Genomic DNA, 72,089 nt, shown 5'->3' with positions numbered 1-72,089 from the left:
GTTGAATTTTGTCCTTTGGTTAGCTGTAAGGGGGTAATATAGAAAAAGGGGTGTGGCCAAACATACCCCAAAGCCTATAAAACCTAAACGAAAACTCAAAACTTTATGAAACTTGGTGAAAACATGTAACAGGTGACTCTTAACAAGCATGCAAATTTTCATGGAGATCGGACCACAGGTGGCGCTATGACAGTAGAAAAGGTCTCAAAACATAAGATTGATATGGTAAATGGCCTCAAATTGTCTGAAAATGCTCATATATTCACATAAACACTAGATCTTCATATCATATGATAGATCTCCTCATTCTGAACAACTTTTGGGACCAATGTTGTCAATAAAGCTGTTAATTAAATATTGAAGATTATTTAAAAAAGTTACTTTGGCAAAGTAGTCCAAGGCTTTAAGCTGAAAATCAATAAAACCACTGAAGTACAATTCTCTAGACTCTGAAGGTCAATAATAATGAAAAACATGTTGAAAAATTGCATTTGGACAACTATAAACCAGTGATTGTATAATGTGTTCTTTTAACAGTGTACACAAAGGTCTATTTATACAAACAGAAAGCCCACAAACTATCAAAACTGTGTAAAATAAAGCCTAATTTCATTCTAAACAAGCATGCAAAATTTAAGAGAGATTGGGCAAAAAACATTACACTATAACAGTTATGTTTAAAAACAGTGTTGTTTGAGTAAATGCAACCACTAGATGGCAGCGGAAGACCACTAATGGGCTCATTCAGCAAATTGAAACAGTACTTTTGAGAAGATTTATGAATTCATGCCTAAACAATAAAAAAAACACTGTTACAACATTTTAAATCTCACTGAATTAAAGTTTTCCATTTTGTTCATACAGACTTACCAGTTTTAAAAAATTTGCCACATTATGATTACAGTGAAACCTGAAAATGACATCCAAACTCTTAAAACTAGTTTAATCATTTAATTTCAGTGCGTGTGTCTGTCTGTCAGCCTATTCTCCGTTTTGGATGTGTTTAACTGTCATCCGTACATCCAGGTTGGCTCAGACCACCTCAGAGGCCTTAATGTGCTTGAACCCCGGTAAATGCTGCTTGCAGCTTTAATTATTAGGGGTTCAAGCACGCAGTGCTGAAACCCTATTGTAATTGTTAGGATTTTTAGGGGCCAAGCACCGAAGGTGCGAGGCACCTATTGTTTTTGTTGGCGTTCTTATTATTAGGGGCCAAGCACCGAAGGTGCGTAGGACCCTCTTGTTTTTGTTGGCGTTCTTATTAGGGGCCAAGCACCGAAGGTGCGTAGGCACCTATTGTTTTCGTTGGCGTTATTATTATTATTCTTCTTCTTCTTCCGCCGCAAGTCTATGGCAGCCCATAGAACCGATTGCGGGAAAGTTGTATAATTTGGCACACTGATAGAGGACAGTCCCAACATTAACTATAGCAAATTTGAAGCCTCTAACTCCTACTCTCTAGCGCCACCACTTGTCCAAACTTTCAATGTTTGTATGCTAATAACTTTTGAACCGTAAGCCAGAAAATGGAAATTCTTTTTTCCTCTGAATCCTTGGCTCAGGCCAAGTCGAATGAACCCTAAAATTCAAAAATCGCAAGGTTTAGTTTTTTCGCTATTTTCAATTATTCGAAAAACCTACTTTTTCGAACTCGTCCTAGACGGTTAGTCCGATTGCCACGAAAATTGGCTCAGATCATCTTCAGACCATGCTGGCAAAAAGTTATGGAATTCAAGTTGATTCGTCCAACCGTTGTCGAATGACACGTAAACTAATTTGACGAAATGCACGGAAAAATGCACGTGAGGCTATATCTCGGCAACAGTTTGTCATATTGAGACCAAACTTGGTGTGTGTTTTAACAAGCATGAACTGAGACTACCTGCAGTGTTTCGACACAGCGCCACCTAGTGGTCAGGAGATATGAAAAATGCATATTTTGGCTTATAACTTCTGAATGGTTTGGCCAAAAATCACACAACTGGTCTCTTTAGATTCAGTGAGTCATCTCGAGTCGAATGATATCCAATTTTCCTGTGTCGGCCATTTTAGGCGTCGGCCATTTTGAATTATGTTTCAAAATGCTGTATTTTTTGAACGCAGCATCGTATCGTTTCGCAAATAATTACAAAAATATTCGGCTCCATGCCCTGAAGGTACTCAAAAAGTTTGGTGGCAGCGCCACCTTGTGGCCAATAGTTATAATGAAATATCACATAAACGCTAATAACTTTTGAATAAATTAGTCTATTAAAATTAAAATGGTCTCGCTATATTCTGTGGGTCATGCCGAGAGTATTGATACCAATAATGTGAAAATTGGCCTTACTTCCTGTCCGCCATTTTGCTTAATGTTGAAAACCTACTTTTTCGAACTCCTCCTAGACCGTTAGCCCAATTTTCACCAAATTTGACGTGAATCATCTTCAGACCATGCTGGCAAAAAGTTATGGATTTTGTGTCGATATACGTAACGGTTCTCATTTAGCGCATCAACGAATTTGCTGGAAGGGTGCCAAAATGCATTTGAGGCTGTATCTCTGCAACACTTTGACATATTTGCACCAAACTTTGTATGTGTCATCGCCACCTCACACTGACCATGCCACATAAATTTGGTAACAGCGCCACCTATTGGTCAAGAGTAATAAACCATTCATTAACCATGAGTAATTACACGTTTTAAAATGCTAATAACTTTTTAGTCCATTAGCCTATTGCAACGAAACTGGGCTCAAAATATTCCCTGGCTTATGCCGATAACATAGATACCAAATATGCCAGTGTTTACTGAAGTTCCGGTCCACCATTTTGATTTATGTGGAAAACCTACTTTTTCGAACTCCTCATGAACCGTATGTCCAATTTTCACCAAATTCGAATCAGATGATCTTCAGACTATGTTGACACAAAGTTATGGATTTTGTGTCGATAGACAAAACCGTTTTCGCATACCAAAGCGACGAAGTTGAAACACAATGACAAAATGACACTTGAGGCTGCATCTCTGGAATGCTGTGGCATATTAACACCAAACTTTGTGTGTGTCATTGAAAAGTCAAACAGAGTACACCAAATTGATTTCATAACAGGGCCACCTATTGGTCAAACTTTATAAGCCAAATAATCATGCTACTAGAGGTGGTATTATGATTTTTTTTTTTGCCATTTCAATTACAATAATTCCAAAATTACTGTTATTGCTCATTAATGTATTTGGTGTGATGCTTCATGCCATGCTTAGCTCCTACATTTGCCGTTGGAGTGCTTGGCCCCGTAATTGCTGCTTGCAGCTATATTTATTATTATTATTATTCTTCCGACTGGGCGTCTATGGCAGCCCATAGAACCGAATGCGGGAAAGTTGTAATGGTTTGACATTCTGATAGAGGACAGTGCCAACATTAAGTACACCAATTTTGGTGTGTCTAAGTCAATCCCTCTAGCGCCACCAACTGTCCAAAATTTCACTTTAATTTTGTTAATAACTTTTTAACCCTAAGGCCAATCAACGAAATTCTTTTTTCTTCTGATTTCTGAGCTCATGCCGATTCGATTGCACCCTACGAAGTCATTTCCGTCATAGAAATATGACCGCCATTTTGAATTTCTTTAAAAACCTACTTTTTCGAACTCGTCCTAGACGGTTTGTCCGATTCACACGAAAATTAAACCATATCATCCTCAGGCAGTGCTGACCAAAAGTTATGCAAATCAAATTGATTCGTCAAACCGTTTTCGATAAACGCTCTAACAAATTTTATGTAGTGCTTACAAAAACAGTCGTAAGGCTGTATCTCGGCAACGACTTATCCTATTCAGACCAAACTTGGTACATGTCATAACAAGCATGACCTGAGGCAACATGCTGTGATTGGGCGCAGCGCCACCTACTGATCCGGAGATATGAAAAACTGCTATTTTTGCTTATAACTTCTGAACAGTTTGTCCAAAAATCATAACATTGGTCTTCTTAGATTCAGGGCAACATGCCGAGTCGACTGATATCCAATTTGACCATTTCGGCCATTTTGACTGTCGGCCATTTTGAATTTTGTGCTAAAATGCTGTATTTTCTGAACACATCAACGGATTGTTACAAAACATGGTATGGGTCATCAGCACAATGTCCTGAAGGAGTATGAGAAGTTTCGAAACAGCGCCACCTAGTGGTGATCTTCTTTTTTTAAATGCTTATAACTTTGGGTGTGGTTGACTTATTTTCACGAGACTCATCAAATTGGACTCCTGAAACCTTACCGAGTCCTATGATACCAAACATGCTAGGTTTTGCCTTTCAGTTTGTGTAGCGTTGTGATTTAGCGCTTAAAAAACATTTGGCTATATCTTCGAAACCGCTTGTCTGATCGAGACGAAACCACCGTCAGAAGTTCGGAAACATAGGTCGATAGCTATACGCCAATGCCCAAATGCCAAAATATTGATAGTAAGGGGTAGTAATATTCAATCAAAGTCAAGAGTCAGTCATTTTTTACGTGCTTTTTCATATAAATGTCTATAACTCTGAAGTGAATTGAGATATTTTCACCAAAATTGACACACATATGTATGGGCTCACTCTGAGCACACATAAAAAAAATGGTGGGACTGAGCCTCTTGGTGGCGCTAAAATAGAACAAAACATGAAATTCTCATTGACTTCAATACAGTTTTGTGAAATAAAATGCTATACTAAACAAATGCATTGGTGTAATATTACGAAACTCAGAATGTGCCAACAACACCATCCCCTGAAGGTATTCAAAATATTTTGCGCCAGCGAAAATAACAGCGCCACCTAGTGGTCAAAAGTTATAACTCAATTTACGTAAAGGCTAATAACTTTTGAATAAATCTGGCTATTGACATGACGCTGGTCTTTGTAGATTCCTTGGGTCAAGTCGAGAATATAGATACAAAGTTTTCCTTATTTGGCTGAACTTCCTGTCCGCCATTTTGATTAATGTTGAAAACCTACTTTTTCGAACTCCTCCTAGACCGTTTGTCAGATTTTCACCAAATTTGACGTGGCTCATCTTCAGAACATGCTGGCAAAAAGTTATGGATTTCGTGTCGACATACGAAACGGTTCTCATTTAGCGCATCAACAAATCTGCTTGAAGGGTGCCAAAATGCATTTGAGGCTGTATCTCTGCAAAGCTTTGACATATTTGCACCAAACTTTGTATGTGTCATCGACACCTCACACTGACCGTTCCAAACTAATTTGGTAACAGCACCACCTATTGGTTACACGTGACAAGCCAATAAATCCTATTACTAGTTGTTGTGTTGATTGTTTTCAAGCCATTTTGCCTAAAATAATCTTAAAACTGTCTTAATTACTCATTCCTGCCGTTCGTCTGAAGCTTGCTTCTGTAGTGCTTGGCCCCGTTATTGCTGCTTGCAGCTATATTTATTATTATTATTCTTCCGACTGGGGGTCTATGGCAGCCCATAGAACCGAATGCGGGAAAGTTGTAATGGTTTGACATTCTTATAGAGGACAGTGCCAACATTAAGTACACCAATTTTGGTGTGTCTAAGACATTCCCTCTAGCGCCACCAACTGTCCAAAATTTCACTTTAATTTTGTTAATAACTTTTTGACCGTAAGGCCAATCATCAAAATTCTTTTTTCATCTGATTTCTGAGCTCATGCCGATTCGATTGCACCATAGCAAATCATTTTCCGTCATAGAAATGTGGCCGCCATTTTGAATTTTTTTAAAAACCTACTTTTTCGAACTCGTCCTAGACGGTTTGTCCGATTCACACGAAAATTGAACCAGATCATCTTCAGTCAGTGCTGACCAAAAGTTATGCAAATCAAATTGATTCGTCAAACCGTTTTCGATAAACGCTCAAACAAATTTTACGTAACGCTTGCAAAAACAGTCGTAAGGCTGTATCTATGCAACGATTTATTCTATTCTGACCAAACTTGGTACATGTCATAACAAGCATGACCTGAGGCTACATGCTGTGTTTCAGCGCAGCGCCACCTACTGGTCCAGAGATATGAAAAATTGCTATTTTTGCTTATAACTTTTGAACAGTTTGTCCAAAAATCATAACATTTGTCTTGTTAGATTCAGGGCTACATGCCAAGTCGACTGATATCCAATTTTACCATTTTGGCCATTTTGACTGTCGGCCATTTTGAATTTTGTGCTAAAATGCTGTATTTTAAGAACACATCAACGGATTGTTACGAAACTTGGTATGGGTCATCAGCACAATGTCCTGAAGGAGCGTGAGAAGTTTCGAAACAGCGCCACCTAGTGGTGATCTTCTTTTTTCAAATGCTTATAACTTTGGGTGTGGTCGACTTATTTTCACCAGACTCATTAAATTGGACTCCTGAAACCTTACCGAGTCCTACGATACCAAACATGCTAGGTTTCGCCTTACGGTTTGTGTAGCGTTGTGATTTAGCGCTTAAAAAACATTTGGCTATATCTTCGAAACCGCTTGTCTGATCGAGACGAAACCACCATCAGAAGTTCGGAAACATAGGTCGATAGCTATACGCCAATGCCCAAATGCCAAAATATTGATAGTAAGGGGTAGTAATATTCAATCAAAGTCAAGAGTCAGTCATTTTTTACATGCTTTTTCATGAAAATGTCTATAACTCTGAAGTGAATTGAGATATTTTCACCAAAATTGACACACATATGTATGGGCTCACTCTGAGGACACATAAAACAAATGGTTGGACTGAGCCTCTTGGTGGCGCTATAATAGAACAAAACATGAAATTCCCATTGACTTCAATACAGTTTTGTGAAATAAAATGCTATACTAAACAAATGCATTTGTGTAATATTACGAAACTCAGAATGTGCCAACAACAACATCCCCTGAAGGTACTCAAAATATTTTGAAACACCTAGTGGTCAAGTTATAACTCAATTTACATAAAGGCTAATAACTTTTGAAAAGATCTGGCTATTGACATGACGCTGATCTTAATAGATTCCTTGGGTCAGGCCGAGAACATAGATACCAAGTTTTCCTTATTTGGCTGAACTTCCTGTCCGCCATTTTGATTAATGTTGAAAACCTACTTTTTCGAACTCCTCCTAGACCGTTAGTCCGATTTTCACCAAATTTGACATGGATCATCTTCAGACCATTCTGGCAAAATGTTATGGATTTCGTGTCAATATACGAAACGGTTCTCATTTAGCGCATCAACGAATCAGCTGGAAGGGTTCCAAAATGCATTTGAGGCTGTATCTCTGCAAAGCTTTGACATATTTGCAAAAAACTTTGTATGTGTCATCGTCACCTCACACTGACCATTTCAAACTAATTTGGTAACAGCGCCACCTATTGGTTACACGTGATAAGCCAATAAATCCTATTACTAGTTGTTGTGTTTATTGTTTTCAAGCCATTTTGCCTAAAATAATCTTAAAACTGTCTTAATTACTCATTCCTGCCGTTCGTCTGAAGCTTGCTTCTGTAGTGCTTGGCCCCGTTATTGCTGCTTGCAGCTATATTTATTATTATTATTCTTCCGACTGGGAGTCTATGGCAGCCCATAGAACCGAATGCGGGAAAGTTGTTTTGGTTTGACATTCTGATAGAGGACAGTGCCAACATTAAGTACACCAATTTTGGTGTGTCTAAGACATTCCCTCTAGCGCCACCAACTGTCCAAAGTTTCACTTTTATTTTGTTAATAACTTTTTGACCGTAAGGCCAATCAACAAAAATCTTTTTTCCTCTGATTTCTGAGCTCATGCCAATTTGAATGCATCCTATCGAGTCATTTTCCGTCATAGAAATATGGCCGCCATTTTGAATTTTTAAAAAAACCTACTTTTTCGAACTCGTCCTAGACGGTTTGTCCGATTCACACGAAAATTGAACCAGATCATCTTCAGGCAGTGCTGACCAAAAGTTATGCAAATCAAATTGATTCGTGAAACTGTTTTCGATAAACGCTCAAACAAATTTTACGTAAAGCTTACAAAAACAGTCGTAAGGCTGTATCTCTGCAACGATTTATCGTATTCAGACCAAACCTGGTCCATATCATGAAAAGCATAACCTGAGGCTACTTGCTGCGTTTCGGTGCAGCGCCACCTACTGGTCCAGAGATATGAAAAATTGCTATTTTTGCTTATAACTTCTAAACAGTTTGTCCAAAAATCATAAATTTGGTCTTGTTAGATTCAGGGCAACATGCCGAGTCAACTGATATCCAATTTTACCATTTCGGCCATTTTGACTGTCGGCCATTTTGAATTTTGTGCTAAAATGCTGTATTTTCAGAACGCATCAACGGATTGTTACGAAACATGGTATGGGTCATCAGCACAATGTCCTGAAGGAGCATGAGAAGTTTCGAAACAGTGCCACCTAGTGGTGATCTTCTTTTTTTAAATGCTTATAACTTTGGGTGTGGTCGACTTATTTTCACGAGACTCATCAAATTGGACTCCTGAAACCTTACCGAGTCCTACGATACCAAACATGCTAGGTTTTGCCTTACGGTTTGTGTAGCGTTGTGATTTAGCGCTTAAAAAACATTTGGCTATATCTTCGAAACCGCTTGTCTGATCGAGACGAAACCACCGTCAGAAGTTCGGAAACATAGGTCGATAGCTATACGCCAATGCCCAAATGCAAAAATATTGATAGTAAGGGGTAGTAATATTCAATCAAAGTCAAGAGTCAGTCGTTTTTTACGTGTTTTTTCACGTAAATGTCTATAACTCTGAAGTGAATTGAGATATTTTCACCAAAATTGACACGCATATGTATGGGCTCACTCTGATGACGCATTAAAAAAAATGGTGGGACTGAGCCTCTTGGTGGCGCTATAATACAACAAAACATGGAATTCCCATTGACTTCAATACACTTATGTGAAATAAAAGACTATACTAAACAAATGCATTGGTGTTATATTCCGAAACTCAGAATGTGCCAACAACACCATCCCCTGAAGGTACTCAAAATATTTCGAAACAGCGCCACCTAGTGGTCAAAAGTTATAACTGAATTTACATAAAGGCTAATAACTTTTGAAAAGATCTGGCTATTGACATGTCACTGATCTTAATAGATTCCTTGGGTCAAGCCGAGAACATATATACCAAGTTTTCCTTATTTGGCTGAACTTCCTGTCCGCCATTTTGATTAATGTTGAAAACCTACTTTTTCGAACTCCTCCTAGACCGTTTGTCCGATTTTAACCAAATTTGACATGGACATTCTTCAGACCATGCTGGCAAAATGTTATGGATTTCATGTCGATATACGAAACGGTTCTCATTTAGCACATCAATGAAGCTGCTAGAAGGGTGCCAAAATACATTTGAGGCTGTATCTCTGCAAAGCTTTGACATATTTGCACCAAACTTTGTATGTGTCATCATCACCTCACACTGACCATTCCAAAATAATTTGGCAACAGCCCCACCTTTTGTTTACACGTGATAAGCCAATATATCCTATTACTAGTTGTTGTGTTTATTGTTTTCAAGCCATTTTGCCTAAAATCATCTTAAAACTGTCTTAATTGCTCATTCCTGCCGTTCGTCTGAAGCTTTCTTCTGTAGTGCTTGGCCCCGTTATTGCTGCTTGCAGCTATATTTAGGGGTTCAAGCACGCAGTGCTGAAACCCTATTGTATTTGTTAGGATTTTTATTATTATTATTATTATTATTATTATTATTCTTCCGCCTTAAAACTGAACGTGCAGCCCAAACCGTAAGGCCTAGAGAGCTGAAACTTGGTCAGATGGTAGTAGTCTTGCTCGCTACTCAGATACAAAGAACCGGCCCAATCGGCCTAACGGGGGCGCTACAGCGCAAAAAACAAAAATTTTGGACAATTTTGGCCGTAAAGTGTAAACCGTTAGCCATAGACTCAAAAACATGGCATTGTTGCAATCCTTGGGTTAGCCCGAACAAAAGTGCACGGCGCCTTTTTGGGGTCTACGACGCACCGTTTTCTCGCAAAATCGAGCTAAATCCGAAACCTACTTTTGCGAACTAGTCCTAGGATTTTCAACCAATCAGAACCAAACCACTTCATAAATATTCCCTGGACACTCAATATCAATAATTATCAAAAAAAAGTTGAAATTTCAATTCTTACGCGAAACAGTACACCAAAAAGCGTCTATGCTAACGTAAGCCAAATGCTATTTTAACTATAACTCTTGAATGGAATGAGATATCTTCACCAAACTCGGTATACATATGTATAAGCTCAATCTTTGGTCAAATCAAAAATATTGCGCATCTCTGCCACTTGGGGGCGCTATAAGATAGAAAAAACACATAAATGGCTATAACTAGGCAACTGTTGCCTCGATCGACTTGAAAATTGGTATGCAATGTCTCGGTCTGAAGGGGCACAAGTACATATGAGGACATTTGCATATCTAAAAAAACATGGCCGCCATTGGCCAAACAATTTTAAGCACCTATTTGAAAGGGTTAACGGATGTTGATCGGAACGAAACTCGCTGGGTACGTTCGACTCATGAACCTTAAGGTCTGTAAGAATTTTAAAAGAAACCGGCCACTAGTTGGCGCTAACGAGTTTTATGGCTCTGTAATCACGTGGTGTTTCACATATCAACACAGTATGCATATCATTTGATAGATCTCCTCATAATGCACAACTTTGCCTCAAGAACCATTGCTGTCAATCAAATCATTCAATTGTTATTCACAAATATGTTAAAAACCTACTTTTGCGAACTAGTCCTAGGTTTTTTGTCCGATCGGAACCAAACCACTGCAGTAATATTCTGTGGACTCTCTAGATCAATAATTATTAAAAAAATGTTGAATTTTGTCCTTTGGTCAGCTGTAAAGGGGTAATTTAGAAAAAGGGGTGTGGCCAAACATACCCCAAAGCCTATAAAACCTAAAGGAAAACTCAAAACTGTATGAAACTCAGTGAAATCATGTATCAGGTGACTCTTAACAAGCATGCAAAGTTTCATGGAGATCAGACCATAGGTGGCGCTATAACAGTAGAAAAGGTCTCAAAACACAAGATTTATATGGTAAATGGCCCCAAATTGTTTGAAAATGCTCATATATTCACTCAAAAACACTAAATCTTCATATCATATGATAGATCTCCTCATTCTGAACAACTTTGCCTCTGGGACCAATGTTGTCAATAAAGCTGTTAATTAAATATTCAAGATTATTTTAAAAAGTTACTTTGGCATACTTGTGATACGGTTTAAGATGAAAATCAATAAAACCACTGAAGTACAATTCTGTAGACTCTGAAGGTCAATAATTATCAAAAACATGTTGAACAATTGCATTTGGACAACTATAAACCAGTAATTTTATAATATGTTCTTTTCATAGTGTACACAAAGGCCTATTAATACAAACAGAAAGCCCACACATTATCAAAACTGTGTAAAACAATGCATAATTTCATTCTAAACAAGCATGCAAAATTTAAGAGAGATTGGGCAAAAAAAAATTACAACACTATAACAGTTATGTTTTAAAACACAGTGTTGTTTGAGTAAATGCAATTTATAACCACTAGATGGCAGCGGAAGACCACTAATGGGCTCATTCAGCTAGTTAAACAGTACTGTTTTCATGAATTCATGCCAAAACATTAATAAATTAACTGTTATAACATTTTAAATCTCATTGAATTGATGTTTTCCATTTTGTTTATACAGATGTATCAGTTTTTACAATTTTGCCACATTATGATTACAGTTTAACCTGAAAATGACATCTAAACTCTGAAAAAGAGAAGACTTGCAATAATTTTATGTCACCTATCACTTATTTCAAATACCTATATCTGCAACAAAATGTTTGTGCATGTATATGTGTGTCTTTGTGTGTGTGTGTGTGCATATGCTTATAGAGTATACATATATTAGTCTAATCATTTACTTTCAGTGTGTGTGTCTGTCTGTTAACCTGTTCTCCATTTTGGATGTGTTTTAATGTCATCCAAACATCCAGGTTGGCTCTGACCACCTCAGATGCCTTAAATGCTTGAACCCCGGTAAAATGCTGCTTGCAGCTTTAATTATTATTATTATTATTATTATTATTATTCTTCTGCCCTAGAACTGAACGTGCAGCCCAAACCGTAAGGCCTAGAGAGCTGAAATTTGGACAGATCGTAGAGCTCAATTTGGGGAGAACTTATCAAAGTCTCAGCCCAATCGGCCTAACGGGGGCGCTACAGCGCAAAAAACAAAAATTTTGGACATTTTTGGCCGTAAATCGTATACCGTTAGCCGTAGACTCAAAAACATGGCATTGTTGCAATCCTTGGGTTAGCCCGAACAAAAGTGCACGGCGCCTTTTTGGGGTCTACGACGCACCGTTTTCTCGCAAAATCAAGCTATATCCGAAACCTACATTTGCGAACTAGTCCTAGGATTTTCAACCAATCAGAACCAAACCACTTCAGAAATATTCCCTGGACACTCAATATCAATAATTATCAAAAAAAAGTTGAAATTTCAATTCATACGCGAAAAGGTACACCAAAAAGCGTCTATGCTAACGTTAGCCAAATGCTATTTTAACTATAACTCTTGAACGGAATGAGATATCTTCACCAAACTCGGTACACATATGTATGAGCTCAATCTTTGGTCAAATCAAAAAAATTGCGCATCTCTGCCACTTGGGGGCGCTATAAGATAGAAAAAACACATAAATGGCTATAACTAGGCAACCGTTGGCTCGATCGACTTGAAAATTGGTATGCAATGTCTTGGTCTGAAGGGGCACAAGTACCTATGAGGACATTTGCATATCTCAAAAAAACATGGCCGCCATTGGCCAAACAATTTTAAGCACCTATTTGAAAGGGTTAACGGATGTTGATCGGAACGAAACTCGCTGGGTACGTTCGACTCATGAACCTTAAGGTCTGTAAGAATTTTGAAAGAAATCGGCCACCAGTTGGCGCTAACGAGTTTTATGGCTCTGTAATCACGTGGTGTTTCACATATCAACACAATATACATATCATTTGATAGATCTCCTCATAATGCACAACTTTGCCTCAAGAACCATTGCTGTCAATCAAATCGTTCAATTGTTATTCACAAATATGTTAAAAACCTACTTTTGCGAACTAGTCCTAGGTTTTTTGTCCGATCGGAACCAAACCACTGCAGTAATATTCTGTGGACTCTCTAGATCAATAATTATTAAAAAAATGTTGAATTTTGTCCTTTGGTTAGCTGTAAAGGGGTAATTTAGAAAAAGGGGTGTGGCCAAACATACCCCAAAGGCTATAAAACCTAAACGAAAACTCAAAACTTTATGAGCCTTCGTGAAATCATGTAACAGATGACTCTTAACAAGCATGCAAAGTTTCATGGAGATCAGACTATAGGTGGCGCTATAACAGTAGAAAAGGTCTCAAAACACAAGATTTATATGGTAAATGGCCTCAAATTTTTTGAAAATGCTCATATATTCACTCAAAAACACTAAATCTTCATATCATATGATAGATCTCCTCATTCTGAACAACTTTGCCTCTGGGACCAATGTTGTCAATAAAGCTGTTAATAAAATATTCAAGATTATTTAAAAAAGTTACTTTGGCATACTTGTGATACGGTTTAAGATGAAAATCAATAAAACCACTGAAGTACAATTCTCTAGACTCTGAAGGTCAATAATTATCAAAAACATGTTGAACAATTGCATTTGGGCAACTATAAACCAGTCATTTTATGATATGTTCTTTTCATAGTGCACACAAAGGCCTATTAATACAAACAGAAAGCCCACAAATTATCAAAACTGTGTAAAATAATGCATAATTTCATTCTAAACAAGCATGCAAAATTTAGGAGAGATTGGGCAAAAAAAATAACACTATAACAGTTATGTTTAAAAACACAGTGTTGTTTGAGTAAATGCAATTTATAACCACTAGATGGCAGCGGACGACCACTAATGGGCTCATTCAGTAAAGTTGAACAGTACTGTTGAAAGGTTTCATGAATTCATGCCAGAACATTAAAAAATGAACTGTTATAACATTTTAAATCTCATTGAGTCAATGTTTTCCATTTTGTTCATACAGATAAATCAGTTTTTAAAATTTTGCCACATTATGATTACAGTTTAACCTAAGAAATGACATCTAAACTCTTAAAAAGAGAAGACTTACAATAAGTTTATTGTCAGCCATCACTTATTTCAAATACCTATATCTGCAACAAAATGTGTGTGCATGTAAATGTGTGTCTTTGTCTGTGTGTGTGTGTGTGTGTGTGTGTGTGTGCACATGCTTATAGAGAATTAATATATTAGTCTAATCATTTAATTTCAGTGTTTGTGTCTGTCTGCCAGCCTGTTCTCCATTTTGGATGTGTTTAACTGTCATCCGTACATCCAGGTTGGCTGAGACCACCTCAGAGGCCTTAATGTGCTTGAACCCCGGTAAAATGCTGCTTGCAGCTTTAATTATTATTATTATTATTATTATTCTCCACTCAAACTGTTCGTGCAGCCCAAACCGTAAGGCCTAGAAAGCTGAAATTTGGTCAGAATGTAGTAGTCCGGCCTTCTTGTCAGATACCGAGTCTCGACCCAATCGGCCTAACGGGGGCGCTACAGCGCAAAAAACTAAAATTTTGGACATTTTTGGCCGTAAATCGTAAACCGTTAGCCATAGACTCAAAAACATGGCATTGTTGCAATCCTTGGGTTAGCCCGAACAAAAGTGCACGGCGCCTTTTTGGGGTCTACGACGCACCGTTTTCTCGCAAAATCGAGCTATATCCGAAACCTACTTTTGCGAACTAGTCCTAGGATTTTCAACCAATCAGAACCAAACCACTTCATAAATATTCCCTGGACACTCAATATCAATAATTATTAAAAAAAAGTTGAAATTTCAATTCTTACGCGAAACAGTACGCCAAAAAGCGTCTATGCTAACGTTAGCCAAATACTATTTTGACTATAACTCTTGAACGGAATGAGATATCTTCACCAAACTCGGTACACATATGTATGAGCTCAATCTTTGGTCAAATCAAAAACATTGCGCATCTCTGCCACTTGGAGGCCCTATAAGATAGAAAAAACATATAAATTGCTATAACTAGGCAACCGTTGGCTCGATCAACTTGAAAATCGGTATGCAGTGTCTTGGTCTGAAGGGGCACAAGTACTTATGAGGACATTTGCATATCTCAAAAAACATGGCCGTCATTGGCCAAACAAATTTAAGCACCTATTTGAAAGGGTTAACGGATGTTGATCGGAACGAAACTCGCTGGGTACGTTCGACTCATGAACCTTAAGGTCTGCAAGAATTTTGAAAGAAATCGGCCACTAGTTGGCGCTAACGAGTTTTATGGCTCTGTAATCACGTGGTGTTTCACATATCAACACAATATGCATATCATTAGATAGATCTCCTCGTAATGCACAACTTTGCCTCAAGAACCATTGCTGTCAATCAAATCGTTCAATTGTTATTCACAAATATGTTAAAAACCTACTTTTGCAAACTAGTCCTAGGTTTTTTGCCCGATCGGAACCAAACCACTGCAGTAATATTCTGTGGACTCTCTAGATCAATAATTATTAAAAATATGTTGAATTTTGTCCTTTGGTTAGCTGTAACGGGGTAATTTAGAAAAAGGGGTGTGGCCAAACATACCCCAAAGCCTATAAAACCTAAAGGAAAACTCAAAACTTTATGAAACTCAGTGAAATCATGTAAAAGGTGACTCTTAACAAGCATGCAAAGTTTCATGGAGATCAGACTATAGGTGGCGCTATAACAGTAGAAAAGGTCTCAAAACACAAGATTTATATGGTAAATGGCCTCAAATTGTTTGAAAATGTTCATATATTCACTCAAAAACACTAAATCTTCATATCATATGATAAATCTCCTCATTCTGAACAACTTTGCCTCTGGGACCAATGTTGTCAATAAAGCTGTTAATTAAATATTCAAGATTATTTAAAAAAGTTACTTTGGTAAAGTAGTCCAAGGCTTTAAGCTGAAAATCAATAAAACCACTGAAGTACAATTCTATAGACTCTGAAGGTCAATAATTACAATTGCATTTGGACAACTATAAACCAGTGATTGTATAATATGTTCTTTTCACAGTGTACACAAATTGTATTAATACAAACAGAAAGCCCACAAATTATCAAAACTGTGTAAAATAATGCCTAATTTCATTCTAAACAAGCATGCAAAATTTAAGAGAGATTGGGCAAAAAACATAACACTATAACAGTTATGTTTAAAAACAGTGTTGTTTGAGTAAAAGCAATTCATAACCACTAGATGGCAGCGGAAGACCACTAATGGGCTGATTCAGCAAATTGAAATCGTACTTTTGAAAAGATTTATGAATTCATGCCTAAACAATAAAAAACACTGTTACAACATTTTAAATCTCACTGAGTTAAAGTTTTCCATTTTGTTCATACAGACTTATCAGTTTTTAAAATTTGGCCACATTGTGATTACAGTGAAACCTGAAAATGACATCCAAACTCTTACAAACTAGTTTAATCATTTAAATTCAGTGCGTGTGTCAGTCTGTCAGCCTATTCTCCATTTTGGATGTGTTTAACTGTCATCCATACATCCAGGTTGGCTCAGACCACCTCAGAGGCCTTAATGTGCTTGAACCCCGTAAATGCTGCTTGCAGCTTTAATTATTATTATTATTATTATTCTTCCGCCGTAAAACTGAACGTGCAGCCCAAACCGTAAGGCCTAGAGAGCTGAAATTTGGACAGATCGTAGAGCTCAATTTGGGGAGAACTTATCAAAGTCTCAGCCCAATCGGCCTAACGGGGGCGCTACAGCGCAAAAAACAAAAATTTTGGACATTTTTGGCCGTAAATCGTATACCGTTAGCCATAAACTCAAAAACATGGCATTGTTGCAATCCTTGGGTTAGCCCGAACAAAAGTGCACGGCGCCTTTTTGGGGTCTACGACGCACCGTTTTCTCGCAAAATCGAACTATATCCGAAACCTACTTTTGCGAACTAGTCCTAGGATTTTCAACCAATCAGAACCAAACCACTTCAGAAATATTCCCTGGACACTCAATATCAATAATTATTAAAAAAAAGTTGAAATTTCAATTCTTACGCGAAACAGTACACCAAAAAGCGTCTATGCTAACGTTAGCCAAATGCTATTTTAACTATAACTCTTGAACGAAATGAGATATCTTCACCAAAATTGGTACACATATGTACGAGCTCAATCTTTGGTCAAATCAAAAATATTGCGCATCTCTGCCACTTGGGGCGCTATAAGATAGAAAAAACACATAAATGGCTATAACTAGGCAACTGTTGCCTCGATCGACTTGAAAATTGGTATGCAATGTCTCGGTCTGAAGGGGCACAAGTACATATGAGGACATTTGCATATCTAAAAAAAACATGGCCGCCATTGGCCAAACAATTTTAAGCACCTATTTGAAAGGGTTAACGGATGTTGATCGGAACGAAACTCGCTGGGTACGTTCGACTCATGAACCTTAAGGTCTGTAAGAATTTTGAAAAAAATCGGCCACTAGTTGGCGCTAACGAGTTTTATGGCTCTGTAATCACGTGGTGTTTCACATATCAACACAGTATGCATATCATTTGATAGATCTCCTCATAATGCACAACTTTGCCTCAAGAACCATTGCTGTCAATCAAATCATTCAATTGTTATTCACAAATATGTTAAAAACCTACTTTTGCGAACTAGTCCTAGGTTTTTTGTCCGATCGGAACCAAACCACTGCAGTAATATTCTGTGGACTCTCTAGATCAATAATTATTAAAAAAATGTTGAATTTTGTCCTTTGGTCAGCTGTAAAGGGGTAATTTAGAAAAAGGGGTGTGGCCAAACATACCCCAAAGCCTATAAAACCTTAACGAAAACTCAAAACTTTATGAAACTCGGTGAAATCATCTAACTTGTGACTCTTAACAAGCATGCAAAGTTTCATGGAGATCAGACCATAGGTGGCGCTATAACAGTAGAAAAGGTCTCAAAACACAAGATTTATGGTAAATGGCCTCAAATTGTTTGTAAATGCTCATATATTCACTCAAAAACACTAAATCTTTATATCATTTGATAAATATCCTCATTCTGAACAACTTTGCCTCTGGGACCAACGTTGTCAATAAAGCTGTTAATTAAACATTCAAGATTATTTTAAAAAGGTACTTTGGCAAACTAGTGATCGGGTATAAGATGAAAATCAATAAAACCACTGAAGTACAATTCTCTAGACTCTGAAGGTCAATAATTATCAAAAACATGTTGAACAATTGCATTTAGACAACTATAAACCAGTAATTTTATATTATGTTATTTGCATAGTGTACACAAAGGCCTATTAATACAAACAGAAATCCCACAAATGATCAAAACTGTGCAAAATAATGCATGATTTCATTCTAAACAAGCATGCAAAATTTAAGAGAGATTGGGCAAAAATAAAAAAAATAACAACACTATAACATTTATGTTTAGAAACACAGTGTTGTTTCAGTAAATGCAATTTATAACCACTAGATGGCAGCGGAAGACCACTAATGGGCTCATTCAGTTAAAATGAACAGTACTGTAGAAAGGATTCATGAATTCATGCCAAAACATTAATAAATTAACTGTTATAACATGTTACATCTTATTGAATCAATGTTTTCCATTTTGTTCATACAGACACATCATTTTTTACAATTTTGCCACATTGTGATTACAGTGAAACCTGAATGACATCTAAACTCTTAAAAACTAGTTTAATCATTTAATTTCAGTGTGTGTGTGTCTGTCTTTTGGATGTATTTAAATGTCATCCATACATCCTGGTTGGCCGAGACCACCCCAGAAGCACAAAGACCTATTAATACAAACAGAAATCCCACAAATTATCAAAACTGTGTAAAGTAATGCATAATTTCATTCTAAACAAGCATGCAACATTTAAGAGAGATAGGGCAAAAAAACCCAACAACAACACTTTAACAGTTATGTTTAAAAACACAGTGTTGTTTGAGTAAATGCAATTTATAACCACTAGATGGCAGCGGAAGACCACTAATGGGCTCTTTCAGCTAGTACTGTTTTTATGAATTCATGCCAAAACATTAATAAATTAACTGTTATAACATTTTAAATCGCATTGAATTGATGTTTTCCTTTTTTGTTTATACAGATGTATCAGTTTTTACAATTTTGCCACATTATGATTACAGTTTAACCTGAAAATGACATCTAAACTCTGAAAAAGAGAAGACTTGCAATAATTTTATGTCACCTATCACTTATTTCAAATACCTATATCTGCAACAAAATGTTTGTGCATGTATATGTGTGTCTTTGTGTGTGTGTGTGCATATGCTTATAGAGTATACATATATTAGTCTAATCATTTACTTTCAGTGTGTGTGTCTGTCTGTTAACCTGTTCTCCATTTTGGATGTGTTTAACTGTCATCCAAACATCCAGGTTGGCTCTGACCACCTCAGATGCCTTAAATGCTTGAACCCCGGTAAAATGCTGCTTGCAGCTTTAATTATTATTAACTCTGTTATTATTCTTGATTTTTTCAAACTACTAACACTTTGCATTTTTGAATTATGCCTTATGTGTGACCAAAATTTGAGTATTTTCTGTTTCAGCTGTTTGATCTCGCTGGTGTCTCGTGCACATATTCACTGGAAACAGCAGTCGTTCACCAGACATTCAGCGTTAGCAGCGGTCAACTCACTCCACATATTGTTAATTGTGTGAAATACAAAGCCTATTTTACTTCATGAATAATAGTTAAGCTTCAAATGGGCAACATCACGAATATGGAAACGGATTTCTCCCGAGTGAGAGAATGAGCAAGCCCAACCTTACCTTATTCTTAGCTTTAAATTATTATTATTTTTTGTTTGTTTATAGCTAAGCCAATATTATTATATACTGCAATTATATTTATCCATTAGAATTATATATTTTTAATTCTTGTTTTGTTCTGATATATTTGTTAAATTTAAAGGATTTGTTGTGTTGTAAAGTGAAGGGAACTAAATATATCCTGTTTGTACATGATAACATTATTAGGCCAGCCGTTATTATTTCTAAATGTAATAAAATGCAACTTATACATGAATTATATAATATCAAAAATAACAAATAAAAACGCAGCAAATGAAAATAGGTGATTAATCCATTAAAATGCAACCTATACACGACTCATATATTTTTTTCTCTCACAAACTTAATTTATTTTTTAGCGTGTTTAAGAAAATAAATAAAGAAAACATGCAGCAAATGAAAATAGGCGATTAATCCATTAAAATTTGTTACTCTGGGTTAATAGTAACTACAATTATTATATATTTCAGAGCAGAGCCTGCATGGGCCTGATCTAGGCTATCCAGGGTTTTTTTTCATTGCATCTGAAAATGAATTTGTGCAGCATATTCACTTCACGCGATCTGGCGCAAATCCGCGATGCTCAGATTTAAAATGATTTAACCCTCTGATGGTCTTCGTTTCATGTTTACACTCGTGTTTTGTGGGGTCTCCAGAGACCCCAGACAATAACATTTAATTTTGTAACAAGACAATAGTTTTTTTTTTTTACAAATGTAATTTTACTCTGTTTGTTAATGTTTTTACTCAACATTTGTGCAGTTTTTGGAGGATTTATGATATCTTTAAAATTTCTATAAATAAATAAATAAATATTTATTTAAATAGGCTTTTTACAAAAAAATAGCATTTGATGTAAAATTCACTTTATAAAAGACCCAGATTTCTAACTTTCATTCATGGGGATAACATGGATAATTTAAAATGATTTAATGTAACATTTATACCCATTTTTTGGAAAATGCAGTTTTAAAATAAAAAAAAAATCACTTTAACCACTAGATGGCTATAGAGCTCCAATATATGTTATTTGCTATTTGACTACCTGAAAGATATCTTTTCACAAGTTGGATTCAGTTGGATTCATATCTAAATATTATAAAATCACAATTATAACAAAAATAAAATATTTTTTGTCAAAGTTTAGCATTTTTTTCCCCTGTTTTTCAATAATGTTACATTACAATGCATTGCAGGCAGTAAGCATGGTAAACCGAATGACTTCTGTAGAAGGGGTTGGAGCAGGTTTGTGTGTGTGTGTGTGCGTGCTAAATTGTTTTGTCTCATCCTGTCATCTCTCTCTCACTCACTCTCTCTCCCTCTTTGGTGGTTCTGCATTTTACATGATTTTTTTTAAATAATTATAAGAGTGCAGTTGTTTTATAACCTCACAAGTGTGTGTGTGTGTGTGAGTGGGTGTGCGTGTGTGTGTGTGTACACATTGTTGGTGTCAGTGTCACCACTTTATATGTGTTGGTTCTGCATTTTGGATGATTTTATTTGACAAATGATAAGAGAACAGTTTCTATAGTCTCAAAAATGTATGTGTGTGTGTGTGTGTACTTGTGTTGTGAGCAATATAATTTAGCATTGTGGATGTTTTTTGCATTGGTGGAAGTGTGCCACTTTATTTGTGCCATTTCTGAAGATTTGTTCTGCGTTGTTTCTGATTTTGATGATATTTTGATTGCGGGGTCTCTAACCCCAAGTGTCACAAATTTTGTCACGCTAACATAAAAACAGATATCATTCCAATTTAAAAAAAAATTTGTAGATCTAGAAAGTGTTGAGAGCCATAGAAGGTTTCATACCATTTGGACAATTGGGAAAAAATTTTTTAATTTGAGCAAAAGTCATTTGGGGTCAAAAAGACCCCAAAGACCATCTGAGGGTTAAAAATGTTTGATATAAAGGTTGCTGTCCCATTTTATACAGGAATTGTTCATTTAAAAAAATCTAATAATATTGTTAGTTCTAATTATATTATTAACACAAGTTCATTTAGGCTATTTAACATGCACTTTGACATATTATTCTTTTAAATAACTTATTGAGATTTTAAAGTTACTTTAATAGTATTAAAATTCAAGTTTAAAAATAGGTTTTAACTGCTTAAATTATTTCTATATGAATTTGTAAAATGTTATCATGTTTATTCTTGTAGAAAATAAGTGTTTATTGTTTAAGAAAATAAGGGGGGAAATAAGGGACGATCCAAATATTTGTTTTGCTTCACCTATTTATGTAGGCTACAATTATTCAAAAATAAATAAATAAATAATAATAAAATGTCATTAAAAATACCATCGGCCTGGGTAAATTTGACCATTATAGAATTATGACTTTAAAGGTTAGTGATTTAGGAGATGAAAATACTGTAAAATTACAAATGGCATGGATTTTAGAGCATAACAACTGAAGGTTTATGAAAAGTTAGCCAATAAAGCATTTTTTTTTTTTGTACTAATTGAACTAAAAGTTGTGAACTAAAATATTATTTCAACCATACAGCATGTGAATAAATAAAATGCATACTTCTCATAACATTTCATTATTTATAAAATGCATAATGTTTCTGGTGTTTGGATTTGTACTTCAATATAATTAGCTCCAAGTTTAAGAATAGTCCTAGACTAGTTTCTCTCTCTCTCTCTCTATCTCTCTATTTAACTCTCTATTTAACAGCATTAGCTCAATGAAATACGCAGAGGTGGGTAGAGTACCCAAAAACTTTACTCAAGTAAAAGTAAAAGTAATTCTAGAAATATTTACTCAAGTAAAAGTAAAAGTACTAGTCTTGAATAGTTACTTGAGTAAGAGTAAAAGAGTATCGGATAAAACATCTACTCAAGTAGTTAGTTACTAGTTACTTTGGGTCATTTATACGGAGCCTATTTTTATTTAGATATATAGATAAAATGTATGTAATGTATGTGTGTGTGTATAAATGTATATATTTCATCAGCCTTTACTCCAATTTATGTAATTTATTATAAAACCCTGTCTGTTTACTTAAGTAACAGATATAGGTGTCATGCCATAACATATTTTTAATACGACTGACTTTATATTAAATGTGAATTTAACATTGTAATATAAATATTGCTACTAATCTTTCACTGTTCAGAAAGAGAGCAAATAACATTTACATTATTAAAGATCATTTTCACTGACAGTCTAGATTTCAATCACTCTCAGAAACTCCCATTAAAATCACTCAAACTGTTAACACTGTGAAATCAATATCTTAATTATAGATTCGTACACACATCTGCACTTTGTTGTTTCTGATGAGAGAATTCTCCAGAAAGAGGTATTCAGTAAGTGAGCGAGTGAAGGAAGCACCGGCATTTCAGCGATGACTCATCTGAACGCCTCTGATTGGCCATTGCATTCATAAGCTCAACAGAACCGTGTGTGATTGGTTATAATGCAAAGCGCTGTAAAAACGCGTCTGTCTCTGGCTCAGCGCCAGCAAGCGATCACATATCTGATTTTAGCAGCTGATTATATGACTTGCTGAACTTACTCGCACCGGTGTGATTGTATTAAAATTTATAAAATCTTAATCGGCTATTTTTTTTCTTTTGGAAGCTGCATTCAACTTGACTCTCCTCTGTTATAAGCCACACACGTACAACAAACTAATGTCACAGTGGTATCGTGTACTGTAATCGAATGTAGCTCAAGTTATTACCTGTTAAACAGTAGACAGCACACGCGTTCATCTAATAAGGATCTCCATCGCAAGCAAATAAAAGCATTTGCAGATTTGCTTTCAGTGCAGTTCCATAGCCCCGTTTTCAACGCTGCTGATATTCTTAAACGTTACAACTCTGAGTGAACCGCTTCAGACGCTCAGCGCGTTCGGCAGGGAACTGAACGACTCCTTCAAACTGATTCATGAACCAATTCACTCGTTTGCCAATTGGTTTGATCAAGCCTTTGAACAGAGTTGACTCAAAAGAATGAATCATTCGCGAATGGGCATCGCTCATTGCCCAGAAAAAAGTAGATGGCGCGTTTGGAATAAACTGAAGCATTTATAACATTTATTGCATTAAGATAAAGTAATGAGAGGAGCGTCGCCCACAGTAACGAAGTAAAAGCACAGATTTTCCCCAAAAATTTTACTCAAGTAAGAGTATAAAGTACCCATCTTTAAATATACTCCGAAAAGTATTAGTTACCCCGAAAAATTACTCAAGTAAATGTAACAAAGTAAATGTAACTCGTTACTACCCACCTCTGGAAATACGTCTTCCTTCAGTTAGAATTTATGTTTTCCTGCCTTGCTAAATGTTGGTTTCATGATCAATAAGGTGTATTCTCCTCAATCTGATTCAGTAAAATCAAACCGCAAACGGTGAAGCTGTGTCAGTTAGTGGAGTCCCGCGTGCTGTGAGGGGGGAGCAGCTGACACAGGATTCCGCTTGGTCTTAAAGCCTTCCACAAACACCCATGACCACATATAACAATGATTTTCGTAAAATAATGATTAATTATTAATTGATCATTTGTTATTATCATTATGGTCTTGTGAAAATAATAATATGGGCTGTGAGAAAATAATGAATACAAAGAGTAGTGCTGCTGAGTACAGGCATGTTTCAGCCCAATAACACACCATTCCTCAGAGCCAAAAAACAGACTGTTCAGCTGGAGGGGGTTGAGTTTTTTGGGGGGTAGTTATGTATGGCTTGTGGGGGTCGAGATAAAGGTGTGAATTGCTCTTTCACATGAACATTGTTTTATGAAGCTTTCAAACTTGCTGAACCGGTTTATATAGGACTGTTGTTTTGGTTATAGACTAAAAAAATGGTCTGCCCCCACGCAAGATTTTACTAGTTCTAGTCGTTCATTTGTTATATTAAACTAATCAAAGGGTTAATATTACATTTACATAATCAAGTCTTAATATATTCCGCGCTCAAGCACATGCATTAAGTTTGCCACAAAGCACATGCAGAAGTAGCCTAATAATTGTGAAAAATGAGACATTTTAATTATTTATTAATAAACAAATGTTTTCTTGTTTGCTGCAAGATGAAATTCACAGTGCTGGCTCTCTCTGATGAGAGAAATGCAACATTCACAGATTGTTCAATGTTGAATATTAATGCGCCCTGTCATTAATGCAAATTAATATTTTTTGCACAAACACTTGAATATGAATATTAATTCACATTTTGCCTATGCATCAGAGAGCTACACAGGTCCGATTTTGTAAATCCGCCCCCGCCCGTACCCGCAGTGCTTAAAACCGCATCCGACCCGTTTTCCGAAAGCAGCACTAATTAAAATCCACACCGACCCGTCCCGCTTAAAATAGAACAGTCACCCGACCCGCACCCGAAATCAAATCAGTTAAGCCAATCACATTAGACACACTGCTTTCTAATTTTATTGCCAGGTCATACAGAAGTTATTTATGGAAAATTCGTTTTTTATACATTTTATCTTAATTTTGATCAATGTTTTATCAATCAATTGCCCGTATTTAATAAATCAGAAGCAAATATATAGCAGACAATGTAATAACCTTAGTGTAATTGACAGAATTACTAAAAAATATTTTGCTACCTAAAAGTTAAATATTTTTTGTGTCACGCATGCATGCATTTCCCTCATATTAAATATAAAACGCATGTGGACTGATATTTTTCCAATGTCTGGACTCCTTTATTAATGGAGTATGTAAACAGACGTTTCAATATATTGGTATTAAATGCATTTTCTGAGAATTTATATTTCACGTTTTTACTGCAAATTTCGAAATACGTGCTCTTTGGTCCATCAGTCACTGATCACATTAGAATAAAATATCTCATAATAAAATACAAAATTGACTGATTTATGAATGTATATGCATAGTTTTCATCAGTCGGAAATACAGATAAACGCTTTCATTTGTTGTATTTTTGATCCTGAAAGAAAACAGAACAACAAAAGAGCGAATCATATAACGATTCTGTATAAAAATATAAATATATATATTAGTGGTGGGCCGTTAACGGCGTTAACGTGCTGCGTTAAGGTGAGACTCTTATCGGGCGATAAAAAAAATATCGCCGTTAATCTATTCTCAAAGTTGGGTTGGGAGCTGGGTCTATACTAAGCAAGCTATGACTGAACCGAGCTCTCTTCTGCGAAGTTCTCCTCGAAGTCCCTTCTGCACCTGAACGAACAAATACAAATCGCACAAACAAAAAGATGTGAAAGAGCCCAATTCAGAGAGCCCAATACTCGCGGAGTTCTGGTGTTCAGGGCTCACCCCGAGAAAGGCGTGTCAAAACACTTGAACATCGAATTTGCTTATTTTTGCTCTTGTGCCGACAAATACATACAACATATGTAAAAATATCCACCTTGGAAATTATGCTTGAAAAAAACTGTCAGTTATTTCTTAAGTGAAAGTAAACAGTTGAGGGGAAAAATGGGATGTGTTCATCGTCTCTTAAAGTGACCATGCCTAATTTAGCTACTGGCTGAATTTCATGTTAATCCAAGAAAATGAAAATCACTCACTGCTCTTGACTGAATTACTTTGTAGTTTTAACAATCAAACCAAAAATTATTCAGACACCAGATATCATTTTTGATATATATAGCAAAACTGCTATATATATGCCTCTTTTCTAATGCACCACCTTGATAAACCCCAAAGTTTGTCAATTTTATTTGGGGAACACACATATTCTGAATGCCTTCGGCAGAATTCGAATGAGCCATTTTAATCTAGATTAATTTCAAGATCACAGTGAGATTAATCTAGATTAAAAAAAATTAATCTATGCCCACCACTAATATATATATATATATATATATATATATATATATATGTATATAAAAACGGAAAACAAAAACAACAACAAAAAATCAGCTGGCTGATCTTTTACGACTGTTAGCTAATGACTCATGCAGCTGTTCGCGCAGTTGTGATTATTTTTTAAAGTGGAACATAGTCCTATTTTTACGTTTGCACGTAACTGTTTTGAACCCGTGTTTAGACCCGTGTTTCCCCTATGTCCGACCCGACCCGCACCCGTAACCCACACAGTTGGATATTTTTCACCTGTTTCAGCCAAATTTACCCGCGGGTACCCGAACCTGGTGCAGGACTCTGCTATGCATTACAGCATAATTTTTTTTTTTACATGCAATTATCCAAAATAAAACCAAACAAGATTTGTAATGAAGATAAAACAAATAAGAATAAATGCTGCACATCCACCATCAGTGCAGTGCAAATCTTGCACATATTTTACACTCCTGCATTTAAATGCAGCTGCTTTTTTTAAATTAAATTATATGAAAGCAAGTAGGGCTGGGTGATAAATCGATTTTATCGATTAACTCGAATTTGTAATTTACATCGGTTTGTTTAAATGAAAATCTTTTTTTTTTTTTTACATCCACGGATGCACCACTCAGGCTCCCGTAGTTCAGAGTGGTTCAACCCTCCGCGCGTTTGACAGAGACACGCCGCCGAGCAAAGGATGAGCGGAGCGGTGTGATTCTGACTGGAGCCTCCATCACGAGTACAATTCATGAAAACAGACCGAAATATAACTGCATATTCAGCAAGAATTCATGTTTAACATATTTAGCTATGGCTTGATCAGGTTATAATGACTGCACTAGTCGAGCGGGATGTTAAAGGCTATATGAGTTTGTCTGTTTCTTTTACTGATTATTTTCGGGTTCAAGCATGATTCAAAAAGATAAAGCACAATCACACGCAATCGCTTTAGCAATAATGCATTCAAACAAATGTGATCTTACAGTGCTACTACATTATCAGTAGGCTATTTGATTTTGAAGTCTTGAAGAAATTCATCGATCTGTTTAGATAAAATAACTGACACAAATGTACTGTTATTTTCCTCACAAATAAAATTTGCACAGCAGAAAGCAGCAATTAAAGATTGAATGCTTACAATGTTGTTAGTCTGGCATGTGATAGGGAAAAAACTTTACCCACAATAGCCTAAGCCACTTTAAAACTCTCCTGTTATTTTTTTATTTTTATTTATTTTATTATTATAATTTTTTATAGGCTACGTTATAAACATAAAATTTCAAACATACTAAAGTACTTTATCCACGGAGTGAAGGTGGAGCTGTGTTTCTGGTATCAGTGAGCGCGGATCAAATGCTCTGAGCACGGAGGAGAAGTTGTTGCTGCTCACAGACTCTGCTGCCGAGTGAGAGATGTTTCACCCGATGAAATGAAGACGACCGCGGCAGCACAAGCACAGCATATCCACCAAAAAACAACCTGCAGCAATGCTCGTTGCTCGGCTCGCCAAGCTTTACTTTTGTAGGTTGCATGGCAGTAAATAATACGATGATATGACCATGTAGTCAATACAGATATTTAATAAAAACATTAAAACAAGCAGGGCTGTAAAATGAAACAATAAAAAACGCATGCCAGGTCTACACCGGTCTGGAGTGGAACGATCGAACAAGACAGCAGAACCCAGTGATGGATACACTGGACACGATCCCCATCAGTGAACTGATGCTCGTTCTGTTTATGATGAAATGTTCTGACACTGCATTCAGATGATTTGACACTATAGTGTGATGTCATCAAGTTTAGACACACTTTTAGTGCAGTGGGGCACGGATGACAACTCTCGTGTCTGGTGTAGACACAGACAGTGACTGCTCTATAAGTTATATAAGAAAAAAAAAAGCTAAACCAGCGGCATAACTAGATGGAAATATAGACTAGAAAATATATTTACACTTGCTCTGTCCTCTGTCCATGACACTAACTCACTGCGGAGCTACAGTTTTAATCTGAACAGCTCTTAACGCTGATGGGCTAGTTTTAACAAATAAAAAAATTAGAATAAAATAAAATAAAGGTCTTTCCAGCATTAAGGTTAATAACATTACAGTTTTGTTTTATCATCTTGTCTCAATTTTAAATTTATAACTATATTAAAACTTGTTTTGAAAAATGTCTTTGTCATTTGAATATGGGGTGGTGTTTAGCGCAGTGGATAAGACACATGTTTTTGGTGTGAGAGACCCGGGTTCGAATCCACTGTGAGACACCAATGTGTCCCTGAGCAAGACACTTAACTCCTAGTTGCTCCAGAGGCGTGCGACCTCTGACATATATAGCAAGTGTAAGTCGCTTTGGATAAAAGCGTCAGCTAAATGTAAATGTATGTATGAGGTTGGTTTATTAATCCTTCCATTCTTTAGAGTTTTAAAGATTTAGCTAAATCGTGCAGGTTTAATTTATTCGTTTTTTGTTTTAGGCTAATTAGGTCTAAATAATGTGAATGAAATTATACAGTGCTTCAAGTTTAAACATGCAACAATTTCTTAATCAGTTTACAGAAAAAATGTCTTTTTCCCAAGAAGTTATGTCAAAATAAAGGACAGGTAACGAATAACAAAAATGCATGTTGTTTTATTAAAGGAATTTTAAAATATAAATTAAAATAATAGGCATAATATATGAAATGATTGACATTGCATATGAATCCATGTAGTCCACCCCCCTAAAATAGGCTACCACTTTTAATGCTCGGATGCAAAGTTAACCACAATTTCTTTTGAATAATATAACACATAATACATATAATATAAATAATTCTGCACACCTTTTGAATGTATCAAATCTAAAATATTTTCTCTAAGCTACATGGTATTAAACCATATAAGCACAGGTTCAGGCACAGGCTCGACATTTATCCTGCTTGAATTCGTTCTAAGAAATGCACATAACTTCATAAATACCAAACTTTCATCTGTGAATATTAAATATTTTAAATATTTTGACTATAGTGTTTTTTGTTCATTTTCCGTGACTGAAGCCATCAAATGTAACACATCAGGAGGCAAAACTGATGTCTATTTGTGAAAATGTGCTTTGCGGCACGTTTGATAACTTGTGTTTAAAACGCCACTCAGTGGTTGGTAAAAAGCTGCAAATGCATTTAACAGACGCCACGGCGGCGGTACCCACAGCGGTAAAAGGGGCCTTTTGGATGTCTGCTGCCTGCGCAGAATAGTGTGATGGTAATTTGTCAGACTTCAGAGTTTCAAATTCAGTCGTTACAGCATAACCCACTTTATTCTGCCGTTTGTGGATCTTTCGAGGTAGACCCATCCACAGAGAGGACATTTTCATAATTATCAAGTGGTAAGTCTTAAAGGTCTGGACGTGGTGTGCACACCTGTTCGAGTGCTGACAGATAACAGTGATGTTCCTCGCCATCCTCCTGTGTGGGCAGAAGGGTGGCAGGATTCAAAGTGGTGCATAGTTTTACAGTTATGTTTGGCATGTCCAACAAAATCTTATGATACCTCAACCATCGGGCTGTAGACAAATGTGACGTTTTCTGCTCTTGCAAAATAATGGATACTGTGTGTGGAACCATTAAAGTCAAATCAGAGTAGCCTACAAATTATCATGAGGCCATCACAGCCAGCTCAGCCGCTGCCACTGCTCTCAGGCAGTGTGGAAGTCCTGCAGCTACAGCATAAAGTTTAGTTGAAAAATAGGCCACAGGTCGCAGTCTGTCACCATGAGTCTGCAAGAGAACAGAAGACATAAAACCATTCTTTTCATCAACCATCTGTACAAGCGGGGAGTTTATGATAGGAAGGCCTAACGTTGGAGCCAGAGTCAATTGCACTTTCATGTTATCAAATGCTTCCTCAGCCTTGCTTGTCCAGACAAGTCTGTCACCTGACTTCAGCCTTTTCCCTGTCGTTAGGGCTTGTAAAGGCTGCTCAAAAATGGCATAATTAGGGATGAATGTTCTGCAGTAAGCACACATCCCCAAGAATGACAGCATCAGTTTCTTTAGCCGCGTTTCCACCGCAGGAACTTTACCCAGGAACTAGGGACTTGGTCCGGTACTTGGTGTGTTTCCACCGCAGGAACCAGGAACTAAATAAAAGTTCCGGGTAAAAAAATGCCCCCCAGAAAGTCCCTGCTGGCGAGGTGGTACTTTTTTAACAAGATGATCCTCCCTTTCAGCTCAGAGAAGGATGTTGACAGCAGGTCCAGGATGAAGAAGAGGAGGAACAACACGTTTAACAATTTTCTATAAGCTTGCCATGTGTTATAATAAAAACAATGAACATGACTACAATAATATGCTAAATGTTATTAAAAGATTCCAGTTTGCAAGAAGTCTGAGTGTCTGACTCTACACTAGAGGAACTCTTTTCTGAAGAAGATCAGGTGCTGAGAAGAAGCCTTGTTCTACAGCAAAACACTGCAAGCCTCCTGTCCTTCCCTCAGAAGAGCCTGTCTTCTGCTGCTGGGGTAAGAAACACCCTCTTCCTCTTCTCTATCAGCTGTCCTGCACCTAACTCTGCCTCCTCAGCACTGTCTGAAAGAGTCTTCTCCACACTCAGTAATCAGAGATCACAGATTCTTCTGAGAAAGTCGATATGCTCATTTTCTGAAAAAACTTAGTTTTTTCGAGTGGGACAAATAATACAGGAGAGATGCTAGAAATCTCTATATTGTTCATTTTTCATATCTTTACGCTTTATGAATGTTTTTCTTCTGAGAAGCTCAAAAATTATGGTTCTTTGGTAATTGCTTTATTGTTTAGTTTTATCCTCTGATAGTGAGCACAGAGCCCTGATCATGACATGCAAGAAAAAGAAAGAAATCATGTCCATGATTTACTAATTCGTTCCCTCTATGTACTAAAACGTGCACGATTACTTTTACATTTCATTGATTTGCTAAATCGTATGCACAATTTACTAATTCGTTCTCTTGATGTATAAATAGTGTACACGTTTTAGCAAATCAAGGGAATGAAATAGAAAATCGTGCGCATGAATTAGCCTAAATTTTTTCCTGCATGTCGTGTAATTAAAGCACATCACCACTAGACATTTATACCAGGAGCCTCATATACGACGCTCACAGTTTTACTTTGTGCAGTATCTCTGTGCAGTATCTGCTGAATTGTTTCATATCTATTTATCATGTATTTTTTGTTGCACTAAATTATGTTGTATCAATAAGTTTACTGATAATTATTTATAATTTTCACTAATAACGTCATTAACCATCTCCCCATCTTTAAGACAAAAATGTTCTATTGTTTATATTGTGTAATCTATGAATTGATGTGTTTAGTTTTCTGTGCTCATAACTTAGTAACATTTTGCATGGTTAAAGAACAGGTGCAATGTTCAAAATGTTTTAGCTTCGTATTTGTACAAAGAAGTGCTGAATAAATATTTATTTGTGAATGAATGCAGTGTGTTTTTGTCTATTTTATATTAGAATGTAATGTTTTTGTATTTGTTTGCATTGCATGTATGTAATTAATGTATTAACTATGAATCCCCTATAATTAGATTACAATTAGATTTCATAAGGTTTATTTTTTGCACCAGAGATGGATTGAGTTTATTAGTTCTTTATGTATTTCAAGGTAATGGTGAGGTGAAAATATTAATTACCAATATGATCCTGTAATGTCACGTCCTCATAAGGTGCCAGTTTGGTCGTCAGGACATACTCATCACGTTCCAGCGACGTTCCACTATAACGTCACCACGACGGATATGGGAATCACAAAGTTACGTCACTGGAACGTTATGTGGTACGTCGCTGAGACCAATATGGTATTTTATAGGAACGTCCTCATAACGTGGCAGTTTGGTCGTTGGGACGTACTCCTCACGTTCCAGCGACGTTCCACTATAACGTCGCCACGACGGATATGGGAATCACAAAGTTACGTCGCTGGAACGTTATTTGTGATGTCGCTGCAACGAATATGGTCTGGTCCAGTTACGTCGTCACAACGTAACTGTGTTAGCTGGGTTATTTTCCTGCTGACAACTGATGTAAAGCTGATGTCACCGTTACCTCACAATCGCCTTTGTTGTAATTTAAAGACACAACTTTATTCCAGCTCACCAACATAAGAGAAAATGACAAATCCCAGCAAACATTGGTCCGACGGCGACGTCGTGTGGCCGGCCAAAAATAGTCGCGGTAGGACGGCATAAATCGGTAGAAATACGTAACGCAGAAGATTTCCTAAAAATGCATTCAGATATGTTTGTACACGTTTATAGTTCTATGGGGTTTCATGTATAATTGTTTCTTTGACTTTTAGATACATGTAGTTTAATATTTACCCGTGTTGTGAATCGGTTGTGAGAGGACGTCACCTAGTGACGTCATTTACACGTGCGTTACACGTCCATCATGACCCTCTGTGAAATCCTTGTGGAATATGCAAAAGCTGTGCTTACACCTTGATTAATACTGCAATATTTAAAGTGCACCAAGTAGTTTTTAAGAGGTTTTAAAGAGGTTGTGAATAGACGTCCACTGACGTCTTTTAAACGTCTCGTCATGGTTTGTGAAAAGATGTCCAGGCAAGACTAGCAGGAAAAAATAATTATATACAAAGTAAATATATTCACTTTATCTTGTTTAAAAAAAATTATAATCACAAAGAGCCCAGTGTGGTTAAGTGATTGCAAATCAATGCTGCAATTTAGTCATTATTTCAACCTGTTTTATGTATTTGTTGTTATTATTTTTATTGAATCTATGCATATACATGTGAAACAGATATATACCCGGTCACAATTTCGGTCTGAGTTGAATGTAATTGCCAAAACGGTGCTGCCAAGATAGACACAAAACATACTGATGTTTTCATGATATTACAAAATCCCGCGATAGGATAGATTATCTCGCGAGATCTCGCTTTCTTCCGGAAGTTCCCTTCCGGAAGTTCCGGTATATTGAGCAGGCAACCACGAGGAGGAGAGGACTCGAAGAGGACTGAGATGTATCGATATAAATTATATAAAATCTACTGTTGTGTAAGTACATTTTGTATTATTTGATTAACGTGCTTGAGTTTTACTTGTTTGACACGAAGGAACCGAGAGAAATGATGCCCACCTTGTCAACTGAAATTCACTGAGTATGGCTAAAATTAGCTAACGTTAGAAAGCTAAAAGTTACTTATATTGATGTAATTTTTATTGGCACGCTTTAATTAATTATTCAGGGGACATCACAGCCCTCCTGTCTTATCAGAAATGTCCTGTTCACTTTCTCACAGTTACACTGTGAGTGTTTCTCAAGGGCATCACATTAAAGCGTAACACCTTTTGTACAATAAAAATAAAATCTAATGCTTGTCGATTACATTTTTTTTCTAATGTTTCATTTATGATTCATTCATCTTGATCCAAGGGTTTTTTTTTTTAGCTGTAGACCATAAAGATATTTTGAAAATTAGTGCATGTCATTTATCTCAAATGTTTTATTTTATTTATTTTTAAAAGAAATGTATTCTCTTCCCTCAGATGCTGTGAAGAGGTGGAGACTCTGAATGGGATGCAGCAATGACAGAACACCTGAAGCTTGCTCCGGGAAGAGATGGGGGTGGAGGTTACAAGAAATGAGCCAAACAACTGTAGTGTGTTTAAGGGATAGTTCACCCAAAAATGAAAATAGTCATAATTTTCTCACCCTCATGTTACGATCATAATAATTTTTCCTACAGTGGCAGTTAATGGATTGTGAGATCTGCTTGGTTACAAACATTCTTCCAAATATCTTTGTGTTTATAAGACAACTGTGTAAGTCAATGACAAGATTAAAAAATAATTGATAAAAAGAAACCATATTTTAACATTCTAGTAGAAAACATTCTCAGAAATGTAATATTTGAATTCATGTCGGTTCTATACAGTATAAAATCATTGACACCACATTGATTTCATAAATAGCAATGTTTTCAAACATGTTTTATGATGAGGGTCTTATGTTTTATGATATTCTTGTCACATGACAACAATGGCTCCTGCAAGGTGTTTATGCCACATGTTCAAATATTAATAATGTTATTAATATTATATGATTAAAGTATTTTAAAATAAATGCAATTAATATTGATTTATATTATATATAAAAAACATTAATAAACAAACACTGCAAATATAAATTTTTAACAATAATAATGGACTTTAAGATTGAGTATTTCAGCACTTTTTATTCAGTGATGGCCCTCATTAAATCATATTTCTGATGAAAAAAATGGTAGGCCTGTAAACTTATTTCAGGAATCCAAAATGGATACAAAGATAACATTGAAAAACACATTTTTAAATATATTATCATCTTGAAGATTCTTATTTGTCATTGTCCCAGTAAAGCAAACGTGAAAACAATAGAACACAGAAAGGTATACAGGTTTGAAACATGAGGGTGAGTAAATGAAAGAATTTTCCCTTTATATAATAATACAGTATTTTTGTAATTAGTGTTTTATTTTGGTTAACAGATGCTAAACTGTTCAAAAACAATAAAATGTGCTAAATCAGAACATGCTTCTTTTTTTTTTTTGCATATGTCCACCAATAATGTGTTATTGTTAGTGATGTACTCTTGATTAAGATGTTTTATGGACGTTCATGTCTGACTGGACCGATCTTGAACTTCTGTCAAGATGTGTTAAACCTCAAGACATAATTGATTGCCTTTCACGATGTTACACAGTGGGTGTGTGATTATTTTATATGCAGGCTTATATATATATATACACTTAAACTATGCAGCAACGTATTTAAAAATCCAGAAGACGACGTCCAGAAATAGGCGCATTTAGACGTCCAGAAGACGACACATTTAGACGTCCAGGGACGTGCAGAAAAGACGTGCAATTCACGTCTAAAAGACGTCAAAGACGTCGGTTCAACTTTCATTTTGGAACTATTTTTCAACCATGACGGGACGTCTCGGATGGACGTCTTTTCAACGGTCAAAAGACGTCCGATTGTTTGCTGGGATAATACATTTAAAAGAAAAAAACTGACAAATGAGGAAATTGAGAACATTTTTTTTTAATTCTGATGAGGAGATTTTTGACAGCGAGGCAGAGAGTGACAGTGATGAGGATCTTCCCCCAAATCTTGAAGCTCTGGACAACTTTGAAGACGAAGAGATGACACCAGTTCCTAATGAGTGTTACAACCCTGGCTCTAGGGATGCAACATAAAGGACACAAAAAGTATGCCAATCAAAATAAGTTTATTTTAATAACAAAAGGGGAAAAAAAGAAAGGACTGGAGAAACAGAAACACTGCTACCACAGTGTTGGCTGCAAAATGAGAGAGAGAGAGCAAGAGCATGGTCCTAGATTTAAAGTGACTCCCTTCAGGTGGATCCAATTAACCTGTTAATTGCAGGAGAGGGACCAGGGAAACTGCAATCAAATACAAATTAAAACACTCCCACATAACATGAGGCAGAAGAGGTAACGTTAAACTCATTGTTGTGGAAGGCAACCAACCTTTTTTATCCTCCTGGCCCAGGCAATTTTAACAACCAGCACTGTGGTGTGCAAAATCAACCAGAATCACCCAGTGAGGTAAATTGTTTTAAATTGTTTCTAACGGAAGATGTCATGGGAGAAATTGTGGAGGAAACAAACCGCTATGCCTCTGACTTGCAAGAGAAGGAAATGAAAGGGAAGCTGGTTAAACGGGTTCCAACAAATATCCCTGAAATGTACAAATTTTTGGTGTCAGTTCTCTTAATGGGTGTGATCAAAAAACCATCACTTCGTGATTATTGGAGCACAGACCCCATGCTCTTGACCACATTTTTTGGGTCTTTGTTCTCACATGATCGCTTCCTTCTGCTCCTCCGCTGTCTTCACTTTGCAAACAATGCGACAGCAGTTTCCAATGACCCGCTGAAAAAAATCAGACACATATTCACTGCGCTCACCTACTCTTTTCGTCGCATTTTTGTGCCATACAGGGATCTTTGTGTGGATGAGTCTCTGATGAAGTGGAAAGGCAGGCTGGCATTTCGTTAGTTCATTCCATCCAAACGGCACAGATTTAGGATCAAGTTTTTTGTTTTGTGTGATGTGCTAACTGGTTATGTGGAGGACATGATCATTTACACCGGATCCTCCACTGACATCCAACATTACCCAGGACTTGGGATTTCTGGGTCCGTTGTGATGACACTCTTAGCACCTTACTTAAGCAAATGTCATGTTCTATATGTTGACAACTGGTACAGTAGTCCCACACTTTTCCAGTACCTCTTGTCACTTGGCACTGGAGCTTGTGGGACTGTGCGCGGACACAGAAAAGGGATGCCAAAGTTCACCTGCAAGATGAAAAAAGGTGAGGTGGAATTCAAAGAGAATGGGTCACAGTTGGCAGTAAAATGGCATGACAAGAGGGATGTTCATGTCCTTACCACAGTCCATCCAACTGGTATGGCAGCCACAGGCAAGCTGGATCACCTCACTGGGCAACCAATGATGAAGCCAGTCTGTGTGCTGGAGTACAACAAAAAGATGGGTATGATGACTGGTTTTCATGAATGCACCAGAAAGTCTACCAAGTGGTACAAGAAAGTATTTTTTCATGTACTCGACACGGTTTTACTCAACAGCCACATCGTCTACCGGCAAATTACTGGTGAGAAAGGGATACAAATAAATATAAACGAGATAAAAAGTGCTAACATTTTTAATTAATGTAATTTAAAGTGTTAAAAAATTCACAATAATAAACAGACCACAGGGTCACATACTATTATTTTCTCCTCACTTCCTATTGATGGCATTTCCCATCTGAAGTCCCTCAGACCACTTCCCAGGGCAGCAAGACCAGGCGGCACTGCAAGGTCTGCCTCTCCAGCACACGCAAGGGCAAGCAGAGGCGCCTCACCAAGCACATGTGTGTGCCATGCAACACTCCCTTGTGTGCTGTCCCGTGTTTTGAGGAGTACCACACACTGAAGCATTATTAAGCCTGTAAAAAGTCAGAGTATATTAATTCATGATGATACATTGTTAATTATTATTTATTGTAATCATATTATTGTGTATAATAGTTTGCTTTAAACAAAACCATTTATTAAAAGTCAGTATATTTATAGTTTTTTGTTTAATATTTATTGTACATATATTTGTTTTTATATTTGTTTACAAAGCTGATATGACTGGTTTTCATGAAGCATTATTAAGCCTGTAAAAAGTCAGAGTAGCCTATATTAATGAATTTATGATGATACTTTATAATTTATTGTAATTATATTATTAAATATAAAAGGTACCAGTATGTATAATATAGTTTGTTTTAAACAAAAACATTTACCAAAAGTCAGAGTATTTTTACAAATTTTGTGTTTGTTTATGATCCTATTTTAATTGTTAGTCATTGTAAATATATTTGTTTTCTGTTTCGTAATAGTAATAATAAACATTTATGTTTAATACAAACTATTATACATTTACCTTACATTTTAATAAAGCATACATGAAGCCCAAAACATACATTCTTTTTGGGCTATATGCACAGCTGCACTACTTCCTGAACTTCAGCCAGCTCCTTTGTTTCCGGTCTGTCATTGTTATGCTCTGTTGTTTATCTGGGCAAAGAGAGACCTCTTGTGGTGATTCCTAACCTAGCATGTTGTTTACGTTTTACTTGAAGTCTCGAGTCAGTTCAATGTCTCTCGGTGAATTAAGTGGACTGAAATTTTCTCTCTTGATTTAATTTGGTCAGAAAACACGTTTGCCTGTAAGTACGAAGCCATATAGTCATCTCATCATCTAGCACTAAGAATAATAGTAATGAGATCCTTTGTTAATGAAGTTAAGTTCGTTCTAAATGTGTATTTTGATTGCATATGCTAAACGTTAGCTTCGTAATGTAAATTCCCATAGAAGTTAGCATTAAGCTGGCACATTTATTTTTATATGTTTATCAGATTAAATATCAATGTTGTTCATAAACAACTTCTGTATTTGAATGGAATACTGAAATGTATTGTTCCTTGCAGTTTTACAGTGCTTCCTGAGTAAAGTTTGGAAAGGATAAACAAGCTTCATTCTTTGTCTTGGGGAAACTGTTAACTATCTGCCGAGCTGATGTAACAGGCTAGGCCACGCCATACACACACAGAAGCGGGGGCAGAACAGTCATTATTGGACAAACTGATTAATCCAGGTTTGTCGGATTATTGTTGCTGTGATTCCTTAGGTCAGGCACACCTAGATTAGTCAGTTTGTCCAATAATGGCAGACAGAAAACAAAGGAGCTAGCTGAAGTTCAGGAAGTAGTGCAGCTGTGCATATGCTATACATATCTCTCACTACCAAAAAAAGTCAAATCTACATGGTATGACATCATCAAATTATATTTCCCTATACAAACATTTGAGCAAGCTGATAAGTGAGGTGTGACCATATATTAATATAATAATTGTATAGACTATATGGTCACACTTTCAATTCAATTCAAGTTTATTTGTATAGCGCTTTTTACAAAACAAATCGTTACAAAGCAACTTTACAGAAAATTATGTTTCTACAATATTTAGTAGTAGCTAGTAGTTTGTGCACATTTGACAGGATTTTAGAAAAACTAAAAAATAATAATAATACAAGACGTAGTCAGCTAGACGATGAACTATCAATATTATTAATTAAGTTATTATATGATTAAGTCACACATTTAGGAATAATTGTTAGTTCTGTTTGTTCATTCAGGGTTAGCATCATCTGGGGTCCTCTGAGGGTCAGCATCATCTCTTCTCAGGTGTTCTGGATCCAGACTGGAGCTTGTGTAAATCCTAGTTACCACGGGATGTGAATCCCGTGGCAAAACATAGAAACAAAATACAGACATCATTAGCATAGGTGCTGATCCAACAAAGTAAAATTTATGTAACCCAAGCTAATGAATAAAAATGCACCTTTGATCAGATGCAACTACACTCACAATTAAAAAGATACATTATTCGAATGCTTGGCGAAAGAGATGTGTTTTTAATCTAGATTTAAACAAAGAGAGTGTGTCTGAACCCCGAACATTATCAGGAAGGCTATTCCAGAGTTTGGGAGCCAAATGTGAGAAGGCTCTACCTCCTTTAGTGGACTTTGCTATCCTAGGAACGACCAAAAGTCCAGCGTTTTGTGACCTTAGGGTGCGTGATGGGTTGTAACGTGGTAGAAGGCTAGTTAGGTACGCTGGAGCTAAACCATTTAGGGCCTTATAGGTAAGTAATGATAATTTGTAACTGATACGGAACTTAATAGGTAGCCAGTGCAGAGACTGTAAAATTGGGGTAATATGATCATATTTTCTTGACCTCGTAAGGACTCTAGCTGCTGCATTTTGGACGACCTGTAGCTTGTTTATTGAAGAAGCAGGACAACCACCTAGAAGTGCATTACAATAGTCCAGTCTAGAGGTCATGAATGCATGAACTAGCTTTTCTGCATCAGAAACAGATAACATGTTTCGTAGCTTGGCAATGTTTCTAAGATGGAAGAATGCAATTTTTGTAACATTGGAAATATGATTTTCAAAAGACAAATTGCTGTCTAATATAACACCCAGATTTCTGACTGTAGAGGAAGTAACAGTACATCCGTCTAGTTGCAGATTGTAATCTACAAGATTCTGTGTAGTGTTTTTTGGTCCAATAATTAATATCTCCGTCTTATCCGAATTTAATTGGAGAAAATTCTTTGTCATCCAATCTTTTACATTTTTAACACACTCTGTTAGCTTAGATAATTGGGAAGTTTCATCTGGTCTCGTTGATATATATAGCTGAGTATCATCAGCATAACAGTGGAAGCTAATTCCGTATTTTCTAATAATATTACCAAGGGGCAACATGTATATTGAAAATAGAAGGGGACCTAGGACGGATCCTTGTGGCACTCCATATTTTACTGATGATAAATGAGATGACTCCCCATTTAAGTAAACAAAATGGTAGCGATCGGACAGGTAGGATCTAAACCATCTTAGAGCCTGCCCTTGAATACCTGTATAGTTTTGTAGTCGATCTATGAGTATGTCATGATCTATGGTGTCGAACGCAGCACTAAGATCAAGTAAGACTAGAAATGAGATGCAGCCTTGGTCTGACGCAAGGAGCAGGTCATTTGTAATTTTAACAAGTGCAGTTTCTGTGCTATGGTGGGGCCTAAAACCTGACTGAAATTCTTCATACATATCATTTTTATGCAGGAAGGTGCTCAATTGAGCAGACACAACTTTTTCTAAAATTTTAGACATAAATGGAAGATTTGAAATAGGCCTATAATTTGCCAGGTCACTAGGATCTAGTTTTGGTTTCTTAATAAGAGGCTTGATAACCGCCAGCTTGAATGGTTTTGGGACGTGTCCTAAAGATAACGACGAGTTAATGATATTGAGAAGCGGTTCTTCGGCTACAGGTAACAGCTCTTTCAGTAATTTAGTGGGTACAGGATCTAATAAACATGTTGTTGGTTTAGATACAGTGATAAGTTTATTTAGCTCCTCCTGTCCTATGGTTGTAAAGCACTGCAGTTTATCTTTGGGTGCGATGGATGAAACTGAAGTGTTAGATGCTGTAGAATCTACATTCGCTATTGTATTTCTAATGTTATCTATTTTATCAGTGAAGAAATTCATAAAGTCATTACTATTTAACGTTGGTGGAATATTTGAATCAGGTGGCGTCTGGTAATTTGTTAACTTAGCCACTGTGCTAAATAAAAACCTTGGATTGTTTTGGTTATTTTCAATGAGTTTGTGTATATGCTCTGCCCTAGCAGTTTTTAGAGCCTGTCTATAGCTGGACATACTGTTTTTCCATGCAATTCTAAAAACTTCTAAGTTAGTTTTTCTCCATTTGCGTTCAAGACTACGAGTTACTTTCTTGAGAGAGTGAGTATTACTGTTATACCATGGTGCAGTACGTTTTTCTCTAACTTTTTTCAATTTGATTGGGGCAACAGCTTCTAATGTATTAGAGAAAATAGTGCCCATGTTGCCAGTCATTTCATCTAGTTCATGTGTATTTTTAGGTACAAATAGCAGTTGAGATAGATCAGGCAGGTTATTTGCGAATCTGTCTTTGGTGGCTGGAACAATAGTTCTGCCCAGACGGTATCGCTGCGACATATAGTTAATATCAGTTATACGCAGCATGCACGATACGAGGAAATGGTCTGTAATATCATCACTTTGAGGTACAATATCTATAGCAGTAAGATCGATGCCATGCGATATAATTAAATCTAGTGTATGATTAAAACGATGAGTGGGCCCGGTGACATTTTGCTTGACTCCAAAGGAGTTTATTAGGTCAGTAAACGCAAGTCCTAATGTATCATTTGTATTATCAACGTGAATATTAAAATCTCCCATGATTAGCGCCTTATCAACTGTAACTAGAAAGGTTTGAGAGGAAATCTGCAAATTCTTTTAGGAATTCTGTATACGGCCCTGGTGGTCTATACACAGTAGCCAGAGCAAGAGATACATTAGATTTCTTTTGCATGTCTGACAGAGTAACATTTAGCATTAGTATTTCAAAAGAGTTAAACCTGTATCCTGTTTTCTGGGTAATTTTGAGAATATCACTATATATTGTTGCAACACCTCCGCCACGACCAGTCTGACGGGGCTCATGTTTATAACAGTAGTTTGGTGGAGTAGACTCATTTAGACCAAAATAATCATTTGGTTTTAGCCAGGTTTCAGTCAAGCAGAGTAAATCAAAACTATTATCTGTGATCATTTCATTTACAATAACTGCTTTTGGTGCGAGTGATCTAATATTTATGAGCCCAAACTTTAAAAATTGTTTTTGTTCATTTACTTTACATTTTTCTGGTTTAATTACGATAAGATTTTTTCTAGATCCTACATTATATTTATATTTATATTTTGACCTCACTATTCGGGGAACAGACACAGTCTTAATAGGTTTTACAGCACAAGTACTTTTATCATTTAAGCGGGTGGAACAAAACTCATCATAATGGTTATTTGAGAATTGTCTTACTAGTCACATGGAGCGAAGTGTCCTGGAGATGTTGTCAGAGAGAAGCTCCGCTCCGACTCGACTGGGGTGTAATCCATCAGCACGAAACAGTCTAGGACGCTCCCAGAAAAGATTCCAGTTATTAACAAATAGCAGTTTATGTTCTTTACACCATGACAACAACCATTCATTTAAAGCAAAAAGTCTACTGAACCTTTCGTGTCCTCGTCGATACGTGGGCAGTGGTCCTGACACGACGATCGTCGCCGCGGGCGTCGTGCTGCGAACCGTCTCGATCAGGCTCCTGAAGTCCCTCTTCAGCGTCTCCGTCTGCCGCAGCGTGGTGTCGTTAACCCCGGCGTGAAGCACGACCGCTCTGGGGCTCTCGTCGTCCTTCAGGATCGCGGGTATCTGCGCAGAAACATCGAGAACACGAGCACCAGGCAAACAATGAGTGTGCACTTTACCTTCGGCTAACGTAGCACTTACGTGTCGGACGATGGAGTCTCCGATGATCACAGCGTCGCGTCCTGTCTCGCGGAGGGGAGCGAAGCGGTTCTGGATGGAGATCTCGAAGGCAGGAGGGGGAGATGTCGTCGCCCGGGACCCGGCTCGCGTCCTCCGCTGTGGATGCACACAGGGTCCGTGGTGTCCCGGCGTCGCAGTGAAGGACATCTGGGAAGATCGCGTCCTGGGTGCACCGGGCCTGCGCAGAGAAACACACGGAGTAGACGTGGTGGGACTGTTAACAGCACGCTGTATACTTACCCCGGACTTGTGAGCGTCAGCCCGGGATGAATCCAGCGCGGCTCTCCGCTCTCTCAGCTTGGCCTGCCTCTGTTCCAGGTCGCGAATCTACTTCCCCACGGCCTCGAGCTCGAGCTGCACAGAGTGGAGACATTCATCCGCCATTAAAGCAAGTAACAGTGAGTACAGCAGTGGTAATGTGTGTGAATAGAGTATTAGCAATGTAAGCTCAGTTAGCAGCAACCACGCTTGCTGATGCTAACTGGCTAAAAGCTAATAGCGGACCCGGGAGATCAAAATAAATCTAGTGATAGCGAGTCGCTCTAATTGTTTTTGTTGTAGAATACAATAGAGGATATATTCACGCGTTATATAAACGGAAATGATGGTGTATAAAATAGATTTTTAAGTTAAAAATAGTCAATGAAAAGAATATAGTGACGGAGCTCAACGCAGTTCAGCCGTCAACAACAAACAGGAAGTGACGAAGTTAACACTTCACTTATTAACTTGCACAAATGTTTTGTAGGCTAGGAAAATATCATTTAACAATGTCATACCATGTAGCTTTACTCTGCTTTAACATGGCATCTTTTGATTTGCTTTGCAATTGAGAGATATAAAACTCGGTGAGCAATATACTAAAATAAACAAGAAAATTGCGTCAAATATGTGCTTTGGTATATTCACGTTATGTATAACGTATCAATTCAACTGAACCCTGACTTTACCTCCTGAATGCACGGATTATGGAACATTTTTTCAATAACTTATGCAAAACAGACAAACAAATAGTAATGACGTGAACGACCACATTTTTGAGCAGTCCGTTTTACAAGATAATTTTTATGACATAAAATCTTTATTCATATTTATTGCATGCTTGTAAATAATTCTAGATGCTTCAGAATAAAATTAACAACTAAATACTACTACTCACCGATTGTCACGCGGTGTTTCTGGGGGAGATGCACCGATTGTCACGTGGTGTTTCTGGGGGAGATGCACCGATTGTCACGCAGCTGTTCTGGGGGAGATGCAAAGTACCATGTGCAAGCGAAGTTCACAGCAGTGGGGGGGGGGGGGGTAGCAAACAGAACCATTTCAACCATAGTCGGTACACGCTAACAAATTATTTGAGAGGTTTTGAATAAAAAAATTAAATAAAGCGAAATATTCAAGCTACTCACCTGCAGACGGTTATCCATCGTGTGCACGCCATTTTGACTGAAATGTCACATGACAAGGTTCATGCGTCTCCATGGAAATTAGAACGCGACTGATTGCAAAATAACTGTCGCAGAAAAAAACTCACGCCAGACTGCTGGTCTGACAATTTTAGAACTTACGTGCGAAAAGGTTAAAGAGTTGGATTCCCATGCTAAACATGAACAAAGTTTCAAAAATTAAGTTGTACGTTTGAAGGAGTATTTTTGTTCCAAAAAGACCTCTTCCGGTTCGTCACAAGTTTCGGAAAGTTGTTTTAGAGTATGGGTCTGTGTGACATTATATGGAGCGGAATTTCCTTATATGGGTCCTAAGGGCACGTCTGCCGGAAGAGCGCGCGCTCCCGTATAGCAGAGCACTGAGAGCACAACAGACTTCACTGATCAGAGCGAGAGTGTCGCGAAATGTCACAAAAGAAGTGTGTTTTTGGTTGCCAGGGCAAGACAACCCTGCACAGATTACCCAAAAAAAAAAAACAGCATTTAGGGACCAGTGGATGGAGTTTATTTTTACAGAGCATCAACGGAGTTGTGCAAGTGTTTGTGTTTGTTCCCTGCATTTCGAAGATGCTTGTTTTACAAACAAGGCCCAGTTTGACGCCGGATTTGCACATCGTTTATTTCTTAAGGATGATGCAGTCCCAACGAAAAAGGGTCACAATCGTGTGTTGGATCTGCATGCGGTGAGCAAAACTGCTTAAAATATCTCTGTGTTGTTAACTTAGCTATCGGCGCGTAAGCACATCAAGTAAACAACATGCGATGTTGTCTTCAAACTGCACTTTCCACATGTACAGCTTAAAAAAAAAAAAAAAGACGACAAAGTGGAACTTAGTCATTTTCCAAAACCGCTAAGCAAATATATACAGTTTCAGTACATACCACATAGAGACGTCATTGCTGATGCTGCTCTTGTTAAATTTCAGCCTCGGGATCTGATTCTGGATCATAAATATACGCTGAATCTGACTGTTAGCCATGATTTGTTTTGGTTGGTTTTGTCCTCACGGTGTCACACCTTCCAAACGCTCTCAACGCAAAAGCCTACTGGCGCTCGTGATTCTTTAGCTCCGCCCACATGTCACGCCTCCAGCCGGTCGTATTTTTCCGGGGAAAATCGGTACAGACTATCTTTCTCTTATGAATATAATAAAACTAAAGACTTTTTGGAGTTATGAAGGATGCAGTACTACTCTATAGGTACTCAAGATTAACAGGATATTGAGTGAAAACAAGCATTTCACCCCCCCTTTAATATGGTGTTCATTTTGTGTTATAAATAATCATATTTTTAAACTTACAACCACGAATACTTATGTATTATAAGTGTTATGATTATTCACGAGATGACACAACAACATATTATAAGGTTTTTATATAATGCGTTATGCATTCATTATAATGCCTTAAGAATACCCTTATTATGTATTATACATACAGGCTTCATAGAAAGTGTTACCGGATTGGTATATTCAGAAATACTCTGCATATAAAATATAAATATAAATGTATATTGTCATTACCGTAACTCTTACTAGATTACCTCTGTCAGGGATTTTAGATTTGCTGTTGGATGAATTTACTAGCACACATTCAAACCCCAGCAGTGTTAAATAACATCCAGTTGTGATTAGTTGGGGTTTCTGACCTCAGAATAAGGCATAAATATTTTTTTTTTTTTAAGATTTAGAGTTGTGTAATAAGCAGCAGTGCGTTGGTTGCTGAATGGTCATTGCACACGTCTTTGTATTATTTGTGTGTTTTTCTTCTCTTCCAGATGCACCTAAGGACATCAAGAAAAAGACAGGTATTATCCCATTATGCAAGTTTTAAAACATTTGGTTAAAGGAGTTATTTTGTATGATTTGACTAAGTGTTGTATTCTCTTATGTAGTTTTCTGGAAGTGCCTGCAGTGATTCAGACATCTCGCACTACAGCGATGTAGACTATGTGCCCCAGATCAGCTCAGATGAATCAGATGACAGTGCTTCTGGACAGGACATCGCAGAGAGCAGTACAGTTGGCATTTGTAAGGCAGGTAGTTCATCTGAAAAATGCATGACATCACTCTCATCAAAAAGGATAAAAGGCCAAACTAAAGATAAAGACGCCTCATTTGACAAATGGACATTTGTTCAGGCAATGCCAACACCGAAGAAGAACCGCAAATCATATAGAAAAAACAGTGTTGCATTTATTGCTCTAAGCCATATTCAAAATTGGCAGGACATCTTGAGTTTGTCCATCGCAATCGCGAGGTGGAGGTTGCAAAGGCTGTAGCATTTCCAAAACATTCGAAACAACAGTGAATCCAGTTAAATCTTCTTCGAAAAAGGGGAAACTTTGCCCACAATACATCTGTGGTAAGAAAAGGTCATGGGGAGATGGTTGCCTGTTAACGTCCTAAAAAGAGCAAAAATGCCAAAGAATTTATTCACTGTATTTACTGTCAGGGGCTTAAGAAAATTCTTTCTGTGATGAACTATGATGAAGTTTCACGCACTATTCACAGTGACACAAGCATCATGCAGCTGGGAGAGCACATGTTCAACAGGATGGGATCTGATGTGACCAAACATGACTACATCAGACAGAAGATCAGAGAGGTTGGTAGACTTCTTCTTGAAGCAAGAAAGACTACGCCAAAGAGAACCATGGTGCACTTCATAATACCAGCAAACTTTAAACATGTGATATCAGCTGGGAAAACTGTTTCTGGCTTTGATGAAGAGACAAACACATACCGCATTCCTTCCTTAGCTCTAAAACTGGGACACTCTTTGAGCAAGATATGCAGCATTGTCGAGAGTAATGCCATGATCTATGGTGATCATGAGCAAGCAGAGTATGCGAGGAACTTTCGTAAAGTACACCAAGCAAGGTGGAATGAGTACATCTCTGCTGGTGCTTTAACCACACTGAAAGAAGCCAAGTGGAATGCACCACAGATCATTCCATTTACCCAGGATGTCAAAGTCCTGTAAGCACATCTTGTAAAGAAACACGAGGAAGTACTAAATAAACTCCAAAACAGTCCCTCTGCACACAACTATGCTGCTCTTGCCAAAGTCACACTGTCCCAAGTCATCCTGTTCAATAGACGAAGAGAAGGTGAGGTGCCACAAATGCTTTTGTCAGCTTTTCAAAGCCGGGATTCTCCTGAGCTACATGAACACATAGCCATCTGTCTTTCTGAATTTGAGAGGAAGTTGTGTAAGCACTTCACCAGAGTGGAGATTCGTGGTAAACGGAGTAGAAAGGTTCCTGTGCTCCTAAAGCCTTCATTGTTTTCTGCCATGGAGCTGCTTGCTGAAACACGTGAGGTTTGTGGCGTGCCAGCTGAGAATCCCTTCATGTTTGCTAGATCTGGAGCAATGTCTGCCTACAGAGGAGGAGAGTGCATAAGGAGAGCTGCATTAAGAATCCCGAAGCACTCTCATCAACTAGGCTCAGGAAAAACATCGATGAGAATGAAGCAGATCAGCTGATTTCCTCGGTCACGATATCAGAATACACAGACAGTACTACCGGTTACCAGAGGGCACTTTGCAGCTCGCAAAGATGAGCAAAGTCTTGATGGCAATGGAAAAAGGGACACTGTCATAATTTAAAGGAAAGCGGCTTGATGACATTGAAATTGACCCTAATGGTAAGAGTATAACTGAATTGTTTATTTGAGTCTGTTCTGTACTTGTTTGCAAATCTATTATATGCCGCAACTGTATATTTTTTTGATGGATAGGAGTGGTTGTTTTATTTTATTTTTGTAGAGCAACTTGAGGCACAAGATGATGCCATGTCCAGTGATGAGGAGGATGTAGAGGAAGAGAGCTGCAGTGACTTCCCTCAGACAACAACACCAGCGGACACTGATCAACAATCTGTTTCACTGAGACATCAAGGTACAAAGATATGAAAACCATACTAGCAACAATCAATTACAGAAAACATTATATGCAGCCATCAATAACCAGTTTTTCTAAATTATTAAAGGCTACAGTGAAGAAGACAAGAAACTGTGTTAATTTGTTTATAACTCACTGAGTTTAGTTGTAATTAGGATGCCTTTTTACATTTTATAGGTTCATCAATCCCTTCAAAAAGAAAATGGGAGGACTCTTAGGTAAAAGCAGTTGAAAAACATATGATGAATTTCATAAAGACCTGCAGAGTTCCTGGTAAGACTGTGAGAGATGCATTAAAGCAGTCAGAAGCCTTAAAGGAACGAACATGGACTGGTGTGAAAAATTATGTGCGGAACAGGATCACAACTTAAAAAAAAAGAGGTGGATTTTAGAGGCTACATTGCCTTTAACTGTAAAGTGAAGATTATGTTGAGGAAAATGTTAAAAGCATTAATACCATTTGTACCATATCAAACTTTAATAACTTTGTATGGCCCTGTTATACCCCATTTAAACACTTTCCACATCATGCTCATAATTTGCAAGAAATTAGATAATAATTAAGAGGTATTAAGAGGAAGAATTGGTTTGAGGATGGAATGAAGTGAACTAGACAGGAGAAGAGAGGGGAGTAAATGTAACATTGAAGTGATGGATTCTGAGAAAGGATGAAGAGTCTAGAAAACACTTTTTATTATACCAACTTTTTATTTTTATTTTTTTTGTTCAGTTCATTTTAGCATGTTGCCTCTGCTATTCCAGATGTGCACTTTCACAATGTGTGAATATTGTTTATTTGATCAGTAATAGAGTTAGATCACATGGATCAGCAGAAGTAAAGGGATGAAAGAGGGAGGAGTGTAAGTAAAGGGGAAGAAAAGGAGCAGCCAAGGTAAAGCAAAATAAAGAGGGAGGAGTGTAGGTAAAGAGGTGTGTTTGAGTTTATCTATAGTAGTCTTCTAGCTGTGTTTCTGAATGCAGATCAGTACAGTGAACACCAGAACACAATAGAACACACTTGATGGTTATTGTTGAGTGAGAATGAAGTGCTGTCATGAAGGCCTGCACAGCTGGTTTGAGGACAGCATAAGCGTCTGATCTGAGTAGTTGATCTGTTCTTGCTCTTGCTGTAGTTTGATGGCACATGTGATCACAAGACGGCTGCAACTACAATCAAAGTCAGTCCAAACAAAATGATCTAAAAGCGTTTGTTAGGAGGTACTCAGGGGTGTAAAGTAAACTAGGTAGGGCTGGGATAAACGATTATTTTTCAAACGATTAATCTAGCCATTATTTTTTCGTTGCATCATTTAATCTAACGATTCATTTTTTCAGACCAATTCGATTTCGATTATCTCCCCATTAATTGACCACTAACAATTTATACATGTTGATTTACATATCTGAATGAAACAAACATGAATTCCTTAACATTGCAATATATGTTTATTGCTCTTAAAATTACAAAATAAAATACTGACTAAGAATGCATTACTTTGCACTTGTATAGAGATAGCATTCAATAAAACCTTGAAGCATTGAAAACACATAGCTTACTGAAACAAGCTTACTGAAATAGGGCCTAGCGTACTGAAAAAAAGTTCTTCTTTCAGCTGAAAATAACAACAACTTGATGTCTAGCATTCAATAAAAAAGGTCACCCAAAATACTTGTTTAGAGCAATTTAAAGAATACAGTAACCAATGTAAACTTGAGGGCTTTAAGCTAATACAGAGAGTGCTTTTCCAAAAAAAAAAAAAATAAAATAAATAAAATTAACAGTGGGAGCCAGCAGCCTGTCATGGAGAAAAAAAATCCCCAAATGCTCCACATGAAACTTTGGCATTCTGCCCTTTTTCTATCGTGTCTAATGATTTTGGTTAATATGCACGAGGGAGAGAGAGAGAGAGAGCAAGACAGCGCTCGTGTAGTTTGAAGACTGTGAGTGCGCGAGCGCGCGTGAAACTTTGGTGTTTCGCCCTTTTTCTATCGTGTTTAATGATTTTGATTAATATGCACAAGGGAGAGAGAGAGCAAGAAGCGCTCATGTTGTTTGAAGACTGTGAGTGCGCGCGCAGCCGGGGCTCTCTCTCGTACGCGCCCCGTCAGGCGCAGCACTCATTCTATTCTACATCACTCACCGATCAAATAAGGCTTTGACAGCCGCCAAAAAAAAAGATCAATGCAGAAAAACCCCTGGATTGGTTATATAACGTTAGACAGAATGTTGATCCGGCCATCGCGTTTATTCAGCGCACATAAGGTAGACATTTTGCAAACGTTTTTTTAGAGAAAATAAAAACAGGTCGACGAATCGATGCGCATATTTTGCGTCGATGTATTTTTTGCATCGACGTCATCGATGACCTCGACGCGTTGTCCCAGCCCTAAAACTAGGGCAATGAAAAGAGGCCTTAACAGGGAACCTGAGGTGCTGGAACATTACTCTCAACTGTTCAATGTGAATGTCTCACCTTGTGGTTTTGTTGTGCACCCAGATGTGTCCTACCTTGGTGCCAGTCCTGATGCCAAAGTTTATGACCCTAATGCAGATCCCTAATTCAGGTTTGCTGAAGTGAAATGCCCAGATGTTCCTACAGTTTCTGAGGTTGGGCATATTAAAATTGTGAATGGACAGGCAACCCTGAAGAAAATCTCATAAATATCACTGGCAGGTAAGGTCAGCTGGCTGTAACTGGACTCAGCTGATGTGACTTCATCACTGACGCTGCAGAGGACATGACAGTTCAAAGAGTGTGGAGGGACAATCTCATGATAGCTCAGATGAGACAAAATCTGGATCTTTACTACTCTGGTGCTTACACAGATGAATATCTTAGGGGGGGTATCTAACAGTAGTATACAGTGCAAAGAGTGTAAAAAACTTTACAGTGTAAAAAACTTTTTTTTTTAATCATTTTTATTGATGATGTAATTGTTCTGATGACTTCAAGATTTTATATTTGTATAAATGTATGTTTTAACACTGAGATATGATTTTCAATAAATGTTTATGAAACTAAAATTGTTACTTTATTTCAACAATTCACAGTCACAGTCACACTTATTACATAAGTCACTCTTTATGGGGTAGGTCACTTGAAAATGCAAAAAATATCATATACTCAGTGTCAAGTTGTTTCAAACCTGTATGAATTTCTTTCTTCTGCTGAACACAAAGGAAAATATTGTGAAAAATGTCAGTAATCAAAGAGTTAACTGGACTTCCATAGTAAGAAAGAAAACATATACATAAATTCATACAGGTTTGAAACAACTTGAGGGTGAGTATATGATGACAGAATTAGCTTTTTTAAAGTGAACTATCCCTTTAAAATGAATAAGGCTATGATGAACATACTCCTTTGTGACCTTTAACATCAAGAGACCACTGAAAATTGCTCATTAAGCAGCAGTTAGTCCACAGCTGGTTAACTGTTCCAGACAAGGTAAAGGTACAGTGTTGTCCCAGATGTTCACTCTTCTGATGGCTCTCTCAACAAGAATTCGACGACGAGCTGTGGCTTGCGTCCTCACTGCATTTTCTTTGCTGAACTTGGTAGCTGCTCCTTGAAGGTAGTGGTGTTTTTATCTGATGAGAAAAAAAAGATAACTAGCCCAAGTTATGATGATGCGGCTAACAGTGGAGACCCTTACAAATTCATATAAATCATTATCTGGCTTTTATTATGATTCAAAACAAATGTTTATTGTAATGGTCATTTTAGATCATTTCAAGACTTTGTTTATCTGCTGCTGCTGATCAAGATGTTCTAATTTGACCGGGGGGTGCCACTTTTCTTGTGTGTGAGACTCTACTGAGCTGTTCGTTCTGCTGCTGGCACCGCTGCTTGGGCTAACCTGTGCGACACATGTGTAAGTATCACTTTTCGACTTTGCTGGTTGCTTAGCCGGGGAACAAAGATTGACTGGTTTGCTGTCAACCATTTCTTCTATACAGCCTAAGACTGTCCTTGGTGGCAGAAAAATGTCATGCTTGGTGGAGTTGCAGATGGAGATTTTCACCGCTTTGGAGGCACCACCGGGCACATCAACTAATGCAGGAAATAGTTGTAATCCCTCCGGTAAGACACTTTCTAAGTTGGGTTCAAAAAGCATTGTTCCTCCCTGTGGCCATGATCTGACACGACACTTCAGTTCACATATTTGGCTACTTGGAACTGTAAGACCTTTCTTCCCCACTCTGATGGTGTCATTTGCCGGCTTTGTTTTGGCTGGAGTATCACTAATTACGGACACAATAGTTTCAGCTGTATCTCGATGGAGCTTTAATGCCTCTGCTAGCAAATCACTAAGACTGACACTTTCTGGCTCTTCCCGACTCTCTAAAATAATTTCCTCTATCACATTGAACCCTAGCAACAGGCCACTAACACAGCTCTGACTCACTAGCATGGGTACATTAATGGCTACCTGACCATGTTTTACACTTTTGATTTCCACCAATATTTCAGCCCACCCTTCAAAAGGTACATCTGTTCCATTCGCAGCTGTGATTCTGAGTGTATTATCTGGTAGTAGGTCTGTGAGTGGCTGGATTTTAATGTCAGGTAAATCTTCCTTAAGCCAAGACTTTTCCAGTATCGTAACCTGAGCTCCACTATCTAGTAGTGCATCAATCTGCACACCGTTGAGAGTACAGTTTAGCAAGCACTTTCTGCCTATCAGTTTTGCTAAATGGTTTCCTTTTCTTACTCTGTGCTTCGATAGTGATGGACAATGAGTGGGAGTTATGAAGTCATGGCTGGTTACGGAAGCAGGGGACTCTGGCTCTTGTTTGGTCACTGGTGGTCCCTCCCCAGTGACCCCATCACATTTCCCGCTGGCTTATGTTTTGACAGGCAGCCCACAGCTCTGTGCCCTTCCTGGCCACACCTGAAACAGTGGTTGCAGTTTGCAGTCCCTTGAGCTAAACATGACTTGCATTTTCCCCTTGTGACAGACTTGGGTGGTTGCACGGTACTTAACGGATGGGCCTGTGACGGCACTGGAGTACTGGCTGTAGGGGTGAGAGCCTTCTCTATAGTTTTTGCTAAGGCAGAGACATGTGCTGTCAGTTCGTGTATAGCTGTGCGGTTAGCCTGGACTTCGGCTTGCGTTTGAAGAACGCTGGCTTGAACTTCAGCTGGAGGCTGGACTGCGTGTTGTCTCTCCCGTTGTTGTGTGGCATTGACTGTGACTGTTTTGGTTTTGTGTGTCTGACCTAGGCGTGCCTGTCTCTCAACCTCTTCACTAACTGACTTTGTCATTATCTCTAAGATGAAATCATCAGTTATACTTGTATTGGTAAGGAGGGGTTTAAGGTCTCGCCTTACATGTGCATATTTCTCACTTATCCCCTGATACAGCGAGTGAAGAAATACCCCATGGACAAGTTTGTCGTCATATTGAAACTCTGAGCTACCTTGCTGAGAAGCAAACAATATTCTCTGTTTAAGCCCCATTAACCGGTACATGAACTGTTGTGGGCTTTCTCTGTCCTGTTGTTTGGTATTGCTAAGCTCCTGAAATAGCTCTGCACTACTCTTGTCTCGTAAGTGTGCTCTGAGGAAACGTTTAAGCTCAGCTACAGTTAACCCAACTTTGGTCGTCAGCATGTCTTTGAAAGTACCAGGCTTAATTATCTTTAGAACAGTACGAATTACTTCTGCCTCAGAGAAATTCTCAGATATCCCTTCATCAATCTGCCTACACAGTGAGCTATAGCTAACATCAGAATCTGAGTCAGAAATCTGGCCACTGTATATCTTGAATTCTCTTCGAGGCAGTAAAGCAGCAACATCTGTCAGCTTTATCACATCAGTTACCTGGCTGGCTACAACTGATAATTTGTCTGCCTTAACATTCACAACTGAAGGTGCCACTAATGATTCAGTCTCTGCCAGTAACTCACGTTGCTCTTCTGCAGCCGCTGGAGGTTGTTGCAGTTCAGTGATGAGATCGTTGAAGACTAGCAGGCGGGTCATGCCTTGGTCCTCTTGACTTGCCAACTCGTTACCTTTTAAAAAGTCCACGATGAAGTCATAGAGTTCCACCTCCGTTGCATCATCCCCTGGTAGATCTTCCCCCACCTCATCCTTGATTGAGGCTGCCAGCTTGTGGAGTACATCTGTCTTGGCGGAGCTGATCAGCTGATGAAGCTGCCTCTGGATTCCCCTACGCAGTTCTTGTAGCGCAGACATCTCTTCCCCTCAGGAATCGTTGGTGTAGCACGTTGGTCCAGGAACTTGATGTCAGGTTCATTTATTGGTGATTAGCTGCCATCAGGACAAGGCGCTAATCCCGGACGAGCCCCCAAAATTGTTGCCCCCCTGGCCTGGTGAGTGTCAGGGGGGATGATTGTGATTTTAAATCCGATTCACAACACTCTTATCTCTTATACTGAGATACATGCATACCATTTTGAGGAACATTAACCCACCTGTATATAGAAACAATGAGACGAAAACTTTAGCTTCTGTTCAGCTCAACTGCAGTATTTATTCTGCTTCCACAAAGGAAAAAATTATAATATTTGACTCCTTGAGATAATAAACAAAATGCTTGTTGTAGCATCAGGTATTTCACAATACTTTCAAGTATGTAAGATATCACAATATCTTCAGAAAATACCAAAATATACAATAGAATAATAATAACGGAAGCACAGTAAAATAAAACACCTTAATGTCCATACTTTTCATTGTGCTTCATTTAACATGAATTGTATATTGACCAGTTCAACAACAACATTTTTTCTTATTCTCATTTGGTTCTTGTAATAAACATTAGTTCCGTCAATTTACCAACACAAATTACAACATTTGCATCACTCTTAAAATCAACTACTCTGTTTAAACACAGGAAAACATTTAACATGATGTGTTATACACACATTAGCACTAAATGCATTTTCAGATCAGTTAACAACACTAAACGAGACCATTCGCGTTTCTATAGTTTACTTGGTTACTCATAACAACGGGTCCGCTAGCTTAGTATGGCAGTGTATAGCTGAACATCATGATTTTACACATTATGGCAAAACTACTCAACTCTAAACATTGCACGTACTCACTTACCGATTCACAACACTCTTATCTCTTATACTGAGATACATGCATACCATTTTGAGGAACATTAACCCACCTGTATATAGAAACAATGAGACGAAAACTTTAGCTTCTGTTCAGCTCAACTGCAGTATTTATTCTGCAGCATTTGTCTCATAATGGTTTTAAGTTCCTCCCGGTGCTCAGCGCCATCTAGTGACCTCTATAAGTATCAACCCACCATAGTAACAAGTACAATACAATGAAATTGGCCTCTTCATACCTATTTAGTAAACATTATCACAAAAAAAATATATATATATATATATGGGTGTCTACTTTTCCCAGATTGTTCACCTCTTCGACAAATGGCTGTACAACAAAATGTACTAACTCAATTACCTTTATTTTTTTAATTTTTTTTATCTCTTATGCCTAACTTTGAACACCCCTTTTAACCCTTTACAAAAACTGCATTTTTCCATCTCAAAAATATATCTAAATTACGGCCAATGCTCTCAATGTCAAATGCAGAAATTTTATCCATGCATTTATGACTTCAAGGTTAGATTATTGTAATGCTTTATTGGGTGGTTGTTCTGCACGCTTGGTAAACAAACTACAGCTAGTCCAAAATGCAGCAGCAAGAGTTCTTACTAGAACCAGGAAATATGACCATATTAGCCCGGTCCTGTCCACACTGCACTGGCTCCCTATCAAACATCATACAGATTTTAAAATATTGCTTATTACTTATAAAGCCCTGAATGGTTTAGCACCTCAGTATTTGAATGAGCTCCTTTTACATTATACTCCTCTACGTCCGCTACGTTCTCTAAACTCAGGCAATTTGATAATACCTAGAATATCAAAATCATCTGCAGGCGGCAGATCCTTTTCCTATTTGGCGCCTAAACTCTGGAATAACCTACCTAACATTGTTCGGGAGGCAGACACACTCTTGCAGTTTAAATCTAGATTAAAGACCCATCTCTTTAACCTGGCTTACACATAACATACTAATATGCTTTTAATATCCAAATCCGTTAAAGGATTTTTAGGCTTCATTAATCAGGTAAACCGGAACCGGAAACACTTCCCATAACACCCGATGTACTTTCTACATCATTAGAAGAATGGCATCTACGCTAATATTAGTCTGTTTCTCTCTTGTTCCGAGGTCACCGTAGCCACCAGATCCAGTCTGTGTCCAGATCAGAGGGTCACTGCAGTCACCCGGATCCAGTACGTATCCAGACCAGATGGTGGATCAGCACCTAGAAAGGACCTCTACTGCCCTGAAAGACAGCGGAGACCAGGACAACTAGAGCCCCAGATACAGACCCCCTGTAAAGACCTTGTCTCAGAGGAGCACCAGGACAAGACCACAGGAAACAGATGATTCTTCTGCACAATCTGACTTTGCTGCAGTCTGGAATTGAACTACTGGTTTCGTCTGGTCAGAGGAGAACTGGCCCCCCAACTGAGCCTGGTTTCTCCCAAGGTTTTTTTCTCCATTCTGTCACCGATGGAGTTTCGGTTCCTTGCCGCTGTCGCCTCTGGCTTGCTTAGTTGGGGTCACTTCATCTACAGCGATATCATTGACTTGATTGCAAATTAAAACAGACACTATTTAAACTGAACAGAGATGACATAACTGAATTCAATGATGAACTGCCTTTAATCATTTTGCATTATTGACACACAGTTTTTCAAATAAATGTTGTTCAGTGCTTTGACACAATGTATTTTGTTTAAAGCACTATATAAATAAAGGTGATTGATTGATTGATATCTCCTTTTTCTTCTCTAAGCTGCAGATGGCAGTATTCTATCTCTAACACATGAGCCAATATCCACAAACCTTTTATATTTCATTTAGGTCAATTGATTTTTTTTTTCATAAAAAATTAAGGGAGAGAGATTAATAAAACAGTATAATTAATGCCAAGGGTCTTCACAATAGTGAATAAATAAATTAGCAGTAACTACTAAAGTGTTTTAACCCTCTGGCCCTCTTCGTTTAGGAGTCACACTTACCTTCTTCAAAGTAAAAAGTGACCGAAACCTTGAAATGTAACTTTCTTTTCTTCAGGAAAACCAGTGTAATATATTTGTGTTCAATAATAATTATATGTGTTTTTTTATTATTACTTTTTTTTATGATTTTTAGGGAATTTTATGATACTATGCAATATTTGTACAATTTCCATTAGAATTTATATATTTTTAAATATCTTTATTTATTCACTATTTTTATATAAATGCAATATTTCACATTAAAATAGAGTGAAAGCATTTAAAATCCATTTTTTATGTGAGAATTGGGAAATCTGGAGGCATTAAAAAAATAAAAACTTGTGTAATGTTGCGTAACCTCTTGTATTAACACCCTATATAGATATACAGAGACTTTTGGATTCCCAGTGTTTTAGACCTCATCTCTTCATTTTTTTTTTTTAGGTTGTGCATTTAGATCTATATCTAAACGTTCTAAAAGATTACTTTTTGATAAGGTTTAGATATTTTTGGTTAGATAATTATCAGGTTTTACATTATGATTAGTCAAACATTAAAATCTTGTTAGAAAGGGAACACATAGAAACCATTTTTGTTACTCAGTATTTGATCATTGAAAAATCTAACAAAATAAGGAATGAAAAGTGATCATTCAGAACACTATAAAAACATTTTGTAATTAATTAATATATTATTCAATGTACTTAAATGTTAGAGAGAGAGAATAAGAATCTCTTTTGGATTTTTTTATTTATGATTTATTGATTTTATTTCAATAACTTGAAAAAAAAATATATATTCTGATGCAGTCTTACCGGTTCATTTGTGTGTGTGTTTGTAAGAGAGAGAGAGAGAGAGAGAGAGAAAGCAAGCCTTTTATTTTTTTGTTTTCACTTATTGATTTCACATATTCTCACAATGTGTTCTTTTGCAGTCTTACCGGTTCATTTCTATGTGTGTGTGTGTGTGTGTGTGTGAGAGAGAGATAGCCCCTTTTGTATGTTTTTCCATTTATTGATTGGTGTCTATTTTGCACTCCTGATATTCTGGAGAGTCACCCCTTGATTGTGGCACACTTTTGTCCTGACCAGTGGCTGGTTTGTAGTTTGTACCACCAAAAGATTCACTGAGTTTTCACATTTTTTCATATTTCACATTAATTTCCTATGTCAGTCATTTTTGACCACGAAGAAGGTGACTGTGACTATTTCTTTGGACTCTTTAACATATCCAAATCATGTCCATTATTTTTTTTGTGTGTTCATATTGCTAATGTGACAAAAGTCACCAAGTGTCATCTCTTTCCGATGAAGCTACGATTTTTTAAATTTCAAAATATAAAATTTTTCGGTCAAAAATGACCGAAGAGGGCCAGAGGGTGGTTCCGGGTTCTTATCCACCCTCATATAGGTTTGTTTCCCCTCATTAAAACCAAAGTGGTGATCATCTGTGATTGTTTGTCAAGAGCAAGGACACATTTGTATGCTTAGATAGAATAAATCTTCCCTTACGAAAAATAACCATGGTTTTATTATAGTAAAACTGTAGTAACCCATGGTTTTTTGGCGTATTGACTGCCATTTGTAAAACCACAGATTTACTACAAATACCATGGTTAAACTATGGTTAATATAGCAAAACCATGGTTAATTTGTGGTTACCATGGTTTAACTACAGTAACCATGGTTTTTTGGTTTTATTTGTAGTAAAACCATGGTTAATTTTCGTAAGGGTTTATTGTCCACCGGGGTGGACATTTTTCTATGGCTCACCACAACGTACAGGACAGTTAAACATACAAACAATGCCTCAAGCATAATGAAGAAATATTCCTAGATGACTCAAAATAAAAAATAAAAATAAAGAAAGATACAATGCAAAATATCATATTAAGAATAATATACCTAGATACATAAAAACAGCAGCTCATTTATTTATTGTTGGTTTGTTTGTTTTTTATGTAAGTACTTTAAGGCAGATGCACTCTAAAGCGCATCTCAAACTCGCTAGAGACGGGGTGAGTACTATCTACAGTGATTTTCCTTGCTTTCTTCCTCGTTCTGTCAATGTATATTTGAGACAGTGGTTTTTGTGGTTTTCTTATTATTTTACTAGCCATTGACACTATCCTGTTGAGCTTTTTCTTAAGCTTACAGTTTAAATGGTCAAACCAAGAAGAGAGATGTAAAGTTAAAACACTTTCAATGTGTGTGATATACACAAGCTTGATAATCTGAGCACTGACCTCCAGGCTGTTCAATCGTCTATGAAGACTGAGTCGCTGTGAGCATTTCTTAAAGATCAATTCTGTATTATCAGTAAAACTCAGGTGGTTATCAAGAACCGTACCTAGACATTTAAAAGTTTCCACAGTTTCAGCTTCTTGACTATTAAGTAAAACTGGCTCTGTTATTATGTCTTGTTTTTTGTAAAAAAAAGTAGCTCGTTTGTCTTTGCCACATTAATTTCTAGCTGGCTATCTTTGCACCATACTTCAAGGACCTTTACCTGTGCAAGATAAGAGGCTTCATCCAAGGGGTATTCCAGGAAAATTCGGACCACATGCTTGGTAAGATAAACATATGATTTATGATACCCCCGAGCCAAGACAATATCTGATTGGTCAAGACAACATTTGAGGTGTGGCCAACAGGCCAGTTTAAAAACTGAGGACACTATAAAATCTTTGCTTTTAGTCTCCAGCTATGCTGCGGCTTTTTAGTCTCTAGCTATGCTGCTGCTATCAGTCATACCAGTTTCCAGTCTCTAGCTATCCTTCTGCTAGCTTGTAGCTTCTAGCCATACTGTTTAGTTCTTTGAGCGCGGTTGCAGCGTGCTTCGGCCTGCAAGCCTGCTGCTACTTAGCCACGATGAGAAGGAGCACAACCTTGTCTCGTATTGTGATATTGTGAAGAGAAAGTTGAGAGACACAAGACCCAACACTCTGGATGAGCTTAAGGCCGCTATCGAAGCATCCTGGGCCTCCATAACACCTCAGCAGTGTCACAGGCTGATTGCCTCCATGCCACGCCGCATTGAAGCAGTCATTTCTGCAGGATTCGCGACCAAGTATTGAGTGCATAACAACCTAATTATTTGAAGGTTTACTTTTTTTTAATTAAAAACACTTTTCTTTTATTGGTCGGATGAAATATGCTAATTTTTTGAGATAGGAATTTGGGGTTTTCATGAGCTGTATGCCAGAATCATCAATATTAAAACAATAAAAGACCTGAAATATTTCAGTTTGTGTGCAATGAATCTAAAATATATGAAAGTTAAATTTTTATCATTACATTATGGAAAATAATGAACTTTTTCACAATATGCTATTTTTTTTATATATATATTTTATATATATATATATATGGCATCTCCAGCTTGTCCCCCGGCATTATTAAGGTGACAGTGTGTGGACACCCATCTCCTCTACGAAAGGGAAAAAATAGAGGAAAGTGTGTGGGTGGACAGTCTGATCTTTTCATTGAATATTAAACAAGAGTGAATAAAGGGTATTCAAAGTTAGTATTTTATTTCAGAATTTATTTTTAATAATAATAATGAAAGCAACTCAGGTAATTATTATAATACAATTCTGTGTGCAAATAAAATGTAATATTATATTAAATATAATTAAATATATACACAGGATAACATGCGAGATTACAATAAAGCATATATGTAAAGAATTGACTATGTGATAATATAATTACAATTTACAATGCAGTGACATGAGCTTCTTTAGTTTTATTTTACAATGTGATATGTATATTAGTGGTGGTCATAGATAGAGATCGACCAATATGGGTTTTTCTATAGCCGATGCCGATGCCAATGTTTAGAGGTCAGGGTCAGCCGATGGCCGATATGTGCTGCCAATTTTTAGAGCCGATATCTTGAAGTCTTCCCCTTCATTTGCATGCTAAAATGTCACACTAATAATAAGTGGATGCACAACATTTCTAAACTTATCATCATTTATTGAGCACCGACTTGAACCATCTCTCGAATATTAATTTTGTGCACTTCACGGTATTAAAATAAAAAATTTATCCAAATAAATCAATAAACTGACCAAGTATTAAATATATAGAAAAGGTAATATATATATATATATATATATATATATATATATATATATATATATATATATATATATATATATATACGTCAATCATTTACATAAAAGTTTTAGAGCATTTATCTAGTAGAATTTCTCAAGTTTGTTGGAACATAAATGTAAACTTAAATATACATTTAAATTAGAGGTTGGCATAGATTAATTTTTTTAATCTAGATTAATCTCACTGTGATCTTGAAAGTAATCTAGATTAATCGAGCGCAGCATCAGTTCAGTCAGGCCACGGAGGCAAGGCTGTGAACAGCTGATGCGGTCAGCTGTCAAATCGCTCCAATCACCACCTCTCTCCTATTAGACACGGGACATATATATACGTACCACTACTGCTCGGTAAGTATGCTCAACGACTCGCAACCCTCCCTCCCTCCCCATTATATGCATGAGCACATTACTGCGCACCTTCTGGCTGTTGTCTTGTTTGTTTCAGATCACTAAGGCTTCCAAAAATCTTAGCTGGCATGGACCTCTTTGCGGAGAGACCCCCATCTTCATAACCAGGCTACAGGATAGACGTACCACTGCCACATCTACATGATTATCACCGTTTGCTTTAAAGACTTTATTAAAGTCTTAATTATTATGTATTTCTAAATTCATGGTTCCGGGGGGTTAATGTAAAGCTCTTGTATGTTCAATTATTCTGGGAGCAAGAACCCCCATAAGGAACCATACCGCCAAAGATAAATTGTGTTCAATAAACTCAAGTAAACTTGCCAAAGTGGTTCCTGTCTGAAATAATGTTTTGGACAGTGTTTGATAATCCAGTTTAAATCACTCACATGTTCCACAGTTCTTCCAGAGTTAAGTGGCCTCCTCCTGCAAGTTTGGCCTCTTTGTCTCCATCTCTGTTTGAAAACCTGCAGTTGCATCTTTTTACAGAGTTATCTTCCTTGCTTGGGTTGTGAAGCGGTGTGTGATGAATCTAAAGGCATTCAGTCATTGCATCTGTGTGGATATTTACTGTACTTCACAATCACAGATTCTACTGATTTCATATCAAGAAATTAACTTTAACCCAAAAGCTAGTTATGCTCCCTTCAAACAGGTTATCTTTAAAATACAAATCTTGTGCAATCCCAGGCTATCTGTAATCAGAAGCACATTTAAAACTGGAATATAATTTAATTTCAGTCACATGTGTTTCATAAACACACAATACTTTCTGGATTACTATCCCCCATCAAAGTGATGAATGTAATTATTCCAGCTGCTGTTAGAAAAGTCTTTAAATGATCCTCCACCTGCATGATCCTCCACCTGCATGATTCTCACGTGATCGTCTAGTAGACCAGACGACTTTATGTTTACAGACGTGACGTAATGACGCAGCTGCATGCTCAAATTTCCTGCAAAAACCTACCTATACCTCTCAAATTACAAAACATTATTATTGAGCTAAAGTAAGACGATAGTTTTGAACACTGGTTGGTCATGTACTTGCTCAAATATTTGTTTTGTTGCTGTCATAACAGCTTTAACCTTTCTGTTAGATGTGTGCATGAGTTACAAGACACAATAGAGCTGATGAATATATTTTCCAGTGAGAAACTCTTTTCTCAGAAACCTGTCAGAATATCTGCCTTGTTACACTACATTACAAGATGCAAATCATTTCCATGTCCCTTAAAAATATTATTTTCCATGTATAAAATATTACTTTGGCCTGTAGGATAAACAATGATTTCACTCAAATTTAGGAAACTTCTGAAACCATTAACATTTATAATACAGCTAATTTTATTCAATTTAATGGCGTCTCTTTTCCAGTGCAATTTTTTTGTTTTCAATTGTCATTATTTCAAGCCACTGTTTGTACTGCTTGCTCATTTTCAGAAATAAAAGTAGAATTAGTAATGATAAATAGGCATTGCTTTGTGTTATTGTATGTTGTGAAAAGTTTTGTATAATGTCTTAAATTCATTACCGACCAACTCATTTGAAGTTTTGGGTTATTACAATACTATCTAAAAATGTGAATAAAATTCAGAGTACATTTTGATTGTTATCCAACATTTAATTTGAAGACTTAAAAAAAGGCAATGTCAAACTTTTCGATTTCAACATGAAAAAAACAGTATAGAACAAACTATAGAAAAAAGGCATTATCATCAAAAACAACAACTACAACAAAAAAACACCAGGAAAAAAAAAGTTGTCTAACATTTGAACATGAGTAAAGGAAAAAGCACACCATAAATAACTCATCAGGCTCAAAATCATGTGTCTGTTGAAGCTGTCATACAAGGCATGTGTTGGGAGTCTCAGAATAAGTGCACTTGTGTTTGTCTCTGGATAAATTGTCTTCAGTCCGTTCACTGGGTAATGTAGAAATATCAGTGTAGACACTGAATCAAACCCAGGTGGAGGAAATCTGTCCGTGCCTGTGGAAAAACATCAACAGATCGTCACGTGTCACTCCGACTTCTTCTTCTAGTGTTAACACCGCGTCTACACTTAAAATAAAAAATAAATAGAAAGTGAGGGGGCAGTGGGTGGGTTAGGATTAGGAAAATGAAATTGTTTAGGTCTGCAGGAATAATAAAAAAGGGCTGTCCTTTTCTTCCCTGTTGTATCGCATGTCTCTCTATGTTGATTATCCAGTCTCTCCACAGGCCAACATCACACTCTGAACTCCTTCGCTCTGAGAAACAGATCTGAAACAGGTCTGTGATTTGCTGAGGGGGTCTCCACTAAACAAGATCCACAGGCTTGTGTCTTGTAGAGCTTTTAGCACCCCCAATGTTCCCAAGCCCTCCTGCATCTAATCAAGACATTAGGAAAAAAAGATTTAGTAAACTGTTAATTTACTAGCTGTGTGTCAATACAGATCAACTGCTTGTAATGATTACATCTTTATAGCAGCCATATCACCCTGGAGCCCAAGACCGGTTTCCCACTGAAGCTAAGCAGGGCTGAGCCTGGTCAGTACCTGGATGGGAGACTCCTGGGAAAACTAGTGCTGCAGGAAGAGGTGCTAGTGAGTCCAGCAGGGGGCGCTCACCCTGTGGTCTGTGTGGGTCCTAGCGCCCTGTGTAGTGATGGGGACACTATTCTGTCAACAAGCACCGTCCTTCGGATGAGACGTTAAACTGAGGTCCTGACTCTCTGTGGTCATTAAAAATCCCAGGATGTCTTTCGAAAAGAGTAGAGGTGTAACCTCGGCATCCTGGCTAAATTCACCCATTGGCCTCTGACCATCATGGCCTCCTATCTATCTTCATATCTGCTGATTAGCTTCATCACTCTGTCTCCTCTCCACCAGTAAGCTGGTGTGTGGTGTGTGGTGGGCGTTCTGGCGCAATATGGCTGCCGTCGCATCATCCAGGTGGATGCTGCACACTGGTGGTGGATGAGGAGATACCCCCCGACTAATCTAAGCGCTTTGAGTGCCTAGAAAAGCGCTATAAAAATGTAATGAATTATTATTATTATTATTATTATTATTATAGGTATTTGCCAAACTTTTGAAGACAGAAGGGGCTTTATCAGCACATCTGAATAATATCTCTCCGGGTATCTGCAGGATTTTTTTTTACCTCAAATTGAAGACTTTTAATGACATTTAAGATCTACACACACAAAAAAAAAAAAAAAAAAAAACTTTGAGCAGGGTGGGGTAATGTCTATGGTAACATTTAACTGTAAAATGACTGTAATAATGTGATTTATAGTTCAGATACAATTTTTTTTAAATATAAAATGATAAACTTCACAATTCAGCTTTTAAACCATTTTTAGGGAAAGAGTCAAAAGAACTGTATTTCTTCACTATTCATATTAGGGCTGTCAGTTTAACATGTTAACTGTTAAAACAAATGAATGGAATTAAAATATTTTAACACTGGCCCCAAACCTGTACATCTCACTTCATACAGTTAACTGAGGGCAAATATTATACAGGGCAACAACTCAATAAATGCAGTTATGCCCTAAAATTCAAGATGTTGGTGCAAAAGTGCCCCAGTATGTGTTTTTGTCTAGTATTAATATACAATAAGTGATATCGTATGAGCAGCGAGAGTGCTGTTTGTCCCAAATATCACAAGTTTAAATGTGATTTTATATTGTACTACAGTTCAATAATAATTTGATATTGCTTTATTTTAAACAATGTGTTTTTGCTCAGTTTTGCAGAGAAAATAAATACCTTTAAAGCCATAGCAGAGAATCACAGCGGTGTTTATTTTCTGATTGAATAAGCGTTTTGAAGGAATTGTGTGAATCAATGATTTAAAGATTCATTCATAAAGAGCCGTTTGATTAATTCCTGAATGAATCAGCAGTTTTACATATTACATTTAAATCATAATTAGGACTTTCTTGTATATTTAAGACTTTAAGGCCTTACATTTGACAAAACTAAATTTAAGACTTTAAGGATCCACAGAAACCCTGCTAATGAAAACTGACAGTGCCATCATTGAGCCCGAGAAAAGAACACAACGCTGCAGACAAACTGTAAATGCAGTTATCGCGAGAATTTATTTGACATGGCTTTTTAAAGTCTGGGTAGCTGGTGTTTCGCATGTGTTTGGCCTATTAGCGTACACTAACATCACTTGTAGTTCCTAGTGAACTGTTTTAGACCCTACTGTGAAGATAATTTAGCTTCCCCAAACAGTGCAAGTTTGCCAAAAAAGCCAATAATCGTAGGAACTATAAAAAGGTTCCTCCGCTGCAAATCCCCCTATTAAAACATTCATGGATTGTACAGACACAAAAAGGTTGTCAAAGAAACACAGGTTTAATCCAACACTTACTGTCTCAAGGGTGCTTCCAATCTACCCTCCAGATAACATTTGAGTGAGGAAGCCAAAACCTCATCACGGGCTTTTAACGTCCTGATGAGAGTTAAGGATCCCAGAAGAACAAGGTTAGAGGATGCATCCTCTACAGCTTCCTGGGTTTCTTCAACTGTTTTTGCTTGTTGAATCTACAACGAACAAACAAATGTTTACACTGTTCTTTACAAGTTGGTTATTAAATGTCACAATTGATTTGCTCATGAATTGGGGAAAAGAACCCATAGGAAAATCATCATGTTTTGATGTCATCCTTATCTTCCAATCCTGGTCCTAGGGACACACTGCCATCCACATTTATGTTTTTCTTATGTGTCACACATTTCATGATCTGAATCAGGTGTTCTGAATAACAGACATATACAAAGAGGTGTGGGTCAGCAAGAACATTATTGTAAAAATATAATGCGTCTCTGCAATTCAATTCAAGTTTATTTGTATAGCGCTTTTTACAATACAAATCATTACTAAGCAACTTTACAGAAAATTATGTTTCTACAATATTTAGTAGTAGCTTATAAGTGGTGACTGTCAGTTTGTGCACGTTTGACAGGATTTGTAGAAAAATTAATACAAGACGTAGTCAGCTAGACTATGAACATTATTAATATGATTAATTAATAATTGTTATATGATGCAGTCACACATGTAGCAATAATTGTTAGTTCTGTTTGTTGATTCAGGGTTAGCATCATCTGAGGGTCAGCATCATCTCTTCTCAGGTGTTCTGGATCCAGACTGGAGCTTGTGTAAATCCTAGTTACATAGAAACAAAATAGAGACATCATTAGCATAGCTGCTGTTCCAACAAAGTAAAATTAGTTTAACCCAAGCTAAAGAATAAGAATGTGCATTTGATCAGATACAACTGTGGGATCGACTGGTCTCTCCATACAAGAGGCGTCTAGAAGCTGTAATAACCAACAAAGGCTTTTCTACAAAGTATTATATGAAGTGTGCTCAATACTTATTCCCTGTGTCATTTAACTTTATTTATTATGACTCAACCTGTATACATAAATGTTTTGATTTCTTTGTATGAATTCAATATTTGGCTTGATGGCTACATCTGGTGGAAATTTTGTGTCAATAGCCCACTTAGAAATCAAATTCCCTTACTGATAAAAATGCTGATGTGTCAAATACTTATTTTCCCTGCTGTATATATATATATATATATATTATTAAAATACGCATTTATTAATATCTCGACGTGTAGGTTTGACATTGTACAGTGCATGGAGTGGTCATCAGGAAGTTAGGCTAAGTATTCCCTCGGTTTCTCTGTTATCAATGGGCCACTTGTTGGAAAAGTACCTTCTGTTTTTCTTCACTTTGTCATCTACAGTACATAGCTACTGCTGATTCCGGAGCGAGCCTCTTAACATGGGGAGGTTTCTGTAAAAACATTTTTTTTCTGTACTTCATCTCAGCTATATGTGTCATGGTCCATTCAACGTTGTCCATGACACACAGAGCTGAAAACCAATTAAATGAGTTATTTGACAAAAGTGCATTATTGTTACTTGGCAACAGCAATATTTGATAAAACATGTCCAATTTGTTACAAGTAATGTTTTAAGTAGAAACCAATAAAAATGTTTTACAATCTACTTGCCACTGTGGCTGGTATACAAGACCAAGTCATCTACCATTTTAAACATGTACCCAGATTGCATTGCAATCATTTAAGGTGTGCATCTATATTTTCTGCTTGCACTCCTAAGATTTTAGTCAGGGGCTACAACGCTCCTGGTAAATAAAAGTTTGTTTGGAGCTCTGAAGTTTGTATAGTTTACATTATATGTAAGTAAGAATTTAAGAAATTGCCTGATTGTGATTAAACGTATGTTGAACACCTATTACTATTATAGAGCCTGAATATTATGGAAGACGCGGGGGAATATTTGATTTAAATATTAAACGTTTGTCTTTAATTGTGAATGAGTAGTTGATTCTACATATAAAAATTTAAATATTAGGTTATTTATAATAATTTCATGTAGCAGATTAATTTGATTATGCAGGTGTTTTGTTAATCAAAAGGTAGGGTTAAGTAATTAATTTTGTATTTTAAAAATCATGTTATGTACTAGGCAATAAAAAATGGGGGAAATATCTCATTTGCAATTTTTGACTAAATAGACTAAAAAATAGAGTCAGTAGAGTCAGTTGTGTTCAGGGCTTGACAAGGGAACATTTATTAAATTAGTTGTAACTGATTGCTAGTGATAAGTGCTATGAACGTCTCGTGCATGAAATTATTGCATTGTTCTTTAATTATGCGTGTGAATGGTTGCCATTTACCAAGTATTACAATTAAGATAATTTAGCTCCTTAAAATGTAGTATAGTAAAAGTGTAGTAGAGGAACAAATATATACAGTAATGTAATATATGAATATTGTACAAAAGTTTAAAGCCACAACATTTTTTAAAGAAGTGTGTATATAAAATAATTGATATTTTATAAATGTATATAATATATTTGTAAATAATTATTACAACATAGTAATAATTTTAATCAAAGGATAATGTTTTAATTAACGTGTTTTATAAATGAAATATATTTAATGTTATTTTTAACATATTAGATATAATTGGTAATTATATCTGATTGTATTTATTGATTTGTTTTACTTTATCAGTCAATCATTTTTATCGTGAAGGATTGAAATTTTGTTTAATATAAAGTTAAATTAGGTGTAAAGTGAGACATTTGTTCATGTAGAAATGTAATATATTGCTTTTGGCTTATTATTAGGAGAGATGGATATTTTGGTGAATTCATCTTCATCATTAAGGTGTGTTCGACAGCTGGACTTTGTGTTCGATGAGAAGCTGCACGAAGTTGTTCAGGATGTGACGGTTGAGTACATTGTGAAGGATCCCCGCGAGTATCAAAGAGTAAGATATGAATGTTTGTGTATGGTTTGGATAAGGAATATATAATGTTAAACGTGCTGGCAAAAGTTTGTACTTATTTGCTTACACGTGAGTGCATCTGCCTAATGTGTATGAAGACAATTGTACTGTAGATTTATGTTATTAGGCGTTTTAGTTAGTCCATAATGAAATGAATGGCAAAAGTAGTGTATTTTAAATTGTAGAGTTTAAGTTTGTGCCGATAGACGATAGGATCGTGTATCGACGATAGTCTGAGATATTGACATAAGCAGATTTCTCTGTAATAATGTATTAGATTATAATAATAATAACTATTATTTTTATTTTTATTAGGCTGCTTATTATACTTAGGCTATCAAACTTCCCAGCTATTTCACTTCAGCAATGCATTTCACACACACACACACACACACACACACTGTGAAGGGGGATTATAGTCTGTAGTCACTGAAGTTGCCTGCTTTGACTCGGATAACTCATTTAATCTATGAAATGAAAGAGACAGAAAATGAGGAGTTGGTGTCCCACACATTTAATGGCTGCTACACGACAACACGCTCTTCTCATACAAGAGAGATTAGCTCTTTCACAGCATTACAAATAAAGTAAAGACAAAATAATAACAAGGCGGCAGAGCGAACTTAGGACAACGTGAGAACCACTATGGATGATAAGTTCGCTCTGCCGCCTTGTTATTATTTTCATGCACACCGCACTATAATGTGATGCATGCAAAATACATAGTTTTGCCGTTACAAGTCTCCATCCACAAACAGACGTACATCTTCTGCAGATAGAAGGTATTTAATTGCACTTTAACAAGTAATCTGAACGGCCTATATATGTTCAATATTTTAAACGTTCCCTCACTGAGTTTAACGCCACAGTTATGTTAGATGCATCTCATTCTTGCTCCTGTGGTGGTGCGTCGGTCTCGTCATGAGGTGCGCGGTCCTGAGTGCTGTATGACTGATGTTGAAAATTTCAAAAACCATTCAGTTTCCATTGTGAGATGTATGTTATTTACACGAGATGTATGTTATTTACTAATTGTGTAAAAAAATTATTTATATTAAATCGTTTAAGATGCTATTTTAATAGCATTTTACAATATTTTAATCATAATACCTATTATAAAATCTAAAGGTATATGTTATCATCATTAGCAACAATAAAACGAAATACATTTCGCTGCTTTATCACGCGGGAACAATTCCTATTGGTAGTTTTATTTTATTAATTTGATCATGATTGGTTAATCTGGCTGTCATTCAGGAAACTGGACAATGAATCGGTTTGCGCCTTCTGAATTTGAAAATATTACCGTTAATATCGTCTTTCTGTGAGTGAGGCGGCTGACTGTGAGCTATTGCTCGTTGTAACTGTTTGGTCGGTCCCACATTATTTTATATTTGCCTGTTATTTATTTAATTTTACTTATTTATTTTGAGCGAATTTGAATCATGACATGTCAATGGAGAACAAAAACTGTAATGTGAACACAAGAAGGGTCAGATGTGTTCTGCGAGGTGCTGCAAACATACTGGCAAAATGAGGTAAGAAAATCGGTATCTTTATTATCTTTTGAAAATAGTAAAGTATAACCAGAGTTTACAAATGGGTAGCTTAAAGGACCTGTAACTGCAGAAGATAAATAAATACTATAAAATATATTTTTGTATTGCTATATCACAGATGATCAAGTTACACTGTAAAAAAGTGAGCATGGGTCTAAGATGGATTACTAGAACTATTTGAGTCTATTTACTTCATTTTTCTGCATTACTAATCGTAATTGATTATTGTACTCTCATTCAACTTGAGCGCATAGAAATTCACAGATACTCAAATATCTCACTTTCACCCAAAGTATAATTTCCCTTTAAAATGATCTCCTGTCACGAGCCCGATTTCAACTTCTGTTGCTCAACTGACAACCGCCATTTTTTCTCTCCGGACTTGGATGAAAAAGGTATGTTGGAAGTTTATTTTAAGTAATATACTCAAAAATTAAACTTTTGGATGTGTGTTTTAGTTATTTATGAGTTTATTGATGTTGTTTGTGAACATGAATACTAACAAAATCGCAATTAACCGAATTTTTTAATGTGCGTTTGCGATATAGCGTTACTGAACATGTTCTATGTATACAATATGTTGCATTTACTCATTTTGTTTGATAAAAATGTGTTCAGTTTGGATCTTGGGAGTGTGTGTATAAAATTATTTTTTAAATTGATGCCTCCTTAAGTTAACCTTAACCATCTGTGCGTGCGAGATATTAGAAATGCGTTGTGCAGGAAGTGCTCGGAGAGCGGGATAAAATGCTCGAATTTGATTTCCTGCAGTAAAGTATTGAGTATGCTTTTAATGTAATGTTTGTCTGTTCTTTTATTTGTCTCTGAAAACATTAGCTCTGATTTATTCATCGATAAATTTTTTCGCCCAGAAATATGATGATGATGAAAGTCATTGGGTTAGGGTGACCATACGGAACACGTCTCAGCCATTATTTT

At 36.9% G+C, this 72,089-nt stretch overlaps 1 long non-coding RNA gene across 1 annotated transcript; it reads left to right on the top strand.

Moving 5' to 3' along the window:
- The first annotated feature begins 38,356 nt into the window (after positions 1-38,356).
- Positions 38,357-50,102, top strand: LOC113085122 (uncharacterized). The gene is made up of 5 exons (XR_003283993.1): positions 38,357-38,522; positions 46,525-46,554; positions 46,642-48,397; positions 48,519-48,650; positions 48,831-50,102. It is a non-coding gene; the product is annotated as an uncharacterized LOC113085122 (long non-coding RNA).
- Positions 50,103-72,089: the final 21,987 nt, after the last annotated feature.

The sequence above is a fragment of the Carassius auratus genome, unplaced genomic scaffold (genome assembly GCF_003368295.1).
Source record: "Carassius auratus strain Wakin unplaced genomic scaffold, ASM336829v1 scaf_tig00041457, whole genome shotgun sequence".
In the NCBI taxonomy this organism is placed as follows: domain Eukaryota; kingdom Metazoa; phylum Chordata; class Actinopteri; order Cypriniformes; family Cyprinidae; genus Carassius; species Carassius auratus.
This window is presented reverse-complemented; position numbering and strand designations above follow the sequence as displayed.